This window comes from Desmodus rotundus, chromosome 1 (genome assembly GCF_022682495.2).
Source record: "Desmodus rotundus isolate HL8 chromosome 1, HLdesRot8A.1, whole genome shotgun sequence".
Classification (NCBI taxonomy): Eukaryota; Metazoa; Chordata; class Mammalia; order Chiroptera; family Phyllostomidae; genus Desmodus; species Desmodus rotundus.
In genome coordinates this window covers 199,449,019-199,520,401 of record NC_071387.1, presented here as the reverse complement: position 1 = coordinate 199,520,401, position 71,383 = coordinate 199,449,019, and the positions used below count along the sequence as shown (strand labels likewise).

General features: G+C 47.1%; 1 protein-coding gene across 5 annotated transcripts; it reads left to right on the top strand.

Moving 5' to 3' along the window:
* Positions 1-33,919: 33,919 nt before the first annotated feature.
* C1QTNF3 (C1q and TNF related 3) lies at positions 33,920-69,968 on the top strand. 5 transcript variants are annotated; one of them, XM_045186427.2, is made up of 8 exons: positions 33,920-34,069; positions 36,529-36,618; positions 57,671-57,782; positions 59,960-60,114; positions 61,731-61,860; positions 63,257-63,356; positions 67,910-68,065; positions 68,821-69,968. In XM_045186427.2, the coding sequence occupies exons 2-8, from the start codon at positions 36,616-36,618 to the stop codon at positions 68,828-68,830; spliced, it is 666 nt and encodes a 221-aa protein (XP_045042362.1). In that variant the 5' UTR covers positions 33,920-34,069; positions 36,529-36,615; the 3' UTR covers positions 68,831-69,968. The 5 variants fall into 5 exon arrangements, with proteins under 5 accessions (XP_045042362.1, XP_045042361.1, XP_024434271.2 ...); XM_045186426.3 differs by lacking the exons at positions 33,920-34,069; positions 36,529-36,618 and adding an exon at positions 51,904-52,565; XM_024578503.4 differs by lacking the exons at positions 33,920-34,069; positions 36,529-36,618 and adding an exon at positions 51,904-52,604.
* Positions 69,969-71,383: the final 1,415 nt, after the last annotated feature.

The following is a 71,383-nucleotide window of genomic DNA, read 5'->3' as shown; positions in this document are numbered from 1 at the left end:
TGATCTCCAGTCTGTAGTTCTTCCTTTATCCTTAGCCCTGTCTCCTGTTGGTTGACCATTGGTAAATAATCTGTCAGGTATAGGAACCCTTCAGAATGCGTTTGTTAGGTAGGAGAATGTTGGAATCTAGTTAAAATGCTTAGGTGTCCCCAGAGTGAGGCCAGCAATAGGAATTGGGGGCATTGGGCTGGTTTCAAAGAGGCACAGGTCATGCCCTTCGTTCACACTCAGCCTAAAGCTCTGGCACCTGGCTGGCCATTTGCTTCTCCTACACAGGGAAGGCTGTCTTTCCCTCTTCCCATCAACCCTCCCATCGTTTGGAGACAAGACGGTCTTTGTGGAAAGCCAGCTGTGGCCCAGTCTTGACCTCACACTGGGCTGCCCTTTCTTATTTCCCAATCCCTCTTGGCCCCTAGCAGTTTCTTGGGGCTGAACAATGGGTCCAGTCTACAGGGGGGTGAGCTCACTGCCTGCTGCGGATGATTGTTTTGTACGATGACCGGGCCAAGTGAAGGACAAGATGAGGCCTAACAGTCACCCTTACAGGTCTGCGCCGCTCACAATGTCCTGAAAGAAGGCTGGTGGGAGCCCCAGTGGCCACCTATGCCGCCCACCCATGCTGCGGAGGTGGCGTGTCCTGGTCTGTTGTCTTCCTGGTTTACTTACTGTGGTGCCTTATCTGAAAGGCTCAGCTTGTATTTGTAAAACCCAAACTGCCACTAAACCAGCTGAGTTTAATGAGTAAAAACCAACTGATGAGCCAAAGTGATGGAAGAGGGTGAACATTCCCATTATGGTCAGCAGAGTTAACAAACAAAAATTCGTGATGGCCAGTTAAATTTGAAGATCAGATAAACAATAAATAATTTTTTAAATAAAAGTATAGCCGGTGCTGTGTTTGGGAGGATGTTCATCTCTATCTGAAATTCGACTCTCACCGGGTGTCCTGTATTTCTTCTGACAACCGTAGTTGCCGCAGAGTCACTACCCAGTGGCCAGGATATCTGAGGAAACGCACCTTGGCCCTGACTCTGGGAACAAAGCCCTGGGCTCTTGCCATCAGGGCATTAGCAGCTCTGAGTGACCGTTTCTCTGTCCGTAACACTGGGGGAGGGGTTTCGGGGAGTTCCACAGGAAGGCCGCGCCCCATCCCAGCTGCTGGAGCTCCCAGACTGGAACAGAAGGTGTGCAGCCAGCTCACGCCGAACGCAAACATCACCAAATCAGTCAGCACATTCCTATGTAGGTGCTCTGATTACCAAGGGCTTCATGTAGCCTTCCCATCTGCCTCCTCAACAGCCCTGAATAGGGTCAGGCGCCTGCTCGCGCCTCTGCTGAAGATCAGAACACACCCTCAGGCGACATCGCCAAGTGAGTCCCTGGTCAGCAAAGACCCGAGCATCGTTTTGGTTCTCAGGTTCTGAGACCGATTGCATCTTTCCTGTTTTTGTTGGAGCAGACTGCTTTATTATTACAGTTGAATATACTTTTACAAAAACCATTGCATTATGTTTTTGCTGTCTATAGAAGTGTATTTGATTACGGCAGCAAACTTAGCACTCACAAATAAAAACGAAAGGAAGAGGTGTTAGCCGAGGAAGCAACTTCACAACTGTGTGACTGCTACATGTAGACATACGGTCTTCCGTCCTGTGTCATCTTTATACACATTAATGTTTTATACTTCGATCAGATCAGCGTTGGCTGCTGTAACAAAACACCATTGCCTGGGTGGCTTAAACAACAGCCGTTTCCCACAGTCTGAAGGCTGGAAAGTCCAAGATCAAGGTGACAGCAGATTCAGTTTTCGACGGGGCCCTCTTCCTGGCTCGCGGACAGCCACGTTCTCCCTCTGTCCTCACATGGAGGGGAGAGGGGGCTCTGGTGTCTCTTCCTTCTCTTTAGAGGCCCTAATCCCACTGTGGGGGCTTCGCCTTCGTAATCGCATCTACATGTAATGAACCTCCCACAGGCCTCACTTCCTCATACCATCACATGCGGAGTTAGGACATCAACATAGGAATCTGGGGGCACACACACCTTCAGTCATAACGTATTCTTAGTTTTAAGTAAAAAGGCGAAGTCCTCGGGTACACACGCATGCATATATGCATGATATGAATATATATGTTAGATGTGTGAGGATGAACATATGTGCACATATACAAGCATATCCCTGTATAATACAAACTGAAAGGATTTCGAAATTAGATGATTCATTTTTGGTACTAACGAGGACATAAGACCAAGCACGCAAAGAGGGTGGAAAGTACAAATGAGCTTCTGATAGAGAACAAAGAGCGGGCAGTGAAGGACACAGGGCGATGTTCTGTGGCCATGAAGGGTGAGGCTGTGGTCCACGTGGACTGTGTCCTCTGTAATGAGCTGTTTCTAGTCCACAGTGAGAGTTCGGTGGGGGAGGAGGGTCCAGCTTTAAAGGTCTATCCCTTATGTTCCTACTAAATATTGACTTACACTGATTACTATCCCCCGAAAACTGGCTTTCCCTTTGGACACAGGCATCGCTAAAACGTAATCCAGAGTTGACATTATTGTGACTTCAGTGGCACTTAGGACTCAGCTGTGACGTGTCTGCAATCAATATATTCATAAATAACTCATGTTTATGTGTAGCCTCGGGACAACTTACTGCTTGGGGGTTGGAAGCCATTCTTCATTTGGGGGGGTCAACACCATAAAACTGGGAGATTTATCTCATGTGGGTGCTGAAATGGTTGTTTTTGCAGACAGCCACCAGATGTGGCACCACAGTCTGATGACGGCCCAGGGCCAGAGTTAGAGACATCTGTTGGGACAAAAGCTCCTGGGGTCTTCAGGCTGGAGGTGACCCGTGCCAGCGCTCAGTGCACTGGCCACGCTGCAGGCTCCGTCACAGAAAACCGCGCTTCACCGTGTTTTTCATCACACCATGTGCTCAGTCTCAGAGAAACTTCTTTTTCCCACAAAATGAACCTCAGAACACCCACTTCCCCACCTGAGAGCAGCTGTTCAGAGCTTCTCAGCCCTCTCTCTAGCAAGGCAGCGGATCCTGCAGAAAATTTCGGGAGGAACCCTGGGGGCTGGCGGTGGACTCCTTCAAAGCGTCCCTCTGGGCCTCTGCGCATCCACCAGATGTCTTTCTTAGTGAGGACCAGTGGCGTAAGTCACTCTAGCAAATGTCTGTGAAAATCTAGACTGATGCTGGCACCATGATATCTGGTTATTTTCAGTCGCGTGCATATATGTAAACGCCATAGGCATAGTGGTCTTTGTCTTAAGAACAAATCTTTTATAAAGGGATCGTATTTCCTGTACCCCTTGCTAGGCAAACTCTGGAGAGTTAAATGCTTGTCAAGTAGAACGAGAACCTGCAGGAGAAGCATCTGTTGAAACATAGGAGCAGCCGATAGCACTGTGACCCAACATGGTTTGCTCAATGCCAATCTTGCTCGGAAAGGGAAATGTTGGAAAGCTTTGTCTAAACCTTCCAGACAAGAAAACCAAAGCAATGCAAAACAAGTCCCAAATGGAGAATTGTTTCAGACCCATGACCTTTGCTTACTTATTTTTATGTAAGAAATATTTGCCTGGGACATTGCTTCTGATCACTTCCCAGGCAGAAGTAGCGTCAAGTTCCTGAGGAGAAAAATAGAGGAGCAAACTCGACGTGCAAATTCCTGAACAGTGGAAGAGAAACCACACACCCGTGACTTCAACACCAGTAACTGTTTGGAGCCACGATTTTGACCAATCGTAGTAAGAACTGACAAATTGCATGGAATATTAAAATGTATTCAGAGCAGAATTTGACTTTAGAAGCTGCTAACGTCAGCGGGACTTAGACACACCAGTAACACCAGTTTCGCGCTCTGAGATGCCCTTAGTCATCTAAGGCATGTGACTGCCACCTAGTGGCGGACATTAACTTTACTGAGAGGGTAGAGGAATTCTGCAGGTCAGCTTGCCCAGCGTTGAGGGAAAACAGCACCATTCTTTGCTAGTGCTGACCCCATTCAAAATCTTTTCCTATTTCTTTTTATTGTGCCCCTCCCCCACCCCAGCTTAATCAGTACAGAGTCACCCCCTCACTCTTTCTAATACCAAATATTTTCCATCACTTCTCCATGTCAGTAAGTCTGGGACAGCCCAATTACCTGCCTACAGAGCCCTCCCCACGGCCCAGCTGTGTGCATGCTCTGTCTCTCTCTGCTCCCTGGTGTGGGAGGCGAGGGCTGCTCAGGAGAGAAGCCTCTGACAGCGCGCCAGGGCCGCTGCTGAGCTGAGAGCAGCAGCACACCGTTAATTAATTAAGGAATTAATTAACTAAACTTCTCCACCCTTACTATGAATTTCAACATTCAAACGTAATAATGCTGATGATAGCAGCTGTTTTGGTAAAAGTACATAGGAAATATTATGTATTTTTTATATTTTCAGTTAAGGATGGATATAGAGACATACAGACATGCTCTTGGGGGAAATAAATAAGCCAGAAGATGGTGGAGCTGGTACGAAACAAATATAAAGACACAAAATGACAAGACAGTATTGCAGCAAGGCGGCATATATCCAAATAGGAAATGTCATTGAAAAATTTTAAACATTGTGCCAATGTCCAATTTCTTCTGCAAGTCACGTGACGGCGCCTTGTGGCATACCCTATGAACATGGAGTGTGAACAGAACGTTTGAGTCTTAATGTGTGAACAATGGTAACTCCAGTTAACTGGCCTTCATTCCTCTACTATTAAGACGAAACATTTTTCTTTGTATTTTCCGTATGTAATTTATCTTACACAGGTAAATTATTTATGTCCTTCCTCTAACAGCTGTCTGCACACATCTATAAGAAAGAGATTTTAGTGCAATTGGAATAAAGAATGGAAGAGACTCTCCTTAAGTGTGAACGTGGAAGTGAGGATGGTGTGTTTGTCTAGTAAGTCTACATTAGGGGGTGGAGGGAGAAAGGGAAACATCAATGTGTGGTTGCCTCTCACATGCCCCCTACTGGGGACCTGGCCTACATCACAGGCATGTGCCCTGACAGGGAATCCAGCCTGCAGCGTTTTGGTTCTTAGGCTGGCACTCAGTCCACTGAGCCACACCAGCCAGGGCCCTCTGTAGTGTTCTGACCAGAGGATTCTAGGGCCCAGCGACGGAGACCCTGAGGAAACAAGTGATCAGATAAACGGGTGGCTACATCCAGGCCTGTTTCCCGCCCCTGGGACATTTTACATGATAACCCAAGAACTTTTGGAAAACACAAAGGCTAATTTTCACTTTAGTAATTTAACATCAGTTGCCTTGGAAAATATGCTCCCAAAAGTGTAATCCAAACTAGCTCTGCACCTCTTCTCTAATCCAGCATCACCCCAATGATCTAGGGGATCCTTGCAAAAAGCATTCAGTCCAAACACCCTAAGATACCAGTGGTGCCCAAGCAGGCATCTGCCACACCAGCCATAAAAAACCCATAACGCCACCTTGCATGTATTTAGTACTTTGCAGTTTTCAGAGAGGTCTAACAGGACACAGGTGCCCGACTACCTTCCTTTGCTATTTTAGGAAGCAGGGACACGATCGTCTAATGCATTTCTCTCATTCATTGCTCAGTGAACACCAAGTGCCCAGCTTATAGTCGAGTAAATGTTTGCCAAGTTGAATGGACTTCAAACACTGGCAGACAGAGGAAAGCTGATACATTGAACACATAAAGCTTTGATTTCTTCTCCGTGATGAAAAGAGAAGTGAGGACTGCTAGTCTCGTGAACCAGATCCATCAAGGCAAAGTCTGCAAGAGCTGACCCCTGATTCGATGGAGCACGGAGCGATGGGTTCCGGGGTAATGACTAGCCTTGGGTAGGCAGTGGCTGTGAGTGTGGCAGTGCGGGACTTCTGAGGGTCTGCTCATGTTCTTTTCTTGTTCTGGGCACTGGTTATATGGGTGTGTTCAGTTTGTGAACATTTATAGTTGTACACTTGTGTGCACTTTCCGGTAAGTGTTAGACATCAAAAAAGCTTACATAATCGCAAATCTTTATGGGCATTCCAATCTCAACTAATAGACCCTCTGAAGCTAATAACAAGCTGTGTTTCCCCTTGAACATGAGTTAGTTAATTAATTAATTAATTAATTAATTGTCTGGGCTTTGGACCAGATGTCCTGGCCCCGCCCCTCACTAATGGGGAGATCCTGGCTAAGTTACATAATATCTCTAAGATCCTGTTTCCTCATCCACAAAGTAGGCAAACAATACCAGCATAGCCGAGGTGTTGAGAAGACCAGGCGAGACAGTTCCTGTGCAGGATCTGGCACGTGGCCAGTTCTCCGCAAGGGGCCACTCGTCCTCTGTAATTGTCGCTGTGGTACATACAAGCCTCCGTCGTCCGATTCAGGTGTGCAAGACACTCAACTCTTCTGCTATCCCGGGCCTTGTTGTTTTAAATCCTTAATCGTTTGGGTAGCAGAAATGTACTCTCTGTCATTTCAGATTTCCTCCCCTCACCCTCCTATCTAAGGTTCAGGTGGCTCACACATTTTTCCACACTGTCTCTGCTCAGCTGTTCCCACTCCCATCCAGTGTTGGGTGGCTGTCCACATGGGTTCTGAGTGCCAGGCTCCTTCGAGTTTTCTCAGCCCCTCCTGCACTCCTCAGGGGAGCGTGGAGTTACTGTTCTGCTCCTGTTCCTCGCCAGGGCGACGATGCTGTGTGAGCCTATTCCGGGCTGCCTGTCTGCATGCGTGGGCTGTTTCTACTCTGGGATCTCGGCGGCCAGCACCCTGTCTGAGAAAGTGGTGTGTCTTCCCGCCAGCCAGGTGCCTGCCCACCCTGCCTCAGCCGATGGAAGGGTCAGGACACAGCGCCCCCAGTGTTAGCAGAATGGCAGGGCTGGTATAACTCAGAGACTCCAAAAACCAGAGAGGGGTTCACACCTCTCTCTCATCGAACTGCCCAGCCTGCCACACTGGTGGGCCACCTGCTGAACGAGCGCATGTACAGACCCTGGTGGTCGGGACGTTGGGACCACACATATCTGGCCCTGGAAGTTTTTTTCACAGTTGTTAACCACAAATAAAATTCATAACAATGCCTGAAAATACAGGAGTGGGTGAAAGTGAGTTTACAGCTGGGAGTACATAAAACTCAGAGATTATTCTTGTATTATTATTTATTAATTATTACATTATTTATTTGTATTACAACTGTACTGCTACTTTACCAACTCCTGTATAGGACTCAGTCCTTACATTTGTATAGGATCTTCTTCTATTTATTGCGCTTTGAGTATCTTAGCTTATAATTTCTCAAAGAACAGTGTGCGAGATGATACTAGGAATTACATAGGTGAAGATTTAAAATTTTTAATAGCTATGCAATTATTTTATTGTAAAAAGTATGAAGTGTGTTAATTAAAGGAAAATACTAGGTAAATAGTAGAATAGGTAGCATGCATATATGGTAAAAGTTGCAAATATTGTACTTGGATGACTCAAGTTGGGTAAATATTGTTCGGTTGATCTTCCATAGCAAGACACGTAATCTGTGGTGGTGATAATTTCATCTGGTTTCCAAGATGGGGAAACTGAAGCTGACAAATATTAACATATTGCTCTTCCCACTATCCAGGCCTCACATAATTTAAGAAACTGCCTTAAACTCAGCTCTTCAGTTCCCCATAAATATATAGATCTGGATCCGAGGGTTGGACACAATTCCTTCTACTGACGTATTTTACCTTCATTCCACCTCACCAAGTGTGGAGATTTCATAGTTCTTAAATGATGGCAGGAGAAGGCTTTATTTCAGGGATCAAGATCAGAATTGTGACTCATTCAGTGTTTCTTAGACTTCTCTCGTTTTGTCATTTAGGGCTAGAGCTGTAAGCTCATCTGTCTTCATTTAAAAGCTCCGATGAGTTTTAAGTGAAAGAGGTAAGCCACTAGACCCAGAGGCTCTTTCTTGAGGGTCATTTATGGGAGAGGAAGCGTATTGCTTTTCTATTGCTGCCATAACAAAGTACCACAAAGTTTATCACGTAAAACAATATTAATTTATTATCTTACGGTTCTGTTTCTCAGAACTCTGGGTACAACGCGACTCAGAGGGTCTTCCGCTTAGAGTCTCATCAGGCTGAAATCAAGGCACTGGCAGGGATGCCTTCCTTTCTGGAGCCTCTGGAGACGAATCCATTTCCAAGGTCATTCAGTCGATGGCAGAGTTAAATTCCATGCAGTTGCAGGACAGAGCTCCCTGTTTCCTTGTTGGCTGTTGGCTGGGGAGCATTCTGAGCTTCTAGGACTTGCCCACCATCCTTGGCCCCCCCATCTCAGAAGCCAGCAGTGCTTTGAACCTCTCTGACCGCCCCTCCTCCCTCACATCTGCTCTCAGTGGAGAAAGTCCTCAACTCTGAAGGGCTCCCGTGGTTAGACGGGGTGCACCCACATAAGTCAAGACAGTGTCCCCATAGTAAGGCCAGCTGTAATCTTAATCACATCTTGTAAACACCATTGACAGCAGTAACTAGATTAGCATTTCATTGAACAACCAGGGGACAGAAGTCTTGGGGGGTCATCTTTAAAATTCTGCCTACCTCTAGTAGGGGTCCCTCAAGTAGTAGGATACAGAGATCTGTGAACCAAAAAGGCTAGTTAGCTGCCTTACACATACTAAAGATTAAGGGTGAAGGATAATCAGAATAAATATTCCCATTCACACGGAGGAAGAATGGGAGGCACATAGCAGTCATTGGTCCATAGCGATTCTGAAATCCCCCAGGCAAGTGTCGCCAGGTATCCCCACACTGGACATGGGTAAAGTTCCTTGTTTAGACCCCAGTTCTGCTCTCTGGGAGGAGTTCCCAAGTCTATTTTTTCCTCATGGCTCTTGACCCTGATCTTTGAGAGAAATTCCTTTCTCATCATTCCCTGGCACATTCTGAAGAGGACAAGTATGTCAGGTTTAGGGGCTGAGCAGCCTTTACTGCCTGCTTCCTTCTTGCAGAAAGTTGGGGGCCCCAAACTCTTCTCGTCTTTCAAGTAATCTCAGTCTCTCACTGGTCCAGGCTACAGGGACTTTTGTCAATAGGCTAAAGACCTTTGTGGGTTTGGGATTGAGTAGGGTTTTTTATATTTGATTTCATTCCATTCCATGTGCCAAAAGTCATGCCCATAGTTCTTTCGAGCTGGGTTCTCTCTCCAGACGTAATTGCTGCTAATCTGGGCACCTCTGGCTGCTGTGGAAACATGCCCTAGAGCTTTCCGGGAGCCGTTTGTCAAGCAGTGTGAATCGTTTAGGTGGGCACCCTGCGGAAGGCAGAGGGTGAGCTTTCTGACCTCTCCAGTTCTCTGTTAGAAATGAGGCCCTTGTGAAGGAATGGCCTGGAGCCCGTCAAGGGGCTGCTTTCTGTTGTGCTGTGCTGCCCTCCTGCCCTGGGTACAGACACAGGGTCAACAATGACCACTTAGACAGAGTGGCTGGAGAGTACAGGGAGGGTCCTGGTACCTGCCTGCCATCAGTATCACTAGCTATCATCTTTATCGCCCAGCCAGGCGCTGAATTTTCTTCTAATTGGGAAAAGCTTCCCAGAGCCCCCAGTGAGTTTCCATGGATGGCTCAGTGGCCAAGACGGCGTGTGGTCGTCCCTGCCATGGGGTGGGCTAGGACAGGAGTGTTCGCACAGGCTGGACACGTGGCTTCCCAGATCAGCACTGAGGCTCTGCTGGCAGAGACGAAGGGGAAGCAGTGGGTGTTAGGGAGCTGTGGGGTGGGGTGGTGGCACAAAGGGCCGATTCCTTCCAGGGTGCTTGAGACGATCAAGGACACGTGCAATGTGCAGTGGGGCCCTTTTCAAAACAAAAATGTGCAACTTCCCTGCATGATCATTCTATGTCATACGCTCGGCTCCTTGGAGATAGACCCGCTCTTCCCACTTGACCTGGAGAACCACCACAGGAACCTGCATATGGCCTGACTCTGCCCACCTGCCAACCTCGCCTCTCCCCACAGTCCCCTAGGCTGCTCACCACCTCACAGTGACAGCTCCCACCTCCTTCTGAGGGCCGTGAATTCGTCACCAAGGCTTTCCTCACCTGAGGGCACTTGCTTTTGCAAATTCTCCTCGTATGAACAGACTTCCTCCTTTCTGTGACCTCCTCAAAGAAGTGCACCCTGACTCCAAACCTATGTGAATAATCTGCCCCATGCTTTCCGAGCACTGAGCATACGATTCATCCCAGTATCGTCCATCCATCTGCATTTATCTGCTCAAGAGGTAGCCTGGTGTAACGCTCACGGGCATGGGCGTTAGAGCCAGACTGCCCCGAGTTAAGTCCTTCCCAGCTGTGTGATCTTGGGCAGGTTACTTTGTCTTGGTGCCTCAGTTTCCTCATCTGTAAAATGGGGATATGGATATTACCTACTGATGCGGATCCCAGCCAGCAGGATCCGTTGTAGTTGCAATATACACATACACATGGACTACAGAAATATGGTGGAGAAAAAGGGGCTGCGTGGCCGCTCTCCAAGTTCAAGAGAGGGCCCCTGACACCGCAACCCCCCCCCTCCCCCACCCCCACCCCCCCCCCCCCCCCCGCCTGGACAGGCTTTTATTGTTTTTCTGGGCACATTACATGGAGTCTGATCCTCATTTACTGTGCACAGGTTCACCACAGGTGATTACCTTTTAAGGAGGACAAAGGACAGAACACTGCTAATTACTTCAAAGAGAAGGATGTTACAGCTCAAGGGGGAAGCTGCTCACACTCCATACTTGGGAGGTTTAGCACAGACTTTAGGAAGATGAAGATACTCAGTAAACATTTGTTGCCTCAATTCAGGGTGAGGGAGTTTTAGCAAGAGCAACTCTCATAGCAGCCTAGGTACAATGCAGGACTGATTTCCCACTGGTGAACCTATCCATGGACATGGGTCCTGCCCACCAACCTCACTCCCCACTGGCTTTTCCAAGTGGGGGCTGAGCCACATTTCCCACGCTTGGAACAGTTCCCCACAACCTACCTTATGGGGCTGTGAGGAGGTAGTAAATGTGTTAATATTTATAACAGTGCCCTGTGCGTAGCAGGGACCATGTGAGTGTTAAATTAAAAAAAGAAAACAACATCTATTTCCCCACCACCCCCTTCTCTCAATGAAGACGGTGACCTAATGGTCTCGTCACGACAGTGGCTAGCACAGTACCAGACCATGTCCTCCTGTTGTTGTGGCCCTAGCTGTGGTTTTACACCTAGTGGCTACTTAGTATTTGTTGACTGGATGAAGACATAAATGAATCACTGGGGGATGTTCTAAATAGGAGGAAGGGGTGAGCAGAACAACTTGGTCACCAAATCTGGCACATTGAGAGAGCACGGGTTCCGGAAAACCCTGGCCAGTGGAAGTCTCTGGCTCCGCTGGGAGTTGAAACCGGAACCAGCCTCCAGGGTCTGCTAGAACCGAATCCTCCATGACAAAGTGTGGGACCTACATGGACCATCCTGAGAACTGTCCTCCTCTTGCTCCCCAGCGAACAGACACGGTGATAGGTCCTCTGGGAGCCCTGCCAGGGCTCAGGCCACCCAGAAAATGGCAGTGAGCCTCAGGGAGGGACCGAGCCCTGTGCTCCCACCCATGTGGAAGGCGACCCCGCCACCCTGGTGACAGGCGAGCGAGCTCTGGCCCTGGTCACGATTCAGGGCTGCCATGACTCTCTCTGCAGAGCATTTTCCAAACCCTGAACTGCAGGGGCTTCACGGGCCAGCTGTGCAGCCTCCTCTTTCAGAGACGCCAAGGGTCTTAAATCACATGAAAAGCACGTCCAAGTGGTGCTGTGGGAACTCAGTCAGGCAATCGTCTGCTCTAGTCATTCTTGTCCAAGGCTGCTGGGTCTCGGAGGAGCCATTAGAAACCCAGTAAACTTGACCTAGGTCCCCTGGCCGCCTTCCAAAGCCTGATGTTTGCCTGCCTCTAGGGGCTCTGCAATGCCCCTGGCCATTTCCTGCGGGATCTGGGCGCCCGGCACACAGGTTAATGTTCAGCCTCCTTGTCCTCCGAGTACCACTTGTTTTTCTGTTTCTGTCTGGAGAATGGCCTCAGGGTTTCCCCTTCTTGCTCCAGCCTGGCGGGAAGTCCTTTTATTAACAATTTGTTTGCAAGCTGGCGGTGGTCTATGAACTTGTCTGACATTTTCTAGATGGGGAACTGCTGCCATACAGAACTTGAGTCCCAGGGGAAGACACTTCCAACTAGTGCTCTCTATCTGTCCCTCCTCTGCCCCACACAAGCGCACAGCTTGAAAACTCACCCACGTGCCAACGAAGGCCTTCCCAAGGTCCTGACAGGAGAGAAGAGACTTCTACCCTAGACAGGGAAGTGTGCAGGGTACCTATTAGGCAGGAATGCTGCCTTTCACGAAGCTCTTGAAGGGAAAAGCCTGGGTCAGCCTTTTAAGAGCTGCTTGCTGTCTGTCTGTTAAGGAGAAGTCCTCTCTTCACTGAGGCCTGCTGGAGAGACCCCAGCCATTTGCTCAGAAGGAGGGAGAAGAGCAACCACAGAGATTTGCTTTGCCACAAATGCCACCAAAGGAGCCTGTTCCTGTCACTCTGAGCTCTTCTTCCTCTGAGGCTGCCCCAGAGCCGGGGATCCAGAGCCCAGATCTGCTCCCCGTTCAGCTTCTTTGCTCACCATGCTCAGTGGTGGCCCCCACTTCCCATTCAGGCCCATCCTGAGAGGAGGAGCAGTCTTGGCTGAGCATGTGGGTAGTTTCAGCCACATTCCATAGAAATGATTGTGTCCTTACATGTTTTAAAGGTTAATGGGATGAAACGAATCTTAAAATGCTAACAGCTTTTTGACCTGGAAGGGAACTCAGAGATGATCCAGTTCACCGCTGTTCAGGAACTTCGGTCGCGGCAAACTCCCTCCCGGTTAAATCTTACTGAGAAGCCCGTGGGGCTGCCCAGGAAGAGGAAAGGGCCCAGAACCCACACACTTACCTCCTCATCCTCTTGATAGTCCCTGAGATGCTTACCCCAAAATCTAGGATCTCCAAAGGCCACTTTGACAGTCACTCAATTACCATGGAGCCGAGCATGGCCCCGAGAAGCCAGGGGGCTCACCCAACCTAACAGTTCCTTGGAGGACTGGGCACAGGTCTTTCAAAGCTGGATTTATACTCTTACAAGTGCTCTGCTGCTGTACGGCGTATTAGCCACATTTGTGTTAGATTCAGTCCTATGGTGAAATAATTGAAGGCTTGTCCCATCTCTTTTCTCATTGGTTTCAGTCATTGCTCTGGGTCCGTGTGGTAGTTTGCGAGTGCTGCCATCACCACGCTCCTCAGACTGGGCGGCTTGACAACAGGCACATGTTAACTCACAGCCCTGGAGAACAGACGTCCCGATCCAGGTGTCTGCAGGGGTGGTTCCTTCCGAGGCCTCTCTCCTTGGCTTGTAGACGGCCGTCTTCCCCCTGTGTCCTCACGTGGTCTTCTGTCTGTGCATGTCTGTGTCCAAATTTCCTCTCCTCATAAGGAAGGACACCGGTCCTATTGAACTAGGGCCACACCGATGACCTCATTTTAACTCAGTTACCTCTTTAGAGTCCCTGTCTCCATGAAACAGTCACATTCTGAGGCCCTGGGAACTAGGGCTCCAAGCTATGAACATTTAGGAGGCGGGTGGTCACAATTCGGCCCCTAGCAATTGGCTAAATTTCACCTTTTAGTAGTTCATTCAAAGAGAGCACACAGAAGCGACATTCCCTCAATTCTTATGCATTTAAAAACATTTTTCTGTAGCCCTATTTTTTTTTTTTGTCATTTGTTTTCTCTGCAAACTTGGAAGGCACCGCTCTACTGACATCGAGGCCTGCACATGGGTACGGAGAAGGTTTGAGGCAGGCTGGATTTCTTTCTCCAGCTCTAACTGCCAGACACAGGAGCAAGGGCTCTTGGTCCAGCCCCAGCCACGCAGGCAGGAAGACTTCAGCCTCAGGAGTGACCCCAGGCGGGACCACCTGAAGAACTGTCCATCCGAACCCAGCGTAACTGCTGACCCCCAGAATCTTTAGCAGATAAAATAGTTGTTCTTTTAAGTGACTGTGTTTGGGGTGGTTTGTTATCCAGCAAGTGATGTCTGACACCCAGGACCTGCAGATTTTCTCCCGGATCACCGTACAGTTTCTTAAGACTCAAGGTTATGTGGGTAGGGGGCTAGGGCAGCCTGCGTTTCCCTGCAGCCCGCAGGCACGGCTGCTGCAGGGCTGTTCCTGCAAGGTGGAGACTCCTGCCATCCGCCACCCTGGCTCAGCACCAGGCTGCTTGCTGCGACGAGCTGGGAGTGCATCCTCTCCCAGGATCACATTCTCAGCTCCTCGGAGGCCCCGAAGCTGGCTCCGGTGATGCCCATACCCATCTTGCTGACCACCTCTCTGCACCCGTGTTTGACTTGCAGGGTATTTGGCAGCTTCCCCCCCAAACACTGCAGTTGCCATCACTTGAGACAACTACTTCATTCTACTGCCCAATTCCATCGCAGGTGGAGTTGCGGTTTCTCCTTTTTTTTGGAGGGGGTTGATTTCCTGTAAGAGAAAGAGGCAGTTACATCTGCCATTGAAAAATATTAGAATGATAAAATTTAAAAACCAGCCCTGGCTGGTGTGACTCAGTGGATTGAGGGCCCGCCTGCAAAACAAAGGGTCATAGGTTCAATTCCCAGTCAGGGCACACGCCTGGGTGGCAGGCCAGGTCCCCACTGGGGGATGTGTGAGAGGCAACCACACTTGGATGTTTCTCTCCCTCTTTTTCTCCCTCCCTTCCCCTCTCTCTAAAAATAAATAAGTAAGATCTTTATTAAAAATTTTTAAAAATTAAAAACCAATATGGGGGACTTTTTATCATACAAGGATATTGAAAAAGAGCAGATTTTCTTTATTATCATCATTTTTTCAAAAGAAGAAAGAAAAGCAAGTCATTCTAACACTAGAAGATTAATAGATGATGTACATCTAAATATTTATGTTTAAGGGAAATACTAATTTTCAGAGAGGGAGAAAAACTGCCACTTAAAATCCGATTCCACACAGTTTCCCTTTAAGTGGCCTGTCCAGAAAGGGAGCCTCAAACTGTGAAGGCGCAGTGGCCACCTCTGTGTTTGGGAAGAAGCTCATCTCCTCCCTCCCCCGCAAAGGAATTATTATCGCCTAAAAGCCGCGATGCTTGTTTCCGTGCGGAGTCCGGTGTCACACGTCCTTGTCCTGGCGCAGTAGACCTCCCAGGGCCGCGCTCAGCCCATCTCTGCCTCCAGGCTCCGTGGGGCTTAGGATAGACTCGGTCGTTTATTTACACGGGGGTGCCCCACAGAGTCGGAGGTTTGGCAGGTAGAAAAGAAAGGACTTGGCGACAGAATGACGCTCGCCAGCCCCGCAGGGCCTTCGTTTTCCTCTTTCTCCCGTCGCTGCCCGCGCGTCTGCAGGGGCTGCTGGACCCTGCGCCGGCCCCGCTTTACCTCGGGGCCCGGTCCCCCGACAGCCGCGCGGACCGGCCACATCCACTAGGCTTCGTGGCCCCCGCGTCCTGAGACGCCTGTCCCGCGGCCCGTGAGGGCCTCTGCGCAGGGATTCCGTGCGGGTCACGCAGAGCTCTCGGGAGGGTCGGCGCCAAGAGCAGTGCAATTCAGGGTACTTTTTCCCTCTTTTGGAGAAAAAGAACGAAGAGCCACCTAGAAACCCAAGGAGAAGGTGTGTGAGGGGCTGAGACTGGCGGGCCGTGCCCGAAGGCGGCCTGTGTCAAAGTGTCTGCCGTACTGCGGGGCCCCGGGGACCCCGCTGCACCCTGTGGGACTGCTCAGGTTCCCTGTCCCCACCCGCTCCCTACACCAGAGTCGGAGAAAGGATACCCTGCTCCCCTGGGTGGGCCCAGGGCTGCCCCGCCGACCAGTGGCCCACCGGGAAGGCCCACGAAAGTGACCCCCCCCCCCCCCCCGCCGTGGGAACACAGGCCAGCCCCCCCCCCCCCTCGAAGTCCCTCAGAAAGGCCCGCAGAGGCTCAGCGGGTTCCCCGGCCACCACTCTGCCGCACTGCAAATCAGACCCCAGGGGATGGCCGTCAGATCCGTGGACCCGGTGCTGACCACGGGGACACGGAAAAGAGGGCTTGGAAGGCGTGGCATCCGTGCTGGCCCCGCCTCTTGTCACCCTGTCCTGATGGGCAAGCCCCCAAAAGTCGTCGAATATGAGGTTTTCTCATCTACGGAAGGCAACTGGTGCTGGTGCCCGGAGGCCCACCCGCAGGCAGGCCGTGGGCCAGCTGGCCGGCACTAAGGAACTGCCATTGGTAGCAGTGGGAGTAACCGGGGTACCTCTCCTCCCCTCACCTGGACTTACCTTAATCAGCAGGAATCAAACAGGGGTGTGCAGGGAGGGAGAGAAGGAAAAGGAAGGAGGGAGAGAAGGAGTCCCATTTCATTCCAGGATATTTAAATAGTTCCAACTGCTATAAAAATCGACTCCACAGTTTCTATTACTGTAAAAATGACATAGCAACAGAAAAAACTAGAAGAAATTGTAAGACACGAGGCAGTAAACATTATTATTCCTAAGTGACAAAATTATAATTTTTACTTTCTGCTTTTATAATAAAAAACACATTTTAAGAGGGGCTCCTCCCCCTCCCCCAGTCCTCCCACAGTCCAGTGTACCCACAATACTTAACATGCACAGTGGCATGGGGAGCTTGGGCCAGGGCAGGTGTCCTGGGTCCCTGATTTCATAGGCAGGTGGGGAAGAAAGAGCAACACGGATGAGAAGGGTAAAGGCTGGCAAAGTGACGGCAACAAGGTGGCCCAGTCTGGCGGGGAGCACAGGCACGGGGACCTCTGGGTGCTGGCACTATGGTCTCCAGGTGATCTGGAACAGCCCGGTAGGGAGTGAAAGGGGACGGGGTGAAGGGCCCCTGGCAATACCCAAATGGGTTCAGGACAGCAGCCAAAGAGGCTGGGGCCCCAAGGGCCGATCTCTGTGCAGAAGTAGAGTGATAGTGGTAGGGAAACTGAGGCAAAGCTCAGCTCTCTGGTGAGCCACCGCAGACACCCTTTCACCTAAATCTCCATCCCGTCAGGTTCTGTCCCAGGGCAGAGGGGCCTAGAGCTGGCCTGTGATGCAGTTTCAGGCCCCACTAGGTCTGCGCAGGTGATGTTCTTTCTGCTACTTGCGTGGTGAGCTCAGAAAATGAGAAGGTGGCGCCTGCAGGCACGGGATGCCAATGACAGCGGAGTTCCGGTCGTCCCAACCTATGGAGGGTGATGTGGCCGGGAATGCTGGGCCACTCACCTGGACTGTTGTGCCTGTGGCAACCCCCACAGGCATTTCCCCAGCAGCCAGGGCCTGTGTTGTGGCTGGACTGTCCCTTGTTGTTCTCATTATGCTTGCAAGATGTACCTCAGCAACAACCATCAGGGAACTTTGAAAAGTTTATTGCTCACAGGTCCTAGGGGGGACACGGCAGGCATGGGCCACACAGCGAGGTCCCAGAGAGCACGTAGACCTGGGGCTCTGCCTTTCCTGGGGTTGAGCGGGAGTTAGGGTGCTGGAACGGAATAGCAGGGTCACCCAAGCAGTCAGTGACGTTGGTCACCTTGGACTTTCTGGGAGAGGACCTTCCTGCATAGGGCAGCCACACTCCTTCTGCAGCGGTCAGGCTGGTAGCTGAGTCACACAGCAGGCAGTGTGTTTACTGGAGATGGAGGTCTCTGAAGCAGAGGCCTCGCCTTCCAGAGAGCTTCATGTCAGGCCTTCCACTACTCAGCAGATCTCTCAGGCTCGGATGGCGCCCGTGTGACAGACAGGAGGGCACAGACTTGGTGCTTCAGAGCTTTCCTGCCCAGGTGGTCCCCGCGCAGCACCTGTCGTGACTCAACAGGAGGCTCTAAATGTCCTCCTTGGGCTGCTTCCACCATAAAAGATGCATGAGGGGGACAGATAAGGGAGCCCTGGGCCTCCTGACGGTTTAAAAGAATAAAAGCCCCAGCCCTGGCTGGTGTCGTGTGGTGGACTGAGCACTGGCCTGTGAACCAAAAGGTCACTGGTTCGATTCCTTATCAGGCCGCAGGCCAGGTCCCCAGTTGGGGGTGTGAGAGAAGCAACTGCTTGATGTACCTTTTCCTTTCTGCCTCTCTTCCCTTCTCTCTAAATAGAAATAAAATATATATATTTTTAAGATTTTTCCTCAGATGTGAAAATGCAAAGAATTTGTCAATGGTCAAGAGTGGAGAATGGTCCTGAAACAAAATTTATTTAAAAAAAAAAAAACTCAGAGAAGAAATACATGCTCATTCTAAAAGTGAAAAAATACGTAGAAAAGTATAAAAAATTACATGACCAAAATATCATGACCTAGAGCTAAAACACATATAACATTTTGGTATATTTCTTTCTGTTTATTTTCTACTAAAAATAAAAAGAAAGAAAAATCAAAACATTATTATTAACAGCACTGATGTTTCTGCTGAGTATATATTAATTATATATTAATATATTAATATATAATTGTATTATATATTAATATAATTATATATAATTAATATATATCAATATATTATATGATACATATTTTCCTCTACTTGAAGTCCTTGTAAATAAATTTTTATTGGTGGCAAAAATCTATCATTGAATGAATATATCAAAATTTAGTTAAGCACTTCCATACTGTTGGATGGTAAATGTGTTTGTAATGGTTTTTTTGCAACTGTAAGAAATGAGAAAAAATCTAAATATTCAAATCTGTGTTGATAGCTCTAAGAATTTCTGCATAGTACATTCCTAGAAGCAATATTTCTAGGTCTCTTACACATTTCCTACAAATTCCCTGGGTAGCTCACTGACTATTATTTCACTCTCCTGCCAAACTCAGTTTCTTAAACAAAATGAAACTTTGCTAAATTAATAGCCAAAAATAGTATCGGCAAAGCTTTCTCCCATCATGGGTAATGGAACGAAAATGGGAAAGATTTTGGCAGGCTGGGGCAGCGGCTCAGATGCTATAAAATAAAGCTCCGTGGGGTAATGATCTGGCAACTCAGTCACCGGCCAGAGTGGCTGAAATGCGAGATTGAGGTGACGTCACTTAGCCAAGAAGAGTAATGTGCATCAAACCAAAGCTCACCAACTTAGGTCATAATAATAGAAGTATGGAGTTCAGCCCTGACGGGGGGCTCAGTGGGATGGGTGTTGTCACACAAACTGCAAGGTCGCTGGTTTGATTCCCTGTCAGAGCACCTGAGTTTCAGACCAGGTCCCTGGCTGGGGATGTGCAAGAGGCAAACCAATCCATGTTTCTCTAACACATCAACGTTTTTCTCCCTCCCTCCCCCCCTCTCTAAAAATAAATAACTTAAAAAAAAAGAAGGATGGAGTTCAGAAGCGGAGGGTACCTGTTCTCTGCTGAGTTAGCACTCGGTCGTACACAGTAAAGGGAACACTAACAAACGGCCCACGTTAAAGGGCGGATCAGAATGACGAAACTAGAACCTGTGTTTTCTGGCTTCTTCGTGTTGAGACTCAGTAGCCACGCCTACACTTTGTGACACATGTCCCCTGCCCAGGGCTGACTGATCCAGGGGTGGACAACTGATTCCCAGAGGGCCTTGGGAATCCCTACAGGTGGATGACATTTGGGACGGAGAGGCGGCGACAAGAACCACCTATCTGGGTCTTGTGATTGGGCATGGGTGCAGTAAGGGGACCACAGATTCCTGTCCTGAGCACCCAGTAGCGCTTTCTCAACTCCTGGATACTTCATTCTTCCATCGATGCAACCAGGGCCCATTTCCGTGACTCTGATCAGGACAGCCCACCTAATTCATCCTCTTCCTCCTGATTAAAACCAACCCGGGCTCTTGGAAGGCAGTTTGTAGGCCTTTGGTGCCCCCTGCTGGATGAGAACAAGAACTGCACATACTCTCAGAAATCATTCTTTTCAAGCTTCCGGAAGATAGCAAGTGGTTTATTAGATAGTTCTAACCATTCTGTCATTCTTGACTACATTAACCACAGTAAAGGGTGTTTTATACATCTAGGAGTGGTTTCATGAAGCCAAATGGTTTCATGAATTTTGGAGTAGTTTGCTTTGCCAGCTTCACGCTTTGATTTTCTTTAGTGTCGGGAGAGTTAATAAAGTCGTTTGCTTAATGCCCTCGCTTCCCTAATTAGTGTGTCTACCTCATCCTCCTACAAGCCTTTCCAATCAGATTAATTTGTTCCCAACAGCAGATCTGAATTGTATCTGATGGAGGGGCAATCCTACACCAGCTCCAGGACCTGTTTGTGTTCCTGGGATAGGGGACAGCGCCACCTATTGGACAAGAGCTCTCAGGCTCGTCTATTCTACTTACCTCTGACCTTGAGGCTATTAACCTACTGAGTTATTGGGTAGACACATCACAGAACCCAAATGATATCACCTGAATTCCCACCTACATTCTCTTGAGTCTGGAGAATTAAATATTCTACCTTCAGCTGAGTGGGGCTTCTGAGGATTGTTTCTAAAGAGACAGAAGCTTTTAATAGAACCAGTTCCTTTGACGATACATTATTCTCCAGGGTTACAAAGGCTGTGCCCTGCTATTAGTCCGTCTTTGGGGCATTTTGAGAGGACTCTGAGTTTCCTGAGAAGGGCACTATATTTTTAAGAAACTACAACCTCATTCAGAGCATCTTGAAGAAAAACATAATGGACCCAGTGCTGGTGGCTCCCCCGCGTGTTTCCCACGGCTCCAGGGAGAAGGATTGGTTCTGCTGGGAGCCTCGCCTGACTGAAGAGCTGGTCCCTGCCTTCAGCCAACACATGAAGTGGGGGGGGGTGGTACAAACAGATTTCTTGTCTTCAGCAGTTGTCTGTTAGCAGACTGAAGACCCACCATCGTCTGCGACAGCCCAGGAGCAGGCAACACGCCGAGTGGGTCATTCCATCACTCAGAAAAGAGCTAGCTGTATCAGATACAGCATAAAGTGTAACTGTTCCACGGGTGAAGTTCTTGTGCTGGGGCTGTGCGCAGATTTGGGGAGAGCCACTGAAGTGTTCCTAAGCCCGATTCACAGTACAAACTCCCTAAATATTTGTAGAGTGAATACAGGGGCAGAGGTGGGGGTCGCGGTGGGCGTGGGGGGAGAGCCAGGATCACTCACTCTGAGACCATAACATATGGCTGTCTCAGGGAACAGCTGGCCCAGTGGATGTCGGTGCGCTGTGAAGCCAGGGCACTGCGGAGGGGCTGCCAGGGCTGTTCAAATATTTTGTTCCAATTTCATTTTTAAAATGTATTTAAACTTGTGATTAAAAATGCTGGTAAAATGCATATCAAAATTATTGACTCAGATGCATTAACTTAAACTGCCTGATTAGCTAGCTTCGGGGTTTGTTTTGTTTTACGATGACCTCAAATTTAACCCTGTTCTGCCCTGGTTAAGGAGTACCCGGCATTGGTAAGGCAATTATTGAAAGCAAGCAAGCAAACAACAAAAAAAGGACAGTTGAAAAAAAAAGTAAAAGACTAAAGAGACTGTTAGTATTTGCAAACATTTCCTTGTATGGATTAGAAAGTTTGTGCTACAGTGCAACCAAAACAAGTACACGACGGCCTTGTTTCATCACTTTGTAATATCATCGAACGTACACTTGGAGAGGTTTACATGCGTGCATTTGCACTGCGGGTTTACATCTTGTCTTGTATTAGAGTTCTAGGGGAAATTGGCTGCTGCTAACAAATAAATAGAAAAGCCCTCGGGTGAAGCCCCTGATTTTGCAGAAGGGGAAACTGAGTCACGGGGTGGTGATGAACTCCCTTGGTCCCTCACCGCATTAGTAGCAAAGCCCAGAACTTGAACTTGTTTTACTGTCTTCATGCAAATAGTCCCGATTTTGTTGTTTGATGTAGTTTGATTTTGTATGGGTCCTCTTGCTGACAAGTGCCTTCAGCTATCTAACATGAATTTCCTTTTCTGGGGGGAGAGGGAAAGTATTACCCAACAGCTTTAGGTGGCTTTTTTTTTTTTTTAAATAAACCATAGAGGCTCAAAGGACAATGGCTTTGAACACAAAGCCACTGACTGATGGCAAATTTGGGACAAGCTTCACACTTGCCTCCAAATCACAGTCACTGCCTGCCCTCTGAGCCCCTGCAGAGAGAAAGTGGGTCAGCTGGTGGCCCCGAGGCGTTTCGTGTTTCATGCTCTCTAATTGAATCCTGAAGCTTTGTTCCTGGTGGATGCTCTCTGGCAGCTGAGTTGATGACCGCTGCAGGAGCTTGTACCTGACCCTCCCCTGCCCCGAACTCCTCCCACCCTCTCCCCACCAGTCTACCAAGGCCCCAGGTGCCTGCTCTTTCCCTTCTGGGCTGGGATCACAGGTGTGCAGAATGAGGCTGAGAGGAGGGTTGCCTGCCATACAGAAGTCTGGGTTCTGCAGGAGCCTTTCCCTCCTTAAATGGGGCCTCTGCAGATGCCCAAGTGTGGCTTTCAGATATGGGGTGAATTGACATCAGCCTGTGGGAGTCTTGTTAGGTCCCAAATGGGCTAGAGCAGTTTCTGCAGGAACAGAACCCATATTTCTAATGGAGGTTCCGCTTGGAATTCAGGCAGGTGCTCACTCACGCCGGCGGGAGTTTTCATCCGGTGAAAGGGAATTTGTCTGGCCAGGCCGCTCTCCGTAGTTCATGATGTGAAGACCTTGTGGTGGCACGAAGGTGTGTTACAGAGCCCCGTGAGCCCTCCGGGAGGGGCACCGCGGGAGTTTTAGGAAAGCGGAGCCGGTTTTCAAGGTGCTTGATGCTTTTCAGCTTGATGCTGAAATGTGCATGCCCCATTGCTGTAAAGTCATTGCTACCCATACTTCTAATTTTTTCTTTTATTTTTTTCCAACACCATGTATCCCCCATACCCTCTCCCTCCTCCATCCACCCCTCCCCCCTGCAATCACCACACTGTTGTCAGTTTTCACGAGCTCTTTCTATTTATTTTGCTCAATCCCTCCCCCAGCCTGACCCCCAACCCAGAGCTGTCCGTCTGCTCTCCATCTATGAGTCTGTCGCTATTGTGCTTGTTAGTTCAGTTCGTTTATGGCTCTAATTTGAGGAAGCCTTCTAGAAGCATTTCCCCCTTGGTTTCGTGATACACGATTCTTTCCTCCCTTCTTCCTGGCCCCAAATCTCTTTCCTGTTCAGAGCCTCTGGCCAGACAACAAAGACTGGGTCACGTCTCCCAAAGTCTCCCACTAACGTCTTTGGAACAGAAACGGGGCTGGGAAGGAGGCTCGTCAGTCGTGTGTCCGCGAGTCCCTCCGCGCAGTGATCTGACAGAAGCCAGGATGAGGGACCGGTGGGTTCCCAGAGGCAGAAAGGCAGCCACGTGGATGGAAGGAGGCGAGGGGAGCAGCCCTGGCTGGGAGTTCTGAGCAGCCTGAGAAAGTCAACTTAGGAAGGCAGGTCCTGGGAAATGGGTGGCTGCCACAGGCGTTGGGGTGAGAAAGCGGGCACCCTGGGGACAAACACCCTGACACCGCCTCAAAGCGATTGGATTTCCCCGCCAGGACCTTAGTCCACAGCTCTCTGCTAAGGTCGAACTCTAAGGAAAACAACGCCATTTCCCTGAAAGGAACCGACAGAGGGCGCTGTTCACCCAACAAAAACTACCTCCAGGGCCTGCTAAGCCAGTTGCCAATTGCAGATAAGTTGTCCCCTCCCGTTACAGTCTCTGAAAATTCTTTTTTTCTTTTTTTTTTTTGAGCAATCCATGGCTTAGTTTTTCTTTGAGCGTCGTGCTCCGCTGAGGTGAACACGTTTTTCTGTTTGTTTTACAACAGGATCTGTGCTGAACATGTGCCCTGTGGATCAGGTGGGTCACCAGACTGGCGGAGCCCAAAGAAGCACCTGGTGGAGACGCCCGTGTTGGTGGCGTCGTCTTGTCACACACAGAGTGTGCGTCGTTCTTGAGTTTGCGACGCCAAATATGCAACCCTTCAGGGACACAAGGGGAGTCTGGGTCGTGGAGGAAGCGGGGCAGTGAGGGCTGTCGGTCCTAAGAGAACAGAGGGTGTGTGTACACACACACACACACACACACACACACACACGTGCGGGTTTGCAGTGGGACAAAATGGGCAGGGCCTTAGGCTCGCCGTCGCTTCACCACGGCTTGCCACATAGTAGGCGCTTGTAAACGTGTCCAAATCACAGCCGACACGTTCAGTATCCAAAGGTGTAGAGCCGTTCAGTACGCGCGCTGTTCAGCCTGCGCAGCACTGAATAACCTCTGACTGTTCATGCAGCTTGAACTCAGCCGACTGAACGGGCTCTTTGTTTGCAGAGCTCGTAAATGTGGGGATAGAGTCAATAAACGTATTGACCCAACTCTACCCGTTTCCCCTCAGCTTTCCTGAAAGCCTCGCATTCACTCTCCTTGCCCCACTTCCTTCCTCCCGGTATCCTTGGGGCCTCACGCTGGCAGGGACCAAGCCAGCGTTTCCTCCTAGGCTGGGTGGGGGCAGGGGTGGGCCTCAATCCCCTTCTCGGATTCATTTTTGTCAGCCCAGTCCCTCTCCTCCAGGGCAGGCCCCAAGGAGGTGGCTGAGTGACCTCCTCTGTCTGGAACCCAGTCACCTCTTTTGGTGACATTCTCAGAACCGCAGAGGTGGCCTTGGGCACCTCACTGAGCCCATGGGGACCCGCTTTCCTTATGGAAGACAGGAGATCCAATTCTAGGAATTTCGTGCTCCCTTTTCATCTCCATCTGCTCTGCTTCTAAGACCCATATGCCCTGGACGGGTCCGGAGGTAGCAGCCCTGCCTGAGAGTGGGACAGTGGCACTCAGAGCGTGGCCGTGGCCTGCAGCAGTGTCACCCAGGAACTCAGCGGAAATGCAAACTCTTTGCTGCTCCCTAGACCTTTGGAGCCGGAAGCTGTGGGGCGGGGGCATGAAGCCTGTGAGAGAGAAGCCCCCAGGGGGCTCTGATGCCAGGAAAACTGAACCACGGGGTCACGCATTTGTGTCATGGGGAGGAAGAGGTCAAGGGACAGAGGAGCATGTGGAGCCTGTGGAGCCTGGAGCAGAGGACTGGGGTCAGGGCAGGTTGGAGGCCGGGAGAGAAAAGCACATGGGACTCTTTCCTGGGCTGAGGGAACAAGCTGAGGCAGTGGGGCAGGTGGTGGGGCGGCAGCTGTGGCTAAGAGCCCAGGCTCCCATCTGACTGCTCACAGCCAGCTCTGCATGTGGCCTGTGGAGTATGGTGCTCTGGGCAGGCCGCTCAAACTCTGTGCCGTTCCCTCTTTTCTGCAGCAGCCGGGCACTGCCAGCCTCTGCCCGGAGCTGCTGCGCCGAGCCCCTGCAGCCCGCTCCTGCCCGACTTCTTCTCTCTTTCTGGATCTTCACGCCTGCCCCCTGCCCTCACCCCAATACCTTGGTGGCCCCCAAGCAGTGGCTGTTCTTGCCCCTTTGTGTGTAAATCGGGCGTGACTTCTACACGGGTCCTAGAGTGTCCTCAGCAGGAATAGGGTTCAGTCATCCCATTGGTGGGTGGCACCGTCTGTCAGCGCCCCTTTCCTGGTGAGGTCAGACACCACGTAGCTTTGGGGAGGGGGGCTCTGAAACAGTGGAGGCCTGCACCCTGCTACCGTACAGCTTGCAAAGACAAGTGTGGGATTTCTGAAGGGGTCGAGTATGGAAACGAAAAGAAAGCTAAGAGCCTTGACCTTGGAGACTGAAGTAAAACATCCCTGCTTCTATGCTCAGCTCAGAGGAAAGGAAGTCTCCTGACTCATCTGACTCCAAACGGGTCACAGCTCAATGATGACCCGGAAGGACTCCATCTACAGTCGCTGTTGTCCAAAGATAAGCTCCTTAGATTCTCATGTGGTTCTAGGAAGGGGAAGAGATCCCTAGATTAGGACTGGGTTTATGCATCTCCCATTGCCTTTAAACAAACTTACGAAAAGAATACAAGGCTTGAGAACACAGTTAGGTATGGAAGTGATTATTTATTCAGAATGAGAGCAGAAATAACAAATTACAAAGTTACTGCCCTGGCTGGTGTGGCTCGGTGGATTGAGTGTCAGCCTGCGAAGCGAAAGGTCACTGGTTTGATTCCAGGTCAGGGCACGTGCCTGGGTTGCGGGCTAGGTCCCCAGTTGGGGGCGTGAGAGAGGAAACCGATCCACATTTCTCTTGCACATCAATGATATTTCTCTCCCTTGTTCTCCTTCCCTTCCCCTTTCTCTAAAATTAAATAAATAAAATATTTTTTAAACATTAAAAAAACCAGACTGTGTTAGGTTCCTGTGGCTGTCACAACAAATTACCACAAATTTAGCGACTTAAAACAATGGAATTTTATTTTCTTGCAGTTCTGAAGGCCAGAAGCCTGGAATCAAGTTGTCGGCAGGGCCATACGCCCACCAGGGCCCAGGGGAATAGCCTGTTCCGGCCTCTTCCAGCCTCTGGTCACTTCCCAGCATGCCTTGCTGCTCCTTGGCTTGTGGCCGCATCATGCAGATCTCTGTCTTGGTGGTTACATTGCCTCCTCCTCTTCTGTTTGTCTCCCCTGTGTGTCTCTTGTAAGGACACTGGACTTTGGATTTAGGGCCCACCCGGATAATCCAGGATGACCACATCGCAAAATCCTTAGCGTGATTACCTCTGCCAAGACCCCTTTTCCAAACAAGGGCACATTCACAGGTGCTGGGGATTAGAACATGAAGATATATATTTTTTTGGACACATCTTAACATTGTGTTTTTGTTAACTGTCTAACATAATTCCCAATATTTTCCAAAATTGTTGGTTGTATACTATGATTGCTGCTCCATGTGACAATAACTTTGTCATTTCATGTTCGACAGAAAGTCAATTTTTGCTCCATCATGGTTGATTCAACTGTGCATACTGATTGATAGCTGGGATGCATAGGATATGTAATTCCGTATGTTTCCTGTTTCTGCTATTGCTATGAATTTGTGTCCTACAAACACAGGAATCTGAAAAATTCCATTTCATGTGATTCCTACCAAAAAAGGAAAAGTAAGGCACCGAGTTACCTCCCAGGGCTACCGTGACAAAGCACTGCAGACTGGGGGGCTAAACACAACAGAAACGCATCCTCTCACAGAGCTGGAGGGCAGAAGTTCAAAATCAAGGGACCCCCAGGGCCATCCTCCTGCTGAGACTGGAAGACTCCTTCTTCACCTCTTCCTAGCTTCTGGTATTGCCGTCGTTCTTGGCATTCCTCGGTTTACAGCTGCATCATTCCATTGTCACACGGCATTCTCCAGGTGTGTCTGGTCCAAATTCCCTCTTTGTATGAGGCCATCCATCATCAGGTTGGGTCCCATTCTGCTCTGATAGGAGAAAGTACATAAGTATGACCTCATTTTAACTGTCTTCTTAATTTTATCTGCAAAGACCCTATTTCTAAATAAGGCCACATTCACAGGTACAGGGAGTAAGGACTTCAACCTGTCTTTTGGGGGGACCCAATTCAGGTGCATTTATTGCTTATGACACGTGATTCAGCTTCCAGCTCTGGGCATTTGCTATGGTTGTGGTGACTTTCTGGAGGGATGGGCATGGATAATAAAATGTAGAAAGCCCAAATGACCCCCCCACACACACACTGAAGGACCAAAGGAGAAGGCTGTGATGTGGAAATGAACGTCTTACAGGGACTAATGTTGCCTCTTGATGGAGGACAAAGAGTGGGTCTTTCCTTCCTGCAGATGTGAAGGGACATGACTGTGTAATCTTCCTGACCTGCTAACCCTTCCAGGGTTTCACGGTGGTCCCGGTCCAGCCCTTCTTCAGAACCCACATCTCCCCTGCTTTACTTTTGCCCCATTTTTTGTGTTTAGGGGTCTCAGAACAGACAGGCACTGTTCTTCAGGCTTGCTCTTAAATCCTCGGGCTCCAGCCCAGACCACAAGGTCTCCGATTCCACCAGCTGCCGAATGACTTCATTTACATTGCTATTGAGAAGCAAATGGCCCCGCTCAGCGGAAAGTCTTTCATTGCTGACCAGCAAGCCAGTCTGTGGTGTGTTTCTTTTCCTCGCTCTGCAGGGTGAAATGAACCCTGCAGATGTTCCTATAATACCGGGAGACTAAGATTCACAGAAGAGCTGCAGAGAGTGGTTTAGCTCCCGGACTGGGTCCGCCCGTTGCCACGTGGCCTGCGGTGAAGACAGAGGGAGCAGCTGGGAATCACATTCAGGAACTGACTTCACGCTGCGGCCAGGGTCAGAAAGCCTGTTTGTGCAGCTCCTTCCCTCCCCGATGGCGACGAGGGCTTCCCCCTGATCGCAGGACTGCCACCCAGGGCCTTAGATAAGAGCTCTCATTGGCCTCGTCTACTTGGGGGTTGGTGGTGGTGGGCAGTGGCAGTTCATGGGGGCTCCCTGGGCAAATAATCTGTGGACACCACGGAGGGATGAAGAAGGCAGGGCCCCCAACCCTAAGGACTCAACTCGGGGGATCTAGACAAATTTAAAGAGGTATACAAAATGGGTCTGTGAGACTCTGGGAACAGCCATCACCTTGATAAGTAGCAACAGATAGATGCTAGGACTGTGTCTTTTGTGGCAGACCCATCTGACCAAACCACAGTCAAAGAAACTTTCAAACCAGCCAATCAGCCACCGCCGTAACCACAGCGGTGTGTGGTCAGATCAACCCCAGGCTCCAGGCTTTGAGTAACCCGGAAGCTCATCCAAGACCAGCAGTATACATTTCAGGACAGCGGTTCCCACTTTCAAATATCAGAGTCTTTTTTAGAAAGAGTCTAGTTTGCAAATAGCCATTAGATCCTGCTGGGGCCCAGGGCAGACCACCCCGAAATATCCCACAATGGTACATTGATTACTTTGGATTCAAGTTCCTTGACACGCAGACGGTATGAGAGGGGCTCATCGACCCTGTCTTGTCTCTTTGAACGCAGGACACAGATCTCCCCGGTGCGAGGTGCCTTTCTCGATCCAGGGGGGCGGAGGGAGAGAGCCGCCTTTGTTGCTAGGTAAGGAATCCAGGGCTGAAAATCTTATAAATAAGCCTTGTGACTCCTTTACTAATTTATTCCCCAAACCCAAACATTTTTAGATTCCTCACTAATTAGCACCCAAACCTGAGTGTCTTTGTCCTGCCAATGCTTCACAAGTGTATTGTCTCTTCGGCTACAAAATAGAATGGGCTGGCTGGTTCGTCATTTCTCAGAGCCTCTTTATAATCTCCCAGGCACATGTATTACCTAGGCTTTTCTTTCATCAGTCTGCTGTGGGGTAAATTTTCTTGTCAGTCCAGCCACAAGAACCCAGGAAGGGTAGAGCGGGGAGTGTTCCCTGCCCCATCAACCTCTATGCAGTGGAACTCTTCTCAAAGGTGAAACAGATACTGATGGACGGCACTCCCTTTGGGAGATCTAGCCGACCCTTTCCCCTTCCTCAGCCCGTGCTAATTTTCTCCCTTGTTAAACTGTAGGGGTGGGGAAAACCCCTCTTTTACCCTCTTAGGTTCTACAGCTGGGGCCTTGGAGAGTAGACTGACAACAGATTAACAGGAGAAAAGGCATACACATTTTATTTTATGTATATATGTTTTACATTTAATTTGATGTTAATATTTTATGTGCACATGGAGGCCTTCATATAAAGAAAACAAAGACCCAAAGAAGTATTTAGGCCTGAGAGCTTAGATGCCATTTTTACCAAGAGTGATAAATTGCGGAGAGGTCATAGACAGAACAGAACAAGACCTGAGCTTCTAGAGGAAGTAAATTGTACAAAGGCAGCTGCACCGGAGACTCTAATGGAAGAGCAAGGGGGTTCAGGGAGACTCCTCAGGCGGACTCCTGTCGGTGGGTTCTGTCTAGAGTCATCTCTGGTGGTTCAGGTGATTCCAAATCACTCTGCCCTTCCGGTTTGGGGGAGGGGAGGGGTCACCTCCACAAAGGGATACCTCTGCCCTTCTTTTAGGCAAATAGAAAGAGGCAAAGAGAGGGCTTGTCTGTGTCTTATTAAAGAAAAACCAGAGCAGGGTAGTTGTTAAAGTGGTAGAAACAGGTTTATTCAGGGCTATTGCAATAGGGGAAAAGAGACCTGAGGGTAGAACTGAGCTCAAGTGGGCATACAGTATGGGCGAGCGGGACTTTATAGCCAGGGGGGCAGCGGATAGAAAATTCGCTAGAAGGAAAATTGCTAGAGAGGAAACATCAGGGGGAAGGGGGACCTTGCTGACCTGACCTAAGAGGATTCTTGCTGAAGGCGATCGATCGGACACCCCTGGCGCATGAATGAGGACCAGGCACCTGATTAGGTACTGAGAGTGAGTAGAAACGGAAGGTGGGGCTCTGACTGAGCTGACTTTGCAGCAGTCCAGCTAAAACTGGGCAGCGTGGTGACGAACACGGAAGCACACAGTCTAGGCCCACAAGAGCAGAGGGTCAGATTTGCCAGCTGAAGTCAGGCAAGGGCAGACACTGGGTCTGCCTGCTGTTTCCGTGGCCTTCAGCTCGAGATACTCCTCAGGCCAAAGCGGCCTGTTTGGACTGGCAGATTCAGACCATCTACTGGATTGGCCTCATGGCCAGGACTCGAAATACAGGGACAAAAATGTCCCACGATTTAAAGAATTCAATAAAAGAATGTATAGAAAGTGACTAATACGTGGCCCAATTACCTTAAAAACGTGTATGCGTGTGCACGTGCACACACAGATGTATTTGCAATCACACACTCGGGGATGAAGAGCATCTGTCTCCCACCCAAGCATAAACTCTCTGAGTGCAAGGGGGGGAGGGGTCAGCTGGAGCCTGGAAACAAGAACGACTTTCTGACCAAATGAACAAAAGAAGAATTTCCAGCAACCAAATGGATTATATTTCCATCTCCTTACCATGTCTTGGCTATAAATGGCTTTCTAAAAAAAAAAAAAAAAAAAAAACCCGATCCTTCTTTCAATCTAGAGGATGAAATGTTTGGAAATATTTTTAATCTTGTTGTTTAAAGGTGACCAGCACCCCAGCTGCGGAGCTGGGAAACCCACCGTTGGGTTCCCATGGAGACCAGTCTTCCTTCACCAGCAGCTGGTGAGCCAGTGGGGCAGGGACACTCGGCAGGCCTGCTGCGGGGATGGGCGACTTCGGTTTGAGGGGTCCCCATCCGCCTTGCCCGGTTTCCCTAGAACTGAACCGCAGTCTCGATCTCTTCCATCCAAGCTTCCTCCCTGCCTTCACTCCTTTTGAAAACAGACTGATCCTCTGTCTGGCTTCCAGGGTGAAGCACATGGAATCAGCAAAGTAAACGAGAAGCACCAGTGGGTAGAAATGGACACGGTTCCCCGGCACGTGTTCGCAGTAGAGCCTAACAGCCTATTCCGGGGCCTCCCCTGGCCCCAGGGCAGCACAGACCTGCCAGTGCTCCCCGTGTCCCTCAGGGCCCACGTCAGCTGCAGCTGTCAGATACAAAGTTTCTCCCGAGAACTTATTTGTAACCCACCCTGGAAAAAACATGGGGAAAGACAGCCTGATGAAATTGAGATTTTTTCTGCATGAAAGAGGAGTTATTACAAAATTAAACACATATGACTTGTACTGGCAATATTGCTCCCAGTTCCAAGGGAATGGCAGTGCAAGATACAAATTTAGTTTAGGTTTGGAACAAATTTACAAAGGGAGGTTTTACAGATTAGTTGTGTGACTTGGAAAATGTCATACTGTAAACACACGTATGCTTATTGTATACTTCCTTTTTTCACTGAACATTGAACACTTAATATATTATCAGTATTTCCCATGTCAATGACAGAGCTCCTCCTCTTTAACGGCCATGCAGCAGGTTGCTGAATGGCTGCCCCATCATTTTCTCACCTACTCCTATTCCTCACTGGCTGTCAACCAGGAGCCTCTCTTAGCCGGGAGCCTTCTCAGTCAGTGCTTTAAGTCTCCCTGCATTCCTGGGTGCATTGCCCCCTCCAGCTTCAAGCCAGCAATGGTGTGCTCAGTCCTTCTCACACTTGGAATTTGTCCAGCTTCCCCTTCTGCTGCATCTTTTCTGCCTCCGGTCAACTTACAGCTCCCCGCTACCCCACATCCATAATCTAACTCACATCTTCAAAGTCTCCTTTCCACAGAGTGGGGAGCATCCATCTTCTCAGATTCTCAGGGTTAATGTGTGGGCGTCTCTGGCGGCCATTCTGCCTCCTGAGGTGCTTTGCATCACACGTGCACAGTTAGGTGCTTCATGAATGTTAGTTGCCTTAATTTTCTACTCATTCAAGTTCATGTCACTCTGACTTTAGCTGTAGATAACATTACAGTAAATCTGTTTGTATTTCTTGTAACCTGGGTCACATCTCACATGGTCTAGGTTTCCTCCATTCGAGGGTCAAGTTTTGAATAAAGAAAAAGGACCACAGTTCTAATCTCAGTTTTGAAGTGACATTTACTTCTCCCTGTGCACAAAAATGTAGAATTGGGGACCAAGAGGAGTAATGCACCTGGAAAAATCTTGTATCAGTTAGGATTAGGTTCAGCCAGGCGACAGAAAATTTAATTTTTAAAGAGGTGGATTAAACAAGATGGATGTTTACTTCCTGTATATAAATGTAGTCCAGAATTACTCAAGAACTGATACATTAGCTCCACAATAGTCATGGACCCAGCTTCATTTTATTTAATTGCTTCACTTTCTCCATAGGGCTTCCATCTCATGGTCCAAAGTAGCTGCTTGAGCTCCGGCCATTACATCCACATTCTAGTCAGCCAGAAAGAGGAAAAATGAAAACGTCAAACATAAGACTCCCTTTTGTAGCCCATTGGCCAAAAGTTAATTGTAAGGCTATCCCTAACTGCAAGGGAACCTGGGAAATGTAATCTATATCTAGTGTTTATGCCCTGGATGTGTTCATGTTACTAAGCAAGTAAGAGAGAATGGATATTGGGAGGGAGGGGGACGGGGTGGGAAACTAGCAGTCCGCCATAGATCTTAGTCTAAAATTATTTCTGGCTTTCGTCTGAGTCCTCCTACTTACTGGCTAGTAGTGACCTCCAAAGGGATCTCTAGGAAGATGTAAAGAAACTACAGAGGAGCATTGTTGTCTAAATGTTCATGATTTCAGTCCCTAAACAAGGAGCTACAGGTCACTAATGAACTGACCAGGTGATATTCATCCCCACCTGGTTCTCCTTCCTCACCTAACTCTGGCATCTGTTCCTGCCCAGTTCCTCAGAGACTGCCTTCAGCCTCTCCCAGAGTTTTGGGTAATAGGGTAGAAAGCAAATGCCAGGCAAATGGATTGCCAAGGGACACTGCAAATATTACAACAGCCCCAGCAGGTCGTGAACTCGTGAAGTGCTATCAGGAAACTCCTTGTGTTACAGCAAAGCCAATGATAAATGATTACCCATAACGAGGGAAACTAATTAACAATAAAGAATGGAAAACCTGTAAGACACTTCAAAAGGGTATCATTTGATTATTTAAGGGTTAGGAAAAGCACTTGGTGAAGTTTGTGAAAATCACCCATTTGGGATTGTTTTTGTTATAAACATGAAGGGTGTTATGTTAGGCAGTGTTTTCAGAAAGACAGACCCAAAGTTGTAACCCCAACCCTTATAACTGTTTAAAGGATCACACGTGGTCACAGTCCCAACCTAAGCGGCTTGGCTTTGAGCGGCATTATTCCAGGATGATTGGCTAATGATTATTCTGAAACTTTTGCTCTAGATAGTTGTTATTTTTAAGGCGCAAAGAGAAAAGATTTTTCATTAGTCACTTGCATCCTAGCCTATGAAGATAATCCACGGATTGGGGAAGAGAGAGTACGAGAGTGTGGAAGCAACTGGAAGACGGGGTCATCCAGCCCCACTGTGTGGGATCAGCGGAGGGGCAGAGCGGGGGTTCCTGTGGTTTAGTGGACAAGCGCGCCCTCCTCTGGTCAGCGACGGCACTAGGAGCAGTAGAGGAGCAGACGGAGGCAAAGGGCCGTCTGCGACGGGAACTACAACGAGGCAAAAGTGTCCGTGCAATGTGCTGAATGCAGCTCACCAGAGGTAAGATCTCTGGGAAGAGAGGCTCGCGCTATTGTCGACTTTGGTGTCCCCAGTGCCTAGGACAGTGCCCAGGGTATTGGAGGTGCTCCGAAGCACTGTTCATCGAACTGACTGAAGGAATGTATGCTTCACGAAGGCAGGATTGCGAGGGGCTGGGGGGCCTAACCAGAGTGTAGGATGAACAGGTGGAGGGAGCGAACGTGGGGCTGAAATGCAGGCGGGTCAACAAGTGGCAGCATTTCTACTTTGCAGGAGGAGAAGCTGAAGGCCCTGAAGCGGGGAAGAGTCCTGGTCAAACTTAGGGTTTAGAAAGCTAGAACCCCCCGCACCGGGGAGGGTGAGAGTCATCAGCAGGATCAGCCTGGGGACAGGGAGCAGCATCGAGAGGACAGAGGGCAAGAATACATTCCCTCATTCGGTAACTGTTTATTGAGCATTTACCATGCATCAGGCTTTCAGGGGTGACAATGAGTTAGACATCGCCCGGTCCTTCCCTCTGTAAAAACGGAACCATCACAGAAGGTTGAGGCCTCCCCGCCTGAGCTAGCAGTAACGACAGTGTCCTCTTCTGCGCTGTCGGACAGAGGGAAGGCTGCACGGGGACACCAGGCCTCTGTGGGGAAGAGGGAGGAAGAAGGGTCCACGGAAGGCCAGATGAGACGCACTTTGTCTGCTTTGTCATTCTGCTCAAGCCAGGCCAGCCCCACGGAGCGGGACAATGATGTCTTCTGATTGAGGAAGTACTGGCATAAGACGCCTCTGTGGGCGTATACGTGGTCCCGTTCTACACGCGGGTGGTCTCTTTAGAAGGGCACTGTTCAATGACATGCCTAACTGTCCAACCAGGATCCAAGGAAGGCGGCCACTCCCCTTCACAAAATCACACCCCTCTGAGGCCCAGGGGAGAGGAAGGACCCGCGCCCGGGGGCTGTGGTGGCTATGGTGGACCTAGCACATGCGGGAGCCCCGGGGTGCTGGGGCCTGAGGTGTGGTCCAGGCTCACTCCTCAAGGGCCATGGATCTTGTTATGGGCTGAACTGTGTTCACCCAAAGTTCATGTATTGAAGCTCTAACCCCCAGTACTTCCAAATGTGACTGTTTGGAGGAAGGGCCTTTAAAGAGGTAATCAAATTAAAATGAGGCCTCTTGTGTGGGCCCCAATCTAATCTGACTTGTATTCCTATACGAAAAAGACATCTGGACGTGCACATACAAGGGGGAACTCAAAAAACACCAGAATTACTTTCTGGAGGGCAGGCCCCTTGTATTGCAGTCCAGGCTTCCCCCCCTAGGTGAGTGTTCTAGGAACCCATCTGTGTCAGTGCACCAGCTGGCGTTGTGAGAGGCTGTGTCTGGCTTCAGTGAATTTTTTTTGAAGACTTTCAACATGTTTGCCCATTTCCTGATGGATGATTTACAAGATCACCCGCTCACACCTCACTGAGTGTTCAGCAGTTTTTGACCCAAACCGGCATGACCCCCATGCCCTACCCTCCTATTCATCCGACCTTGCCCTGAGCGACTTTGTTTGTTCGTTTGTTTGTTTCCCTGGATGAAACTCCTCAAAAGGCAACATTTTGCCAATATGGAAGAGGTGAAACAAAAGAATGACAGAAGCCCTGAAAGGCATCAAAATTGATGAGTTCAAAAACTGTATTGAGCAGTAGGAAAAACTTCTTGATAGGTGTATTGCATCAGATACAGAACAGGAAATCATACTAATGATGATTAGCATCAGTTACAATAAGATGGGAAGCTCCAATTGACTTATTAGCAACAATATGTGTTTGTATTCTATGTTGATTAAGTTGATTCTGGTTTTCACCTAATAATTTTTGCATTAGTGTAGGATTCTTGACTAGTTCTATCAAAGGATGTAAATATATATACACAGACGGAAGGGCTAAAGGCCTGGGTCCCCAGGTGAGAGAAACATCATCCACTCTGACAGGGGAAAGGTAAAAAGCATCACCCTGCCAGTGGAGAACCTCTAGGTACTGCAGACCCCCAGAGTACGGGGCTTCTGCCCCCAGTGCGGCCATCTCGGTCTGGTTGTTGCTAACTAGGCATATAGCTGCGCTTCCGTGTCATACAATGCTGAGTAATTGTTCACAGGAAGTAAAGTAAGAATACGCAGATTGGAGGAATGTCGTAGTAAGCAAGGTTCCATTTGTCCAGTTAAGCCATTGCATATCAAACTTGATGGGTGGAAATACAATCTTGGAAATTTTATGTTACATTTTGCAAATCTGTGTATATTCCAGTTAATTGGGACACAGCAAAAAAATTTCTTAACACAAGAGGGAGTAGATGGTTTTGTTGTAACATTTTAACATGCTGAGGGTCATAATAGATTATTTCCCCTGGACAGTAGTTTTCAGAACAGTTTACCCGAGGATTATGCAATCTTATCCAATGATGAGGCTTAAAATAATTTTTAAATGTATGTTTCCATACAGTAATGTCTTGGGATAGTAGTTGGTGCTGTGCGTTCTCCTTTTGGATTAAAGTACCTAAATTCTGGAGAGAGCAGATTGTCCAACTGAATGGTAAGGAAACATTGGCGTCTATTTTCAAGGCAGTTATAGGGAAATGGCTAAACAACTGCAGGAACTCTTTGTCGTAATTCAGTTCCCTGTGGTGGGGAACAATGGTTGTGGGCAGCCACTGGGCACTCAAGCCTAAAGCTTGTGCTACGTCTTGTCCAGCACTTCGCAGCCGACTAGAAAGAGCTTCTAGGTCTATGGAATTCCTCACTCCCATTCCCGTCCCTACTCCTCCAAGGAGCATATCATACCAAGCTTTCCTTTTTCTGTTACAGCTTTTCAATATGGGGAAGGTAATACTAAATCTCAGGAGGTATTTAGGGGCAGCATATGAAACATTCACACAAGACGGAGATACTCTTACAGTTGGGGGGCATGGTGTGTATGATTGGGAGAGGTTACATATGCATACTCAATACATGTGGATCTGTTTTGTATTTAAGTAGCATTGGTTCAGAAAAAGAACTGACCTGACATATTGAGGGTTCAGGTTCCCTGCATTCTTGTTATATCTGAGCAATTTAAGGTAGCCTGAAGAGGGCATTTTTATGGGTCGCAGGATTAGCTAAAGCAAGTGAGTGTAGACAGCAGCTAGTATTAACATTTGCAGTTACGTTGATTCAAATGGGTAAAGTTCCTTTTAGGATGAACCAGATAGGGGGCGGGGCTTTCCATAATTGAGCATCAGGGTGCACAGTCCAATTAAACACATTACAATCTTGGGTGGCTAGACAAGTAAAGTTACCTTGTTGTCGTATCTGGCTGCCGCCCATCCACTGAGAATGACTGATGTTACTCCAAAAGAGCCGCAGGTGAGATGTAGGACCGGCAAGAAGGGTCCCTGGTGTCCAGGCTTCAAGCCTCCATATCGTCCACCATCCAAGGAGAAGTCCTAGTAGACACTGTTATTCCCGCAGGAACAACTGATTAGTGGGTAGAATTTCAATATTATCCTGTCCTGCATAGGTAACTGCTAGGGTGTTGTTAGCTCCTTCAGCAACAACCTCTGCGGCCCTGGGCCTGTTGTGGGGATGTCTCTTACCCATACCTTAGCTCCAGGCTTCATATTGGTAGACCCAAAGCCTCCCACTCTGGTGGTGGCACCAGGGACCTGGGGAAGTTGGTGCCATTCCCCCTTGCGATAGGAGATAACGACCACATGAGCTACCTGTTCCTGGGCTTGCAGTTGTACAGGCTGTGAGGACACATCAGGCGGTAGTACTTTCATTTCTCCCATATGGTCTGAATCAATAACTGCAGCCATAATTTGCAGTCCTTTTAAAGCTAGACTGGATCGTGGGCGAATGTGCCCAAAATGTCCTTTTGGGGTTTGTATACCTAATCCTGTTGGGATAGTGTGAATAGTATTAGGATCGATCCAGATCTCCTGCAGTGTGTGTAAGTCACTGCCTGCTGACCCTAAAGTGCCCATATATGGAGCCTGGGCAGTAGGATCGATCGCCCACCATTGTAAGGTAGTAGGGCTTTGCTGGCTACGAATCTGCAAACTGGGAATCATCATTCGTGCCAAAGGTGTAGAATTGCCTAAAGGCCGATTATTCAATTGTTGCAAAGCAAGGAATAAGTGATCTTTCCTGTTTTTATAAGAATTATTTCCTAATTTTCTCAGCCTTTCTTTGAGGAGACCATTCATTCTTTCAATCAGGCCCACAGCCTGTGGATAGTAAGAAATCTGATATACCCATTCTAGATTATGTTGCTGGCAATAAGTCTCAATTTCCTTTCCTTTAAAATAAAAACCGTTATCACTCTGAATTTGTAAAGAGGAGCCACAATAAAGTGTAATGATGTCAAGGGTTTTGCATGTATTTTTCTGGGTAGTGCGTTGGCATGCACAGGCTACCAATATTCCTGAATAGGTGTCTACACAAGTACAAATAAATCGGCATCTCCGACTTACAGGCAATGGTCCAATATAATGTATTTGCCAAATTTGAGCAGGGAGTGTACCTCTAGCTAATTCCCCTGTTACTGTCTTGGGGATGGAGCGTAAAGCATCCTTCTGACAGATTTCACACTCATCCTTTATTTGCCTCAAAATGGAGAGAGGGACATCTCTTCCTCAGGCCTGTTCCCACTCATGCATAGCTTGCGCTCCTAAATGTCCCGTTTGATGGTGTATCCATTGGGCAAGGGAACAGTCATCTTCAGAGGTGGTGGCAGCAGCTATTTTCGCCAGAGCGTCCGCAGTGGCGTTATACTCACACTCACGCAAATCCGCAGTGAGCTTCTACGTGAGAAACAGAGACGTTAGTGCACTGGACAGTATCCCCCATCCCATCCCATAGGGGTTTGCTCCAAAGTTCCTGTCCATGAATTTCCCAATTATTACGTTTCCAAACGGGCATCCACGTAATTAGTCCATTGGCTACTGCCCAGGAGTCAGTGAATAAACGACGTTCCCCCCCTTCTCCTGTGCAAGGGCTTGGTGAGCAGCTTTCAGCTCAGCCAGCTGGCTGCTGCCCTGCTTTCCAGTGGTTTCTAGAGTGACTCAAGTATGGGGGTTGTAAGCAATAGTCTTCCAATGCCTTTCTTGACCAATATATTTAGCTGTTCCATCCATAAACCAGGCATGCTGTTTGGGGGCAGGGGTTAGGGAAGTATATCCCAGTCCCCAACAGACAGGGGAACTAAGCCTTTCCTTAGTATGGGGGAGTATAACTGTCTCCCCCTCCAGTTGTCCTCCATCCATCACCAGTTCGCGGAGACGCACCACCCCCGATTTGCCAGCCTTCGCCCTATCCTGAATGTACTATTTCTATTTCATTATACTAGCTTTTGGGGCATTCCAATCTTATGGGATGCTGGGGCACTCAAAATCCAATTCATAATGGGGATTCCAGGTCGTAGTAGGACATCATGTCCCACAGTTAACTGTTCGGTTTCAGTCAAAGCCCAGTAAGCGGCAAGAAGTTGCAGCTCAAAGGGAATAATGACTCCCCTGCGATTCTGCGAGTTCTCACTCCAGCCGAAGGTTTTCCTGCAGGATCTGCTCTTTCCTTTCACGACACTTTCTCGATATGCAGTTAGAATGACCCACCCCGGGGACAGATGGACCATGTGCTTTCCTTTTTCTGTTGGCACTGCCTGGAGGCATTCTACCAACTGGGGCAGCTCCCCAGTCTTCACCTTGCCTCCCCAGTGCTCACAGGGGCCGTTCCCTTAACCCTTTCTTGTGTAACCCGGGAGAAGGCCAGGTCCTCCCAGCTCCACACCTCACAGATCACACGCTTCACTTCAGGCTTACCAAAAAAGGGCCTATTGTCCTCAAACCCTTTTCGTGACACCAATTATGTGCCATTGAGGGGCACATATGAGATTGTGACCACTTAATTTGGAGGTTCAGATTCGCAGACAATAAAAACCCCAAGCCAGATGTGAGTAATTAAGCACTTTATTAAGCGAAAGCAAAGTGAAAGCAAGAATCAAGATCATGTATCACCAGACAGGAACTCGCCAACTCCCCAACATAGACCCTGGGGAGTCCCGGAGACAGCATTCGGGGTTCGACCAGGAAAGTTCCAAGCAAAGCATCCTCCTCTCTCTCGGGTGAGATTTCAAAGTCTCATTTGGGGGGCTATGCTTAAATATGTTTTAGACAAAAGTGGCTACGTGCCAAGGGCCTTGTGAGACTTGACTAACCAACGGGGCCGTGTGGGAGAAGGGCCAGTTGTCCCTGGGGAAGAGAGCGCGCCTGTATTACATTCTTGCAGTAAAGGTCACGTCTCGGGCATGAACAGGGAGGACTCTCAATGTCCCTTTAACCCATCACTCACAAGCTTGACAATTATTGTACATAATTCCTATAACTCCTTTTACGTGAGAAGTCAGTGATTCTAGGGATCTTGCCATGAAGGCTGAGTATTTTTCAAAGTGTGTTCTTTGGACCACTGCTTGTCACATGTCAATCAAGTGGTTAAGAGGTGGGGGTGACAGTTTCAGAAGAAAGTAAGTTGATGTACATAAGTTTCACAAATTTTCATATGAAAAGTAAAGCATTATTCCAGAAACACCACAGCACTCTTAATAAGCATTACACTTTTTAAGGAAACCCAAGGTCAACATTGGTCAGCTGGGCTCATCTTCAATTAGGGCTGTGTTTGGAGTCAGCTGATGGAATTAGTTATTTCTCATGCTTGCTAAATTTTTACTTTTCATTGTTACTTCTTTTTTCCTGTCATCTATCCCAATTCACAAAATGCATTTAACAATGCTGACTGGTTTATTAGAATAAAAAAGACATGATCAAAATTAATAAATACAATTCTACAACACAGAATAACGGCAAAAACAACGAAAGGTGGACTGCGGTGTGACTGCTGGATATAAGCGTGTGTGTCTGGGACAGGCGGGCCGTCAGTGGGATAAATGTGCACGAGCAACTGTCAGAGACGGGGGAAGAAACTACACTGTGACAGGCACCTACACCTGCACTTGCTGAGTCTGCATCAGCTCAGTCTCCTCTTTCTCCCCCTCCCTGATGTGCTGTCTGCTGTGAAACCACAAAATAATGGCTTGGAACTCATCAAAGCCTCTTTGTGTGGAAAGTTTGATTCAAAGCATGACTTTCAATCAAAGCGGAGGACCTTTCCTGGTAAACTAATTATATTTTCTAGAACAAGTGTGAGATCATGCATTTCTGGGGAAAATGGATGGATGGTGTTCCTAAATGGGAGAGGTCCCTGAAATTTTGGTGACAATGACCAGGTTAAGTAATACACCTCTGAGTGGTTGTTACCTAGAACTGCAACCATTTGAACTGAATGACCAGGTTGTGAGGGGTGGATGTCAGGGGGCATGAACTGTTACCCCAGGCCGCGCAGCTGTGTCCCAGCAGCTGTGGGTTTCAAGTTGAGGACAGACGCACTCAGATTTCTCACCACATATTGGAAAATATGAGATTTTCATGGGCGTAGCTGCCAGAATATTGCATCTGTCCCTGGAGCTTCGATTTATTGGCCAAGCCCCATGGCCTTAGAAAACAGATTACAGCTCACCCAGCACCAAAAGGAGTATAAACATGTCAGTGATTGATCTGCAGGCTTATGCTCCCTGCTGTGAACTGAAGATTCTTCTATGGCTAGAGAAGGTGAGTCTGATTATGTTGACAATCAGCACCTGCTTCTCAGACCTCAGCCCACAGGCAGAATACAAATAGCAATAGTGCGGTCAATTTAGAATCTACCCTCAGTCCTTAGATGCGATTGGGTGTTTCACCCAGGAATCAACTTTGGCCTTGAATTCCTCATCTGTGCAACTGACTTTTGCCATTTTATTGGCTCTCCAATGTCCCTATCCCGTTCACATGGCGAGCATTTCCCATCGTGTGTAGTAGTGGTGGGACTCCGTGACCTACTGTACCCTATGGGACTTGACGAACAGAGATTTCCTCTTCTCCCCGTTCTCTGCCAGCCGCACACGGGTGTGTGGTTCAGAATCAGGCAATCGGCTACTTCCACCCAGGACCCGAATTTGGAATAAATGACAAGAACAAAGAGTCGGTTAAGATTTAGACACAGTGGCTTCAGGGGTGTCCAGGAGTAGGATCTGACCGCAGGTCAGTGACATTATGGCCTGACAGGTCCTACTGTGAGATTGTTGACTGACTTCTTGTGTGGGACCCTCTATGCTCCTTTTTTTGCATGTTTTTGAAGTCGGGTCCTCTAGCTGCCAGTCAATTCTGTGAGCATCGTGCAACTTGCCAGTGCAAGACCTTCTGCTGTGACGACCAGCCGTGGCTTCTCTTGCTGAACACCCACATCCCTAATCGATGCAGAGGCCTTTGTCTATGTGGGAGCATTATGGCAGTCAAGAAAAAGCAGGAGGAGAAGGGAGTGGAGAAAGGGGAGATGATACAAATATCACGAAGATATTGACAAAAACAAAAAGAAAAGAACGGAGTTTATGAAGTATTGTAGATAAAAGATGCAGATTCCCACAGCTGTTTTAGAATCATCCCCTGTTGTCCTTCTTATTGTCTCTTTCCACTGCTCATTTTCCTTGAGAGTTTCCTATAGAACAACAGTGACTTTCCTGACAATCTCTTCCTTAATTTAGTCAAGAAGACCCTGGAAAGATCTGGCTTGGAGTAGATTAGGAATATGCAGCCTAAGGGCCGCCATCTGTTTTTATAAATAGAGTTTTATTGAAACATAGCACACTCATTCATTTCTATGTTGTCTATGGCTGCTTTTGAGCTGCATTGGTGAAGTTGAGTAGTTGAGACAGAAATTATATGGCCAGCAAAGCCTAAAATATTTTCTATCTGGCCCTTTACAGAAAAGATTGCTGACCCTAGAATAGGACATCTGGATCTCTAAGAACTGAGATACAGAAATACATCTTCCTCTTATTTTTCACTCCTCACCTAGGTGCCCTTCCTTTCCCAGCTAAACTTTCCACACGCTGAGGGCGAAGACAAGAGTCTTGCATCCGTTGGCACCTATTTCAGAAGACTGGGATCATTTTGCCAGAGATTAGGAACAAACCAGGGACAGAAGATGGAACAGCCCTAATATCCTATCCCTGCCTAGAGGCATTGCCCTGGGACTCAGCAGCCTGTGTGGGGGCACCAAGGGCTTAAGGCTGCTCAGCTCATAAAGCAGAGCTGAGACCAAAGCCAGGTCTCCCCAGGATGGGTCTGGTACTCTCTCTGCTGTCACTCTACCTCATTGGGGAAGTCCTGATGGAGGTGGTGGGATTTGACTCTGCTTAGAAGCCTGAGTGAGATGTAGTGGAGCAAAGACCCATCATTAATCCTCCTTCAGTACCTAAACCCTGAAGAGCAGCACTTCATTGCAGGAGATACACAATGCATCCTTTGTTATGGAGCATGAACATCACTGGTCTAGAAGTCGGCAGACCTATGTTTCGGTTCTGGAGCTGCCACTGATGAGCTGCATTGTCTTGGGCATATTACTTCTTTCTGGGCCATTCCAGGCTCAAACACAATGGGGTGGAGAAACAGATTAAATGGGCTGTAGCTGGCCCTGCTTTTCTTAAAATCCTGGGGTGCTCTTGTTGCTCATAAACTATGGGACCTCTGATACACAGCCCAGCGATGTGCCTAAACTCTGGCTGCTTTTGCACCGAAGTCCATCCCGAATGCGGCCAGCCGAGGATGCAGTCACGGAGCACGGGCATTTGACTGGATTTGTGGGACGGCGTGCAGACAGATGAGATCGAAGGCTCTGAGAGATGGAGCACCACGTCACAGCAGTGGACTGGAGCCAGCAGGATGAGTGACCTCATTAGGGGACACGGCTGGCTGGTCTGGAATTCAAGAGTGCCTTTCATGCATGGCCTGGATTAAGGCTTGGAACAAAGAACTAGACTCGGGACGCCAAGCCCAGATCTGCCCCTCCCTCTGTGGTTCGGGTGGAGTGTCTGGACTCAGCACTACTCATGTGGAAACACTTTGCTCCTTAGCACCTCCAGAAGACCCTGGACAGGCTGCGGCAGACCAAGAAAGCAGACAAGGCAGAGCTGCCCTGTTGTTTGCTGAAACTAATGATTAATTTTCAAGATGGAGTAAAAGTTTTATCTGAGTTATTCATAAGTCTGTAGAGCTGCATTCCTTCAGGAGCTTTTTCTGTTTCTGCATAGAAAAGAAATCTATCCTTATTTTCTCAAATGCGCGTTTGGAAAGTAAAAGAAATTAATAAAATATCTTTTTGAATTACACAAGGCTCCCAGACTATTTACTGAACACCAATACCCTGAATTCAATGGAGGAAAATTTTCTCCCAGCACTTAAAAATACTGAATGTGTTTTACTGATCAGAAACCTGTTAAGAGGTTTAACAATTCAAATGCTATTTTAATTGTTTAATCACTAGCAGGAAGCATAATACAATTTATATTGACCTGATGTTTTTTTTTCCTAATGATTTTCTCTAGCTCTGCCCCTTTTGTCCCATCCCTGCACTGTGGTAGGTAGTGAGTACCAGGCATTTTGCTGGGAAGAGAGTGACTTACTACAGAATTACCTCTTTTAATCTTCATAACCAGCATGTGAAACAGGTATCATTAGCCTCATTTTACTAAGGAGGAAATTGAGGCTTAGAATGGTTGAGGTAACCTAGCTAGAAAGTTGAGGAGCTGGGACTCAAACTGAGGTTGGGTCTGAAGCCAAAGCCAAAATTCATGTGTCCCTCTGTCCGTCCTTCCATCTGTCACCCATCCCTCTGACATCTGCCCACCTGCTCACCCATTCTTCCAATCATCACCCATCTATCTGTTCACTGGGTCCCAAGTGAATGGCAAAGGAGGCTGGAAAACATCCAGGACGAGAACAATGAAACAGAAACACAGGACACTTTCTGCTGTGAAAAGTCACGGAAGGCTTCGCTGGGGAAGGAGTGACTGACACATGCAGGAGGCGTGCTGGGGACACCCAAAGGCAGGAGGATGTCCAGCCCTCTAACTCCCGGAGCTCAGGCAGGCCTTCACGGATCAGTCTGCACGATCTACTCACTTGGTGTATGTTTTCCATCTGCTTATTGCTCTCCTGGAAGGCACCTGTGGAGCATCTGCAATGTGCAAGTTGCAGAGTAAGCTCTGTGCAATAATGCACTGTTGTTTCCCCAAGGCTCTTCCATCTAGTTGAAAAGACAAGCATGCAGAGAGTACTAAATAACAACACAAGAAAGGCAGTATGTTCATGAAGGGCGTGCACAGTGCAAATGTATTATCTCACATGGCAAGACAGCTGAGCAGTCTGGAATTAGACAGATACTCAGTGGCTCGTGGATGCCAGTCAAGGATCAGGTCCTTTACATCTTTCTGTTCTGCCATATGCATATATAGACAGGATAATATTAAGTGGAAGGAGAGACAGAAAAGGCACATTTCCCTTTGTGAATGTTGCCTTTTAAGAACAAGAAGTCCCTCCCCAAGTACTGCAGAAGATTTCTTTTACGTTGTGTTATGTCAGTGTCCACGCCCCAAATAATCACTGGCAAAAAATGACACCAACCAAGATTCAACCCCTGCACCTGGGACCTGCTTTTTTAGAAAGAAGAGCACAGTCAGATTCTGTTACGAGGAAGAAAGGGAATAATAATTCTTGGGCCCCAAATAGTGTCTGCTGTGGACATGATGCTAAGCACTAAATGAAGAGTTCAGACATGTCACAGCAAGAGAACTCACTGTGGCCCTGACCGGTGTGGCTCAGTTGGCTGGGTGTCATTCTGTAAACAGAAAGGTTGCCAGTTTGATTCCCAGTCAGGACACATGCCTGGGTTGCAAGTTCAGTCCCTTCTTGGGGTATGTGCGAGAGGCAACCGATCAATGTTTCTCTCTCACATTGATGTTTCTGTCCCTCTCTTTCTTCCTACCCTCCCCTCTCTCTAAAAACGAAATAAATACCATATTTTTGGACCATAAGATGCACTTAGGTTTTAGAGGAGGAAAATAGGAAAAAAAAATTTGAAGCAAAAAATGTGGTACAATATTTAATAACATAAATAACATAATATTTCACCAATGTAAATGTAAGCTACATTGGGACTGTAAGTCACAAACCCATTTTCCTCCCAAATTTGGGGGTTGGGTGTGTCTTATAGTCTGAAAAATATGGTTAAATATTTTTTAAAAAGAGAAAGAACCCACTGTTGTGTTATTTGAATAAGCCTGGCAAAATGTCATGAAGCAAGACGTCTAGCATCAGAGAGAGCTTTTTAGGGCGGAGACAGTGACCAGGAGAGAGAAGCATATGGGGATGAATGGGCAATGGGAGGAAGTGTCTGATCGGGGTGGGGAAGTCCACGGGAGCCCAAGGAAGGCTGAGCTTAGGGACCCTGGGGGCAGAGATGGTGAGGTGATCTCCATAGGCCTTTCCCAAAGTCTTTATCCCATCCTCCATGCAATATTTCAGGATGAGAAAATTGTCTTCTAGGCGCCAGCAGTACTGAATGATTCTTTGTGGGTACCAAATGTACCCAGCTGTGCTGGGCTATGGATCCACTTTTCACAATGAGGCCTGTGATGGTGAATTTCATCTGTCAGCCTGGCTGGGCTTTGGTGCCCCGTTGCGTGGTCACACACCAGTCTAGATGTCGCTGTGAAAGAAATTTTAAAGATGGGTGTGGGCCTCGTCCAATCAGTTGAAGTCCTGAAGAGAACAGATGGAGGTCCCTGAAGAGGGAGGAACCCCGGTCCCACATCACCTTCATTTAGACTCACGACTGTAACATCAACGGCTGGCTGATCTTGTTGGCTTCTCGTGAGGAAGTTCCTTGAAGTAAACCTCTCTCTCTCTGTGTGCACCCTGCTGCTTCTGTTCTCTGGAGAACCCTGACTGATAACGCAGCTCTGACTAACAGCCATCTCCCATTTTGAGGATTAGCTCGAATTTTGGGATCTTGCTTCACGCTCAGCAAGATCTCTGAGCAAACAACACTTGCCTCGCCTTCCTTATGTGAACGCAGTTTGCCTTGTCAGATGCCCTGGAGGCCGGCATGGGGACAGGGTTCTCGAGGGTCAGTGCTGCCTCTGCCTCAGGGTCTGGATCAAGCTCAATGGGCCTCCATCGGCAGGAGTCAACCTGGGTTTCTGAGTGGGGCACACCGGTCCTGGGGGAGGTCATTATGTTAGTGTCCAGTGTCACCTGGAAGAGAATGACTCAGAAGGTCGTCCGTGAACACGCTAAGTATAATGCAGGTGTCCCGGATGCCATCTCCAGGGGGAAACAGGGAAGGTTTGGGGTGACTGCATTGTCCTCTGTCGGAAAGAAAATTATTAGTAAAAGTGGAGATGAACTGTATACAGTTTATAAAAGGAGAATTCGGAAAGACCCACCTGGATGATGTGTCTTCAAGTGCTGTCCCTGGAACCTGAGTACCTGTTCCCAGTGGCAGGAATGCACCAAGAGCGCAGACTGGTGCAGCTTCGCTGCAGCCTTCAAAGCTCTGCCTTGTGGCACTGGGACCAGGACTCTAACTTACTTTTCTCCTTTGCCAGCCAGTAGGGGCTTCTGGGAGGTGGAGGGTCCCAGGAAACTCTTGCTTGTTCCTTTTGCTTGCTGTTTTTATATCATCTGAGCAATGGCCCTTCGCTCCGGTAGCTGTAGCTGGTTCCAGGCCAACATCTTTCTATATTCCCAGTCAGCCTTACGGCACCCTGACAGAGGTGCCAGCTTTAGTGGGGCAGTGACCTGTCCTCAGTCATCCCAGGGCCAGCTCTGCAGGGCCCCTTCTTCCAGCTTCTAAATTCCTCTGACACCAGTCTCTTCCCTTTCAACTCCCAGCTTGCTTCCTGCAGTTACTATCCTTGTGTTCAACTCATTCCGTGTATTGAATTCTCTCTGTTGAAATGCCTGAGGTGGTTTCTGTTTTCCTGTTTGGACCCTGACTACTGACACAAACACTGGATGGTACCAGCCATTAGTACTCTACTAGCCAACACATTCCATCACGGACATGCGTGCACACACACGTTCCTGTTTATCACACGTCACTCTGATTAGAATTGTCTGCTCACGTACAAGGCCTACAGGGAGAATTTGTTGTTCAGTAAGCACAGGAAGGAAACTTGTCTAGTCCACTCGAGAGTTACATTTTTCATTCCAATGCTGTCGTTACATACTTTACTCAGCCTTCTTCTGGCCGTGGAGGCAGAGCCACTCCGGAGACACTGGTGGTGTGTCTCTTGCACGTGCCTGATGAGGAGGGTCAGTCCCTAAACCCTGGGATTCCACCAAGGTGAAGACACCCGACCAGCTGGCCAGCGCATCTTGTACGCTTCCTCTGATTTCGCCTCCCATTGGTGCCATGCGTGAAAAATTTTTCTTTAAACGGCAGTAGCTGATATGAAAAACAATGTCTCTTTTCTGAAAAAAACGTGTGCTTTTCTTTTAATTCTTCTCCAAACAAAACTTCTCTGAAAACGCCTTCACCATCAACAACCAACACAGTTAACCTAGCTCGTCTCAGGGAGCAGTTTAATTTTATTTGTGTTTTAATATGCCTTTAATTTGTTTAGATCACAGGGCTCAAGCCTTGATGTTAGAATCTCCCTGAGGACCTCTCAGTAGGAAGGGTAGAGCGAGGTGGTCACACCCCACTACTGGAAATCACGCAAACAGCCGTCTCCTCTAGCTGCCCTGTAAGTTGGCGCTGACATAAAGACATGTTCAGTTCCACACTGTTCTTCACTGTCCCTTGCCAGGCCACAGCTGACCTCCTTTCTGCCAAAGCCGCGGCGGAGCGCCCTGGGGGAGGCCACAGGGCACCTACACATGTCATAACAGCTGTCTTTGTAAAGCTAAGCAAACGTTTGCCTCCGGTTAGCAGAGCTAATTCACGGAGCTGCCTTTGTGCACGTTTTCCTGTGTACCTCTGCTGCACACGGTGCTGGCACTGCCAACGTCCTGTCTGAACTCGTGCGGCCGGCTGAACAAGCCAGAGTCTGTGGAAGCCCCCACGCATCTCTGCAGACAGGTGTCCCCAGGCATCTTTCCTGGCTTTCACAGAGACAGTGGTGCAGAAGTGAGACTCCCAATTCTAGATGTTTTCAATACTCAGCCCATAGGCAAGAAATCATGCCCCATGCTAATTCACTTTTTTGAACAAGGGGCATTGCCAGAGTATGTATAAAATGACAACCCCAAGTAAGATTTAATAATAAGCCAAGGTTTGAAATGCATTTAATAGGAAGGTGCTGGACGAAGAGAAAAGGACCTGTATTGAGAGGCTGGGGAGTCTTCTCCGGGTCAGGTTTGCTACTTTCTGCTCATGAACTTGCACAGTTGGCTAAATCTTTTAAGACAGCTATCTTCTGGGCTGGAGTTTTCTCAGACTTCCCTACACACTCTCTGAATTGGTTTGCTAGGCCGCTACAACAAAGCGGCAGAAATCAGGTGGCTTAAATAAAGGAATCGATTGTCTCATAGTTCCGGAGCTCAGACATCTGAGATCAAAGTGTCCACAGAGCTGAGGGCTCTGTGGGGCAGCCGCTCCATGTGCTTCTGCTCAGTTCTGGCTATCAGTTGGCAATCTTGGGTGTTCCCTGGCTGGTGGCTGCATCACCCTGACCCTGCCTTCCGTCTTCACATGGCTATCTCCCTGTGTGTGTGTCTGTCTCTGGGTCCAAAGTTTTCCACATTATAAAAGCACAGTCATATCTGGGGCCCACCCTAATGATCTCATCCTAACGTGGCTCTCTACAAAGACTATTTCCAAATAAGGTCATTCGCATGGGTGCTGGGGGCTAGGACTTCCATATCTTTTTGGGTGACACATTTCAACTTGTAACTCTCTGACCTCAGATTCCAGTGGGCAGGCCTCTTGAGCTATGAGCTGGCCTTCTGTCTGCGGTCAGCCTGTCATTGGTCTTCCCTTGCTTCTCTGGAGGAAGGCAGGACAGATAGAGGCAAGTCCTGATGACCCCTTCCCAGCTGGGTTACACTAGACAAGTCACTGTACCTCTCTGAGACTCTATTTCCTCATCTGTAAGATGGGTATGATAGGTTTACTGAGAAAAGTCAGTGAGCTGAAGAAAAGAAGTACTTGGCTGGCACAGGGTAAGTGCTCAAAAAATTATTGATGTTATTATTATTTATGCTTGTTAAGTCAAGGAGAGGATGGATAAGTGACTTCCAACCATGGCTGTACATTAGAATCTTGTCAGTGAAGTTTTTAAAAGCTGTCAGTGCCCAGGCCCCACTAGAGATTCTGACTCAATTGGCTTAGGATGGAATCCAGACAGTGATATATTTAGAAGTTCTCTGGCTGATTTTATTATGCAGCCAAGATTGAGAACCGCTAGAATAGATGGAAGGATTGAAAACACTCGTGGAAAGTCTCGGCGCAGCTGAAAGTCAGGAGAGGTTGACTTGTAGCCACTTAGCCAGATGGTCCAGGCTGTGGGAGCTGCCAGAGACAGCTCTTAGAAAACTTGTGAATTGGGTGACCTAGATTTCAGAGCCATTCCTTGCTTTGTGGTCTCCCAGAAAATTTGGGTCTAGGCTTCCCTGGTGAGGGAGAACCCCCCCCCCCCCCCCCGCCCCACGGAGACATTGCTCTGGGTCTTTTCTCCCACAGCGATAATCCATCCACCTATTTGTTCACAGGCCCCGGGTGCTCTCCTTCCTGTCTCCACCAAGAGTTAATGCCAGATAGCTTGGTGTGCTCCCCTCCCCAGGGGTGTTTGCCGAGAGCACTCGGCACAGAATGCAGTGAGGAGATTTTGCAGAGCTGAGGATAGCTTTATGGAATGGGGCTGGCAGAGTGTCCTACCTCCCACCCAATGGGAACTGCCTGCTTCAAATCGGCAGGACTCCCAAGGCCCTACATTTGCACACCAGAGAGCTTCTCCTTTACAGGATACCTCTCCTCTCATTCCACCACCAGCACCAAATCCTTTCAATGCCTAAATGTGGGCTCTGGAGGCAGCTGTCTGGTGCTTGGAGGAGGGACATAACTTGCGTCAGGAGATGGAATTGGTTCTCAGGCCCCTCTGCTGAGTGAGGAGGGCAGCTGTGAGCGGCCCTGGCACCCACTCCCTCTCTCCAGCTGCTCTGTCGCATCATCCTCAAGCCCGGCTTCTCTGAGCCTGGGCTTTCTGACAGTGCCCCCTTGTCCACTCGGCACCAGACACTTGCCACTCATCCACACCCTGTAAGTCCCAGGGTCTCTTCAGTCCTCCTGGGGCAGGGCCAGTGACTTCTTAGGAAGTGAGGGAAAGAGTAATATTAAGTGAAATGTGGAAACAGAAGCAATTTTTAATGACAAGCCTATATAACTTCTCTTGATTTGTTATCACAAAGAGATTGGGAATGTGCACTTGCTCTTCAGCCGAATTAACAAAAGGGTAGCAAGCAGAATAAAGGAAATGGAATCCTCTCTCCCCTGGTGTACGTGGAGTAGTGTGTTTGGTTTGGTGCTTTCCATTTGTTCGACTTCAATCAAGAATATGCAGAAGGAGGAGTAGCCAGAGACAATCTTTGAACACAAAGCAGGCTGTTCCATCTTCCTCTGACAATAAGCAACTTGGTTAACTTTGACACAACTTTGGCTTTTGCAAACTCAGGGGAAATGCATTTGCTGAACCCAGAGACTCTGCATCTAAATTGAACCCAGTGCTCTGGATGCCCAATGGCCTCTGCTGCCAGTGTCCGGAAGGGGAAATGGGCTACTTTAAGCAGACCACAGGGGGAAATATTAGCTTTTAAGAGAGAGTGCAGGAGCTCTCTCCATTGCCCTGAATGCGCTCCCATTGACATTTCAGATGGATTAATGCAGCTGAGCCTGGATTTCCTGGCAAGCCCGAGGGGAGGCTTTTCCAAAAGGATCTCAGTCTGCAGAGGCACAGCCTTTACATGTCTTGTCAGGAAAGCAAGCCCCAGGCACATGCTCCCTGTTTCCAGCTGGTTGCATATGTTCTCTTTGCACTTTAACAAAAAATGTGCCAAGGTGTGACGTTTATGAACCCCCACCACCGGGAGCCGTGCACACAAGTTCGTTTGGCCTGTGATGTGGGGAAGTGATGAATGGGCTGTTCTGCATTCCCTCTGGCATGCCTGCAGCCTTATTTATTGCACACCAAAGTATAAAACCACCCGGCCGGCTGCAGCTCTCGGCTCCAGCCCTGGCACTGGCCCGAGGAGACCACGGCGCCTGGAGCCCCGGCTGTCTTCTCCGGCAGGCTCTGTGGCTCTGTTGAGAATCATGCTGGGACAGCTGATCTGTTGGCACCTGCTGGCTTTGTTTTTCCTCCCATTTTGCCTGTGTCAAGATGAATACATGGAGGTGAGCGGAAGATCTAATAAAGTGGTGGCGAGAATAGTGCAAAGCCACCAGCAGACTGTCCATGGTGGCTCCCGGAGGGAGAAAGTGAGAGAGCGGAGCCATGCTAAAACTGGGACTGTGGATAATAACACTTCTACAGACCTAAAACCCCTGAGACCAGATGAGCTACCGCACCCCGAGGTAGATGACCTAGCCCAGATCACCCCATTCTGGGCCCAGGTACTCAGAATTCTCTTCTAAGGATTTACTGTGAAAGCGTTGTGAGTTTGCCTGTTCTTGCTCTCTGTTTCAGCTGTGATGCTGGGGGTGAATGCTTCTGAGGACCTTGCTGAGCTGCTTGTGGGTCTCTTTGTTGGGTTGCTCCGTGCGATGAGGGGGACTGTGGGTCTCTGTTAGAAAATCAGCAGAGGCAGCATGGAGGGGCTGGGATAAAGAGAGGCTGTGGAATCGCCCCATCAGAAAGGACAACAGGGGCCTCGAGCCCCCTGCTAGGCTGTGACTTGGTCCTTCTCCCTTGTCTGGACGGGAGGGGTACTGACCTACAGAGAGCCCATGGCTGTGGGCAGTCATTTACAGATCCTGAGGGAGCTGGACTTTCTTCATCCTTCCCAGCAGGGAGAAGCTGCCCTTCGAGTTTTTTACTTTGATTTGAAAGTTAACTGGGATATTTTACCAGGCTTATTGATCTGATTTACAGCATTCTAGGTGGCTAAGTGTCTGTGTCCAGCCTGTTTAAAAAAGGTCCAGAGTTAAAACAAACAAAGACTGTGTATATTAAAACAGAAACCTTATTGTATGATTTAATGCCTGATAACCACAGACGATGTGATTAATTTCTCAGACTATAAGCTCAGCAATAAGGGAACACCTTGAACTCTTTTAGGGTAGTATGGCAATGAGTTCAAGTTTCAATGTAGTGAAAGGCAAATTGGTGAAACTCAATTTATTTTGAACATGAAGAACAGGGTTTTTAAATGCCTTTTAAAAATTATTTAAAATTTTTAATTGAGGTATAATTGACATACATTATATTGCTTTCAGGTGAACAGCATAAGGAAGAAACAAATTTTGATTTACCTTCTAGGTATCAAGTATGCTGAAATTGGATGAGGGGCAAGGAGAGCTACTTTGAATTATATGATATTTGAACAAATAGGGTTTCCTCCAAGAATTGACTGCTTTGATGCATTTAAATAGGCCCCCCCAAAGCACATGCAGTTGAAATCTAAATCCCTTCGACCACAGATGGAGAAGTTGGGGTTGAGACTGGTTATATGATCAGGCCAAAATCACACACAGAATTATTTGTAGTTTGGAAACTAACCTGGCACTTCTGACCACACAGTTCTGTGGGGCTATGTTAGGAAAAAAAAATTGCTTCTTTATGGAGCGGCAGACAAAATGAGAACCTTTAAATACAACCTCTTGTTTGAAAGCTGCTTTTACAGCTTGTCCTTTCATCTGACAATCTTTGGGCTAAAGGGTGATTGATGCTCACTGTGTTTTCCATAGTGGGGAAGATATATCACTTTTGTCCAAGCCTTGATCTGGACTTTGCATAGACGGGATCTTTGCTGGATGTTTCCCAGCCGTGGCAGGGGGAGCCCTTAGAAGCAGCAGAAAACAGATGTAGACTGTCATTGGTCATTATTTCTTGGCAACTGATACCCAGCAGGCCACTGAAATCCAAATTAATTCCTATTCCCCCCCAACTTCTCATCCCCCCAGGCATCTAACATGCTGAAATCAGATAAGGGGGGCAAGAAGCCACTTTCTGGCTATTTTTGAAGGGGGGCTTTCGAACTCCCCCAGTTTCCTAAAGTATTTCCAAACAAACCCCCAACAGGATACTGAGGAGATTTAGCCATCGATATTCTAGACATTTTCTAAACAACTCTTCTGCCGATGGATATGTACACCCACAGGGAGTTCAGAATTGTACTGTGTTCTTCCCCTTCTCCCCACTTCCCCCACCCCTCTTCTTTTACTTTAATTTTCCTTTCTCCTCATTCGTTCTTTCACCAATCATTTCCTGTGTCTCTACTATTTACCAAGCTTTAGGATGGGCATACATGGGCCCCAGCTCTGCTCTCTGATCAGTGCTGAAGGGCTCCAGTGGAGACAGACGAACAGATAATTAAACGCCATGTGACCAAGTCTGGGCACAAAAGGCAGTTGGGGAAAAAGTGTCAGAATGGTGGTGGCCACTGAGCTGGGTCTCAAAGATGAGACAAAAGGATGGATATTCCTGGAAGAAATTAAGAAAAAAAAAAGTACAACGGTGAACAGCCTTGAGGGAGCTCGTGAGGGATGGCCAAGGCTGGAGCTCCTGAGCCACGGGACAAAGACGTGGGATGATTGTGGGGCCAGGCTGGAGGGTGCTGTTGGCCAGTGAAGGAGCTGAGATCTTACTTTGCCAGCAAAAGTTCTGTTGGTTTGTTTGTTCATAGCAGGGCAGTGAGGTGATCGGATTTGTGTTGTAGAAAGATGACTCTGCCCATAGGTCCATTATGGAGCAGGGGTGTCCAGCTCACGACCCACAGGCTGCACGCGCCCCAGGATGGCTATGAATGCGGCCCAACACAAAATCATAAATTACGCACATTTTTATTTTGCTTCTCAGTTTTCATTAGTGTTTGTGTATTTAAGTGGCCCAAGACAACTCTTCTTTTTCCAGTGTGGCCCAGAGACGACAAAGGATTAGACACCCTGGATTAGAGCGTGCAGAGATAGAGGGGTGAGCAGACCTAGAATCCCTTTTCCTGGCATTTTCTTCTCAGTAGCTCTGCACCATTCACCTTTATCAGTCTCCCCTTCTTGTTCTGGATGTCTGTTGCTCTTCCCCTCTGCTCCTTTCTCTTCCCTCTTCCTTAGGTTACACAAGGAGCTATGGACTCCCTATCCTAGAACTTACTAATGGCAGAGCCGAATTCTGAGTAGCTGCTCCTAGGCCTCCATCTACAAATGCATAGAACTGGTCTTAGAGACCCCCTCCTCCTCCCACAGTGCCCATTCACATGTTCCTGGTATTCAAATTGACCTAATTTGGGGAAAAGGTTTGGTAAACTTAAGAGGGTGATACACGGTGACTACCTAATTCTCCCTTAGCTAGGAGAAAATGTCATAATTAACACATGCTGCCCGTCTTATTCTGAGTGTATCCACGGACTAACATTGCTCCATTTGACTGCACTTTGAAGCCAGGCCAGAGAGAGGAACATGTGAAATGTTGCAGGAGGATTCTCAGGAGGGGCCAACTAGTAGTAACCAGAAGTCCCTCCCCACTTGGGTGACAGCGCTATGCTCTCCAAGTACCCCAAGTAGCTCTGGCATGCACCCCCATCCTAGTCAGCTCTGGTACTGGGCAACCCCATTGCCTGGACTAAACTTCTCAAGCCTAGATACTAGACTTGAAAAACAAAATCTTTCTAAGTCATTCTTTGAGGCTTTGGGAAAGACTTGAGCATCTTTGTTTGCCTCTTAGAGCTGGAAAAAATTCATAGAGGCACACAGAACTGAGAGGGGAGTTCAAGTTCCGGTCCAGTGATCTTTCGGACACTCTTAACGTCTCAGTATTTTGTTCTTAAGTAAATGGTTCCACTTCAGGACATCACCTCCTTCCACTCCCTTCTTCTCTAAAATCCATTATTGGCACTGGATTTCTTGGAGCTTAAAGAGCTGTAGTTTCACATTTGCAAGACCAAACCAGGAAATCATGGAATACTTCTCAGACTGCATCTTTGGATTAGAAGGTGGGGCAGTGCTGTGGCGTCTGACTTTCCAAGAGTCTAAAGACCCTTGTCTCGCACCAATGACTTTTGCTGTTTCTTTTCCTCCACCAGTTTTATGAAAGGTTTTCATAGATTCTCATACCTGCCCATGGTTGGGTCTCGTAGACTGAAGACTAGATGAAGAGTCAGCTCCAAATTGCAGCTCCTGATCATTCCAGACTGGGCCCCAAGCTGTCGCAGGGCCACAGACACTGTCCTGCGTTGTCCTGGGAGGGCTGGGCGGAGGCCGCTAGGACAGGGGAATGGGAGACTAAGGGAAGAGTGTAAGCCCATTTTTTATTTTAAAAAAGTAAAGTTGAGATGAACAGCAATGCAAAGCTTTGATCCACTTTTCTGCTTGAATTTCTAATGATAGAGAGAATGTGGATTTTACGGTCTTCCTTTCTCCCTCCATCTCTCCTTCTCTCTCTTTTTCTTCTTTCCTCATTTCCTCCCTTCTTTCCTTTTAAAAATGAATCCCTTAATAACAATATGCTGTTTTCAAGAACCCATCAGATTCTAATTGGTGTCTAGGAACGTTTCCACAAGTATTTTGGTATGATATAATTAAAAGGCAAGTTGCCAATTTAGAGGAGATTCCAAATTTTATAAGCAGCTCTAACTCTGTCTCGCTCTTTGGCATGAAAGCATAACTTTTAGAAATTTATCTTTAGATAAATAAGCATTTAGCTCAGCATAATGTTTGAATGCATTTAGTATCCATTATGTACTCATTAAATATTTGTTCAAACAACGTAATAAGTCATTTTAAATTTTGAAGTGGAATATAAAACAGTACATCACATTAAATAGTTTATAAGAGTAAGTTAAAGGTGTTTCAAAATAAACAACTTCTCTGACTTACCACCATCGATGTTAATATTTCTTAACTGAAGCTTAATTTAAAAAAAATACTTTTGAATGGTTTCTCAATAAAACCAAACTTAAAATGCAATAATTCATAAAAAAGTGTTGGACTACTGAATACTTCACTTTCTCGATTTCCTAAGGCAATCTGAGTATGTTGTGGCTGTTTGAAAAGCTAGAGCTACAACTGAAAATTTCTAAGAACTCTTAACCCAATATCATGAATCTAGCCTCAACAACAGTGTTTGAAGTTGGTAATTCTTATTTGAGGATCATCTAACTCAACTCAGCTACACCAGAGGGTCCTGGCAGTTCGGGAAGAAGGTGATGTTTCTGGAGTTGCCTACTTTGCTGTCTTCAGTACCAGCAGAAAAGTACTTCTCAGAAGTACTGCCCCAACCCCCATGCCCACTCACACTCCTGTCCAAAGAGTTTGTTCTGTTGGCTCTCTTGTTGCCTTTTCCTTTTGATCTCTGGCTCCCCTTAGCTACCCCTGACTCCCTTGCTGATAACATCCCCACCCCCGCACCGTGTTTTCTGATGTTGTTGTGCGTTGTTTGGAGTTAAAGTTACCTAGGGAACCAGGCCAGTGAAATCCAAAAGTCCCAATTACCTTGTCCTGAAGCTTCTCCTCGTCTCTTTTTAAAGTCTCCACCTACCGGAGGGCTGCCCCCTGACTGCAGCAAGTGTTGCCATGGAGATTACAGCTTCCGAGGCTTCCAAGGGCCACCTGGACCTCCCGGCCCCCCTGGCATTCCAGGTAAGGATGGCAGAGAGGCACTACTGCCGGCCTAATAGACTGTGCCCAGACAGGAGCCAGGTGAATGTGTGGATGGATGTGTGTGATCTGAAGTGTACACATGCCCGGCTGGTATGGCTCAGTGGATTGAGCTCCAGCCTGCAGCCCTTCTGGTTCCATTCCCAGTCGGGGCACATGCCTGGGTTACGGGCCAGATCCCCAGTAGGGGGTGTGCAGGAGGCAACCACACATTGATGTTTTTCTCTCTCTCTCTTTCTCCCCCCTTCCCCTCTCTAAAAATAAATAAAATATTAAAAAAGATAAAGTGTACATGTGGAAAATGCGAGACGGAGTTGAGTAGACTGGGTTTGTGGAGACAGTTCAGCTGGAACAGCGAAACCTCTGTCACATTCGTTGTCTATTCCACTGAAGGGTCCCACAGCGCCAGGAGCCCTGGGGCACCAGATTCACAGGCTGGAGGCTCTTCAGCATCATGCAGCATGGGACTCCCTGATCTTAGCGGGGCTGTACGTTGTTTCAGTGTTTCTGCCACAGTGTGGTTCATGCGATACACTCTATCTAACTTTCAGAGACTTTATGAAGTGAGGGTGCGAAGGAGCGGAGAGTTTATTGGTCTGGGTTGCAGGTGTCTCCACAGCGCGGTTCACCGAGCTACTATCCATCCTTCCGTCAGATTCTCTGTTCAGCGCAATCTCTCTCCCCCGGCCTCAGGGTCTGTCACGTTCAGCTGTCTCTCAGCTGGCTTTTACGCCTCTCTTGGGCAATGGGGATATTTTTGCTCCCCGCATGGGCGGTGGTGCGCCGCTGGGCCCCGCAGACCAGCCGTTCTGCCGTCCCCACTCTCCCAGTGCTGTCCCAGGCCTGTGGGTTTTTTCTGTTTTGTAAAGCTGTTTCTTTCTTTTTTTTTAATTGTATTTTTTCCCATTATCATTTGTCCCCCTTCTACCCTCCTCCCCCTCATTGCAATGTTGTTCTTTCTTGATTTACCCTGTTGATACTAACCTTTATCAGATGACGTTCAATTTTTTAAATACCTTTAAGTGGTTTCCTGAATGTAACCAAATTTAAAATGAGAAAATGCCCGTTAGACTTTCAGTTGTGATTACTGGCTTGGAATAATGTCACTGACCCTCGAGGGCAGCCAGCAGCAGGTGCAGTGGCTGGAGGTAGGAGATACTCAGACCCTTCTAAAATCTTCTTGGGTCTAGACTCTTCTGAGGTGACAGGACAGGCTGGCCTTGGCCCAATGTGCCGTCAGGAGCAGTTCTGTCATTAGCTCACTAAGCTGTAAACACAGTCAGAGTTCATCCATCTGGAAGCATCGCAGTCCTGGTGTGATGACTGGTCGGGGCGGCAGGCAAAATAAACAGCAAAAGGGCCTGGAATTCGACAAACGTAAGAAGAAAAGCGGTATAGAAATTGTCCCATAGTGGCAAAGTGAAGGGAAGGGCTGAGATTGTTATCCAAATCTTGTTTCCAAAGTTATAAAAAGTTGTAATTTTTAATCAAAGATTTTACATGTCCTTTGTTGAAAACTTGAAAAAGGCAGGAAAGAATGTATAAGGACACAAAGATCTCTCATGATTCATCCGTTTAGAAAGCAACACTGTAAGTATTTTTATGTAATTTGTTCTAGTCTTTTCCCCCCTTTGATATAAAACACACATATATGCATGATACTATGTGTGTGTGTGTTATATCCACACATGGCATTATGCTGTCTTTATCGATTTTTAGCCTTTTATATAAAAATGTAACAAATATTAACATTATTAAATATTTTTGTTTAGCATCCTTTTTTGTGACTATATAACATCATCTCCTGATTGTGTAATTTTTTAAAACTTAGCCCTTCCAGGATTGGTGGGCATTTAGGTGGTTTCTAATCTTTGCTATTATAGGTGATGCTTTGATGATCAATCTTCTGCACAATTTTTTTTTTCATCCAAGTCTTGCTTGATGAGAATAACAGGCTTTGGAGTCTTAAGAGTCTCTAAGGCTGTTTTCAGTGTCCCGTGTAAAGAGACCTCACGTCATGGCGCCTCCGTGGCTGTATTTGGGACTGTTTCCCATGGTCCCTTTCGCAGTTGGGTGTGTGCACTTTGGGGCTGTGTTTGTATAAAAGTTGGTGGTATGAGTGATGGGCTTCCTCATGCGATGGTGTCTGGTTGTTTAAGGAAACCACGGAAACAATGGCAATAACGGAGCCACTGGTCACGAAGGGGCCAAAGGTGAGAAAGGAGACAAAGGTGACCTGGGCCCACGAGGGGAGCGGGGGCAGCACGGCCCCAAAGGAGAAAAGGGCTACCCGGGGATTCCACCAGAACTGCAGGTAAATCACCCTCAGCACATCTCCAGGTGACTTCTGCATTGTCCCGAGCATCAGGGGCCAGGATTCAGAAGGCTCGGGTGCTTCCTCAAGCTCGCACGCACGCTGAGTGAATGTGAGTCTTGGTTCACGCATCTCTAGCACAGGATGTTGGCACAAGGCCTGTGCCGCTCCGAGTGCTTTGCGATCATTCTCATGGAGGAGAAAAACTTTCCAAGGATGAAATTCAATTCCCTCAGTAGACCAAATACAAGACAACCCTGAATATCAGCTCATTTCCCATTTCCCAAATTTGAAGATATGCTAAATAAAAAGGTTTTTGGCAACTTGAATATATAAACTTCTAGATACATGAACTATTATAAATAGACATTTGAACATTCCACTTATTTATTAATTTTGTTACATTTGAATATAAATCACACATTAAGGTACAAATTTTACTTTCTATCAACTCAGATTTTTATGGCAAAATTTTTATTTAAATATTTCTCATTAATGTCTTCTTTATCACTAGAGACATTTTATTTTGTAATCCACCCACAGATTTCCAGACCAGATCATATTTATTTCATCTTAAAGTTTTTAAAATTTATTTATGAGGCTGGAATTGGACATTGTATCCCAAGTATCTATTTGTCTATTTTTTTATTTCTCTTTTAAGTGATCTTCTACATTTTTTGCTACCAATAACATCTAAAATCTGAAAATATGAAGTTAGGTTACCGAGAAAATTACTAAATCTGACCCGTTTTTGGCTAATAGTTTTTAAATCGATTCTTCCAAGGGACGCCTAGGAACACTGAAGGTTAGCATTCTTCATTAAAGTTGTTTCCGGTTGGTATGTCTTCCTGAACTAGTACGTTGTGGTTCAAATAAAGTAATTGAGGGAATGGACTGTAATATGAGAGATTTTTCAAGAACTAGAATATAAAGCAACTCTTGTCTGAAAGGTGGGGGGGATACTTCGCCTTTTATTTGGGCAGTCAGTGGTTGCTTGACTGTGGATGAATTCTGTCATTTTTCTGGGCCTTGTAAACTAGAGGTCCCGTGTGCTACTCTAACTGCTTTTGTGGTTTTGTAACTTTTCCATGAATGTTGCTTAATAATTTTAGCAACCTGGGAGCCATGTGCCAGTATAAATTTACAGAGACAGAGGCCACTTGGCCAGGTTAAAGGTACCTGATAAGATGGATGATAAACATTCTCGAAGCTGAAACTCTAACCCCAAACCTGTGAGTGGTCGTACCCTGGCTAAGGGCTTCAAAGATCCTTGATATACTGAGGAGCATTTAATAGGTATACATGTAAGATTTCACCCAGATTTTTCCAATATGGTTTGATAACAGAAATTTAACATTTAAAAAAGCATTTTAAAGTCTAACTTTCCTTGAAACACACAATCAGAAGAACTGTTAATATACATGGTTATTTTAATGGCTACATAGCATAAAAATGTTAGAAAGTACCATGACTTATTTAATTCATTCTTCATAGATTAATGTTTAAGTGATTTCCCATCTTCCTGTTACAAATAGTGTTGAAATAAACTCACCTGTATAAAAGCTTTATGTCTTTAAAAGAAATTGCCTATTAATTATCCCCAACTCTTTCCTTAGATTGCATTCATGGCTTCGCTGGCAACACACTTCACCAATCAGAATAGTGGCATTATTTTCAGCAGCGTTGAGACCAACATCGGAAACTTCTTTGATGTCATGACGGGTAGATTTGGGGCCCCGGTATCAGGTGAGATGTAAAAACAAGGGAATGGCTGAATTAATCAACCTAGCAATCAAGAAGGAAGAAGGTGAAAGAGGGAGGGAAGGAGGGAAGGAGGGACGGAGGAAGGAAAAAGGGGAGGAGGGAAGAAAGAAGAGAGGAAAGAGGAAAAGAAGGAAGGAATGAAGGGAAAGGGAACAAGGAAAGGAAGACATTAAGGAATCGAGGATTGTTTCTAATTCTGGTTAAGACAAGCAGATGGTCCATAGATTTCTGTTGAACTTCAAAGTAAATAAATAAGAATCTGAAAAGACAAAAACACTTTCTAGAATGATGGCCATGGTTACTAAGATTACTGTCTCTGATTTGAACTGAATCAAATAATCCCTAAGAGGACATAGTTATCCCTGACTTTGAAAGTTCTTATATTATAATTCTCACAATTGAGTGTGTCATAACACTATTCTCTCCTTGCCACCATCCCAAGGAGGGTCTGATCTTTTTAAAAATCTGTAAACATTAAAAAAAAAATTTAAGCCCTTCTGTATTCATTTCCCATCATTATTGTAACAAATTACAAACTAAGGAGCTTAAAACATAAAATTATTCTTTTATAACCCTGGAGGTCAGAAGTCCAAACTCAGTCCGACTGGACTGAACTCAATGTCTAGGCAGTGCTGTTCTTCTAGAAGCATCAGGGACTATTCCAGCGTGTGGAGGCCGCCAGCGTCCCCTGTCCCTTGGTCAAATCACTTTAATCTCTGCTTCCTTTGTCACACCACCTTCTCTCGCAGGTCTGACCTCTTTGGCTCTCTCATCGGGGCAGTGGGATTCCCTTGGGGCCACCTGAATGATCCAGGATAATCTCCCCATCTCAAGATTCTGAATTTAATAATACCTGCAAAGTCCCTATTGCCACATAAGGTAGCATTTACAGGCGCTGGGGACTTCAGGACATGGGCAGATTTGACAGCCATTAATCAGTCCCCCGAAACTTCCCTACTTTCTAGCACCACGAGCTGTTTCAGGCTCATCTTGCATTTCCCCCTGTCCCAGCTTCGGAAATACCCACTTTTCCAGGGAGCCTTTTCCTTTTATTGGAGAGTAGTATTTAGAAACCAAGATCTGGATACTAGATGTGTCCACTGCTACTGTGATGTTTGTGTATCTTTTTATAGTAACCCATGCACTTACACGTATATTTCCCTATCTATCTATAAATCAATATTGTGTCAAAAATTTAAAGCACTTTCAAGGTGAGAGCAGACAAAGGGTCACCAGGACAATTAAGGGCCAAGAGGAACCTACACACCACACAGATTATCAACAAGTATGAAGTCACATGGCTCATCTCCCTGCTACGTCATGGTCTTCAGTGCACCATATAGTAATATAAATGTGACTAAATATCCGCCTTTTTCAGGTGTGTATTTCTTCACCTTCAGTATGATGAAGCACGAGGACGTTGAGGAAGTGTATGTGTACCTCATGCACAATGGAAATACAGTCTTCAGCATGTACAGGTGGGTGGTCTTTTCCATCATAGGTAACATCCATGCCACCATGTTCACTCAAAGGATGGCCAATGCCAGGGGACCCTGCAGGAATCGACAGAGCCTGCTGTGGACCCTGTCATCACTGAGAGCTCCCGGCACCGATATATGGCCAGATGATGTCACTGGGGAGAGATAAACCTGATGACCGTGAGCATAAATAGGCTAAGGGGCCTTGAGCTAATTACGAGCAACACTCCCTACAACTAATGATTTGTATTCTTTTCTTAGCTCATGACCTCTTTCCTTCTCTCTCATCCTTTTCTTCTGCTTTTCTACCGGCCCCTGCCACCCCCATGCCCTCTGCTTAAAGTTCAGCCCTGTTGACAGCCTTCTCTGCCATCCCTGTGGGCTGGTGGGCTGAGAGCTGGGAGTAGCTTCTTCTCAGTTGGCTGTGTTTCTGCTCTGTTATTTATCCTAGCAGCCTGGCACCAGGGCTCCTTCGAAAAAAAAATATTTTAAGAAGAAATAGTTCAACTTGCTCTGATGTAAGCTTAGGATGTGGGAGAGAGGCAGACAGCCAACATCTTCTCTATAAGTAAATGGGTGGTGAGTTATCTATGAAAAACTCTGTGACTGTTCTCATTTCCATGTTATTTTTGATGACTTGTGAGGGCTGCCATATTTGCTTCTGGAGCCTGGCCTCCAGTGGGGGGTCATGTCAGAAATGCCAAACAAGAAAGGGATGAGTCAGGTAGATGAGGATGCTGCCACACAGAGGTCCAGAATATAGTGGCTCCACCACCCCAGAATGCAGTTTTCTTGACCCGCTCCAGGTCGGGGAAGGTATGAGGCCGAAAGGGAGGAGGACGAGATTGTGTGGAGGCTGGAAGGAGAGGGTGGGTGTCTGCCTTCTTTTTGAAAATGTAATCTGGTGAAAGCAGTTCTGCCTTCTGTAAAATTGACTCCCAAATTCTCGCTGGCCATTGTCTTTGGCACAATCAGAAGGAGGAAAGCGCAACAAGCTTGTGGAAATTTTTATGCATCAGGCGCTCTATTCGGAGAACTTTGCCACATTGTTCTCTGCTCAACTTCACCCAACCAAGGACAGCAAGGCTACGTAGAGGAGCTCCTGTGGGAGAGGGGACGTAAAGTCTGGTGAACGGCTGGCCTTCTCTGGCCCCTGGCTGCCGAGCATCTGTCGAACCCTTCTTCCCACACTGAGAATCCATGTCTCAACTCATAAATAGCAGGATGACAGCTGTGGGGGAGAGGTTAGGGAGGTAGAGGGATCGAGCAGAAAGGAAAAAGCACTCATAGACATGGACAGCGGTGTGGTGATGGCAGGGGAAGGGAGTATAAGGGGGATAAATGGTGATGAAAGAAATTCAATTACAAAATTAAAAAAATGAACACACGTCTCTCCATCTCTGTCCCCGTGGGAAGTCCCGTAAACCGCAGTCCGCGCCTGCCGCTCAGAGCCCAGCGCCGCAGGATGAGCAGCCCTTTTCTTCAAGTCAGTCTCTGGGCTATTTTCCTCTTTGGGCCCTGATTCTGTCCGTGTTTCTTTGTCTCTATGGCTACGTCTGAAACGTGAGTAAGTTCTCCTTGGGGTCGTTCACAGCCCACCTTCTGCTGGTGCAGATTGAAGGCGAAGAGGATTTAGTTGAACATCCCAAGCTCTTTTTAGATCAGGCTTGGTTTTTTTTTTGGGGGGGGGGGTAGGTAATACTATTTTCTCAGAAACTAAGCGGATTTTTTTATCTATTTGCCAGTCAGTTATATGTGTTAGTAAGCCACATCCAATGTTACTTTCTTGACCTATTGTTTTTCAGCCTGTTATTTCCCTTATTTCTGGTCTTCATGTCTTTGTCTCTCAACCTCATGGTGGCTCCCAGAAGACTTTCGAAAACAATATACTTCGGTAGCATGGTAGTTTGTTTGAAACTTTTTGTATTAAGGTATAATTGACATACAACCTTACATTTATTTCAGAAGCACAACACAATGATTCAAGATTTGTATCTATCACAAAATGATTGCCACAATAAGTCTAGTTAACATCCATCACCATATATAGTAAAATAATTTTTTCTTGTGATAAGAACCTTTAAGATTTACTCTTATAGCAACTTTCAAACATGCAACACAGTATTATTAACTATGGTCACCATGCCTTCCACTGCATCCCCATGACCTATTTATTTTATAGATGGACGTTTGTACCTTTGATTCCCTTTACCCATTTTGCCCGCCCCCCCCCCCCCGCCCACCTCTGGCAACCACCCATCTGCTCTTTGTATAAGATTTTTTTTTCTTTTGGATTCCACGTGTAAGTGAGCTCATACAGTATTTGTCTTTCTCTGTCTGACTTATTTCGCTTAGCGTAATGCCCTCACGATTGATCCATGTTGTCATAAAGGGCAAGATTTCATTTCATATTGCTGAATGATAGTCCATTGCTTGTATATACCCCACATTTTCCTTATTCATTCTTCCATCGAGGTCACTTGGGTTGCTTCCACATTTTGTAGTGCTGCAGTGAACATGGGGGTACATACATCTTCTGAAGTCAGTGTTTTCATGTTCTTTGGATAAATATCCAGAATAGAATTGCTGGATCATATGTAAACTCTTTAATTTTCTGAGTAACCTCTGTACTGTTTTCCACATTGGCTGCACCAATTCACATTCCTTCCAACAGTACACAAGGGTTCCCTTTTCTTCTCATCTGTGCCAATGCTTGTTATTTCTTGTCTGTTGATAATAGCCATGCTAATTGGTATGAGGTGATATCTCACTCTGGTTTTGATTTTTACTTACCTGATAATTAATGAAGTTGAGTACCTTTTCATGTACCTGTTGGCCATCTGTATGTCCTCTTTAGAAGAATGTTCAGATCCTCTTTCCATTTTTAATCAGATTTTTTGTATTTTCTTTTCTTTTGCTATTAAGTTGTATAAGCTTTCAAAATATATTTTGGATGTTAACTCTTTATCAGATATATGATTTGCAAATATTTTCTCCCATTCAGTAGGATGTCTCTTCATGTGTTGATGGTTTCCTTTGCTGTGCAGAAACTTTTTAGTTTGATGTAGTCCCACTTATTTACTTTTGCTTTGTTGCCTTTGCTTTTGGTTTCAAATTCTAAAGATTATCGTCAAGGAGCTCAACACCTATGTTTTCTCCTAGTTTTACGGTTTCAGGTCTTACATTCAAGTCTTTAATTCATTTTGAGTTCATGTTTGCACAGGGTATAAAATAGTGGCCCAGTGTCATTCTTTTGCATGTGGCGGTCCCGTTTTCCCGACTCCTTATTAAAGACACTGTCCTAGAAAGGCACTGTGGCTAATCCACCTGACTGTGTCACAGGCTGTGTCTGTTTGACTGAATGAGAAGTCTTAATAGGCCAAAGTCGACTGTAGCTCTGTCCTTCCTTGTATAAAAGCACTTGGCTTTTCCAACCCTATTAGGCCCCAATATTCTGCTTCCTCTGCTTCCAACATGTTGGTTCCTGTCTGAGCTGTCCTATAGTAGCAACATCTTTCTAAAAGAAGCAAAGAGTATTTTACCTTTTTCAATCACTCCCTTTCTTAGAGGATAAGCTTGCAGGCTTTAGGTCTACCTTCCAAGTTACCACATGTTTTCTCAAATGTTTTTGCCACAGCATAACGTGGCTCTGCAGTTTCAAGCCCACAGTATTTGTCTTCTTCACTGCTCTCTGCCCGACCATGAGTCAGTGCAACCCACAGACGGTCCCTGACTTCTGAGGGTTCGACTCACAATTTTTCTGCCTTACAAATGTGCAAAAGCAATACGGATTCAGTAGAAGCCCTACTTCGAGTTTCATGATGCTGGTCAGCAGCAAGAGCCGTAGCTCCCAGCCAGTCACGTCATCACGAGGGTAAATAGCTGATACTCTACAGTGCATTCATGGTGTGAGAAGATTTGCCCAACTGTAGGCTAATGTAAGTGTTCTGAACATGCTTAATGTTGGCCAGGCTGAGCTATTATGTTCAGTAGGTTAGGTGAAGCAAATACATTTTCGACTTACGATATTTCAACTTACCACGGGTTTAACTGGACATAATCCCATCATAAGCTGAGGAGTGTCTGTGCTCTAGTTTGGGATATGGCAGCACCCTATTTAGTACCAAACTCTAAATTAGTTAGGGTGGACCAAACTGCTGTAACACTGGCCAGCGTAAAGGCTTGAACACAGTAGAAATTCCTTTTCTTCTCATGGAACAGTCCAGGGTGTTTTTTTTCTTCTGGTTGTGGTGGACAACAGAGAGCTTTCCTCTACATCATCTTCAAGAACTCAGGCTTCAACATGTAACTTCCATGGTCATTCTGCTCATTGTCATTACCACTCCTCACAATCACAATGAGAAATGATCAAGGAGGGGTGTTTGTGAGGGGTGCACTGGCCAATTCTAATACAGTGGCACATGTCATCTGTTCACACGTCATTTAAGGAACTAAGCCTAATGCCTGCGAGCTGACAGAGAAGGGCAGATGTGGGTAAAGAGCAGGCTGTCCCCTGCAAAGACTAAGTAGCTGGTGCCTTTTTTTCTTTCCAGCTATGAAACAAAAGGGAAATCGGATACGTCCAGCAACCACGCAGTGCTGAAGCTGGCCAAAGGAGATGAGGTTTGGCTGAGAATGGGCAATGGCGCTCTTCATGGGGACCACCAGCGCTTCTCCACCTTTGCAGGCTTCCTGCTTTTTGAAACTAAGTAAATATACGGATAGACCAGCTCCACTTTGGGGAAGAATTGTAGCTGAACTGGCATTGTTATGATCTGAGGAACATTAGAGTTGAGGGTTCTATATGTTGCATTTTTTAAAGAAACTTTGTGGTTACATTGCTAATCAGGCTACAGATACAGCAATAGTGCAGGATGACTCAGGGGCTCAGAAGATGAAAACACAAACCAGTTTTCTCACGTGACCTTGACTAGTATACTTACCACTTATATCACTCTTCCCTAGGCACCTAAAAGAGAATTGCCCTCTTGATACAGGTTGGAAATAATTGTTCCCATCAGAGAAGTCATTTGCAAAGAGTTTGGGCAGCTCTGTTTTTCACCGAATAGCAGCTTTCAGGAACCCCTGAGGTTTGGGGTTCATCAGTATAACTCCGCTGCAAACAGTTTGCGGTGATTACGGTGGGGCCGGGCAAGGCCAGGGCCACTGCCAGGATCGAGGTGCCAGAATCATTTGCAAAGCCACGGCTGGGAAGTCACACTTTGATCCAGTGGGTCAATATTCATGAATAAAGTGTAGCTTTGTTTTTTTAGGAATTCCTGATAGCTTTTAGATAGCAAAAGTACGCACAGTGCCTACAGATAATCGACTCATCTTTTTTCAGTAACAATACTGCTGTAATTACAGCCGAACTTCTAATAGTTTGCATTGGAATTTCCTCACGACCAGGGACTGGGCTGCCCAGACCTGGTGTATGAGACTGACGCTTCACTTCGTTTCTTAGAGCGCCATAGATCCTTGCTGACGCTGATCTGCAGAACCGGCCAGAGGTGCGCTGAGGTCCACATTGTACGGATATCGTCACCTTCCTTTTCTCAATCTAGAAATTACCCTAATAAACTTTGCGCATGCTGACAAGTTGTGTGGAAGAAGCTGTAGACTCAGTTATATACAGTCAAACTAATGGACACAAAATATAAGGGCATTCCACTTAGAATGCCACATATGATAAAAATCTCTTAACCTTTTTAAAATAAAAATGATATGGCTTTTTTTGATTACCCATATTTAACCAATATCTACAGAGCAGCTGTGCCACTTGACTTTTGCTTATCCCTCCCCTCCAAAATCTATTCTTCAAGGGTTAAATTAGTCACCAAAGGAATATTAATGTGAATGCACCATAGATACAATCTGAAGATAATACCCAAAGATAATGCCTAAAATTGGTTTATTTAAAGTGAAAAAAGCATCATTGAAATATGTGGTTCCCCTGATGTTTAATCACATTTAAAATGCACTATTTGAGAGTTGCCTACCTGACAAATATCACATAATAAAGCCCCTTAGCAGTAATGAGCCCTTAATTTATTTTCTGTTACAATTTGAACTTCCACAGAGGCTATTAAACTGTGGGTTTACTTGTATTGATTACCCCCCATGGCTGGAGGCAGAGAAACTCAATGAGGGTCACCCTGTTAGCTAACAATGCATTTCATGTTCAATTCAGCCTTTGACCCTTTCCTTTCCATTTGTGAATATTTTTAATCTCTTTCTGAATCCACATGCAATGTGATTTAAAGGTGAATGGATATTAGCTATAATGTGCTTGACTGGAAATGTTTTTGTGACTTTGTATATGTCCCCGGCTCCTCACCCCTTCCTCTGGAGCGGTGGGGTCATGGGTTGAAGTTTGCTATTACCGAATGTCATGTTCTGTAAAAGCCCATCGGCAGGAGATACTTGGATGTTGCATGCTATCCAGAAGGATTCCGTATCTAAAGAACACACACTTCAACTAAAGTACCTAGAGGAAGATATTGGCCTGGCTTTAGATCAAAATGAGGCAAGACAAATGTAATAAACATTATGTGAAAAATAAACACGCGTTTGTTAAATGTACTGTTTTACAATGTTCTTAATAAAGTTGAATAGTCATACAATTGTGAGTCACTATGATTTGTTAACACAAAGTTAAAATATTTTCCTGCAGATGAAGTGAAGTCATACAGCCTATTATGTGGGCACAGAGCAGGGTCACCTGTCTACCAAAAACTCTCCTTTTCAGCTACTTTACGTTATCACTTCAACCTGAGTTTTGAAGACATGGGTGTTTAGAGGACCCTAATGAAATCTGAGTATCTTGAAGGGGAAGGGCTCTTCATCGCAAGCTGAAGTCTTTCTATGTCGATGCCTAAATCCCAGTTTTCACCAAGATTTGGTTTGGGCCGGTTGAAAGCATTTGGGGCTTGCAATTAAGTCCTGGGTGTGGTGAGAGTGATTAGTAAGCAAGGTTGGGAGAAGGCCAAGATAATTATCAATGTTTCACAGTTTGACTCATGGCCAGAATTAGATTTGAAAGTCTAGGAAATAGAAGGTAGGGGTCATGGGAAATTCAAAGCTACCAGCTAAGCAACCAACTTTTAAATTCTAAAATCCAAGGGAAAGCAAACTCCGTAAATGAAGCCCGTGGGTTTCTGCTTCCTGCAGAGGTACGACCGGCACCTGGCAGAGCTGCTCCACAAAGTGATCAGGTCGGGTGAGTTCCCAGTGGAGAAAGAGTTGCATTGAACTTTGAACAACAAACAGGAAATTATGAAAGGAATTTCACTGAGCACATCGTGAACAAAAGCTGAAGCCAACAATATTCAAGAAGAGGATAAAATAATTAAATGTAAACCGCAAAGGGCATGGCTGGAATTACTAAAACGTCTCCTTTGTGCAAAGATACTGTGCTACTTATTCCAGGAGCGAGTGAGCATTTAAAGCACAATACTTACCTTCCATGGGTTTTTAAGAGAAAAATTTTTCTCTTAAAAACCTGACCTGACAAGAGAAAAATTCTGAGATGCAGTACCTTAAATTACAGCAGGCCGGAGCGTGGGAGGAAGAGTCAAGAGGTCACCAGCAAACGGCGGAAACCAACAAAAAGCCGCCAGCATTCCTGAGTGTGTGTGGAAACTGAACCAACTTCCAAGCAGCTATCTGGAAAGAATAGCTGTCCACCAGATGCCACAGCATCCTGTTACACAGGAACTTTCCAGATGTGCCCGCAACCAACACAGAAGCATCAAATACTTCTTCCTTACAGACTATTCACCCATCCCAGAACTTTGTTTAATTCACCTTTCCCCACCGCCTTATCTATAGTCAACATAAATCTTTTCAAAGCCGCTTAAATCTTTCCCCCCAAACACATCGTATGAAAGAGCCCTGGCAACCCCGGGACGGGCACGTGTTCATCTTCTCCATCCAGCGCTGCTGCTGGTGGTTTAGAATGTACGTCCCACAACCTGCTCCCTTTTTTCTGGCCAGCGTATAGCGCAACAGAGCCTTTCTTTTGGGAA

Coding starts and splice junctions, on each gene's coding strand:
- C1QTNF3 (XM_024578503.4), top strand. CDS start 52,110: ATGTGGGGAAGTGATGAATGGGCTGTTCTGCATTCCCTCTGGCATGCC. Junction 52,605..57,670: donor TCACCCCATTCTGGGCCCAG/GTACTCAGAATT, acceptor CTCTTTTTAAAG/TCTCCACCTACCGGAGGGCT. Junction 60,115..61,730: donor GGATTCCACCAGAACTGCAG/GTAAATCACCCT, acceptor CTCTTTCCTTAG/ATTGCATTCATGGCTTCGCT.